Here is a 55,010-nt window from a genome sequence, read left to right as displayed (position 1 = left end):
AAAGAAGGAAAGAAAGAAGGAAAGAAAGAAGGAAAGAAAGAAAGAAAGAAAGAAAGAAAGAAAGAAAGAAAGAAAGAAAGAAAGAAAGAAAGAAAGAAAGAAAGAAAGAAGGAAAGAAAAAAAAAGAAAAGAATTCAAAAACATGCAGATAGTTTAAGAGACCCCTGAGACAACATCATGCCAAGACAACCTAGCAAATGCCAACATTTGCATCATAGGGGTACCAGAAGGAGAAGACAGAAAACAAGGCATTGAGAACCTATTTGAAGTAATAATAACTGGAAACAGACATACAAGTCCAGGAAGTGTAGAGAGTCCCAAACAAGATGAACCCAAACATGCCCACACCAATACACATTAAAATTAGAATGACAAAGGTTAAAGACAAAGAGAGAATCCCAAAAGCAGTAAGAGAAAGGCAACTAGTAACTTATAAGGGAGCTCCCATAAGATTGTCAACTGATTTCTCAACAAGCTTTGCAGGTCAGAAGGAATTGGCACAAAGTATTCAATGTGATGAAAAGCAAGACCTACAACTAAGGGTACTCTACCCAGCAAGGCTATTAATTAGAACTGAAGAACAGATAAAGAGCTTCCCAGACAAGAAAAAGATAAAGAAATTCATCACCACCAAACCAGTATTACAAGAAATGCTAATGGGACTTTTTTAAGACAGAAAAAAAATAGACACACATGGACTGAAAGTAAAGGGGTAGAAAAAGATATTTCACGAAAATGTAAACAAAAAGACAATAACAAAAATCTAGGGTAGCAATACTGATACCAGACAAAATAGGCTTCAAAACAAAGGCTGTAACAAGAGACAAAGAAGGACCCAGTAATCCCACTTCTGAGTATTTACCTGAAGAAACCCAAAACAGTATTTTGAGGGGATGTTTACATCAATATGTTCATTGCAGCATTGTTTACAATGGCCAAGATGTGGAGGCACCCTGGGTGCCCATTGATGGATGAATGAATAGATAAAATAGATATTTTGATGGTTGCCAAATAGGAGGGAGGTTGGGGTCTGGGTCAAAAAAAGGAAAGGGATTAAGAAGTACAAATTAGTTGTTACAAAGTTGTTATGGGAATGAACGTTATAACATAAGGAATATAGTCAATAATACTGTAATAACTATGTATGGTATTTGGTAAGACTAGATTTATTAGGGTGATAGATGGGAGGAGGATTGGGGGGAAGGTGAAAAAAGTGAAGGGATTAAGAAGTACAAATTGATAGTTACAAATAGTCATAGGGATATAAAGTAAAGCACAGGGCATATAGCCAATGACATGGTAATCGCTATGCATAGTGCCAGGCGGGTACTAGACTAGCCAGGGGGATCACTTCTTAAATTATATAAATGTCTAACCACTATGCTGTACACCTGAAATTAATATAAAATAATATTGACTGTCAACTGTAATTGACAAATAAAAGAAAAGAAAAGAAATAAGTGTGGGTAAAAATGTAGAGAATTTGAAACCCCGATGCATTGCTGGTAGGAGTGTAAAATGGTGCAGATACTTTGGGGGAAAACCTAGATGTTCCTAAAATGGTTACCATATGACTCAGTTACCATATGACTCAGAAATTGTACTCCTAGGTACATACTCAAGATAAATGGAAATGTGTATGTCCACAGAAAAAGGTGTACACAAATATTCATAGCAGCATTACTCATAATAGCCAAAAAATGGAAACAACCCAAATGTTCATCAACTGATGAACAGATAAGTAAAATGTGGTGTGTCCATACAGTGGAATATTATTCAGCCATAAAACGGCATGAAGAAGTACTGACATATTCTATAACGTGGATGAATCTTGAAAATATTCTAAGTGAAAGTAGCCAGACACAAAGGGCTGCAGAACTGGATACTGTATGATTCCATTTATATGAAGAGCCCAGAACAGGCAAATCTATAGAGGTAGAGTGTAGATAAGTGGTTGCTAGGCGTGGCTTAAAATACAAGGAAGAACAACATAAAGGTCAAGAGAGTGAGTGATGTAACAGAGGTGTACACAAGGTACAATGGTGGATCCAATGTCCTGATGCTATTTGGAGAAGTGGGAAGGCCCAAGAGATTAAGAAATGCTTGAATTGGGTGTTGAAAGATTAGTAGTTCTCCAGGTAGATAAGGTGGAGAAGGGCATTTCTAGGAAGAGAACAGTGTAGAAGCTCTGATGTGTAACGCTCCGGGCCTGCTTGGTAATTTTGTGATTAAGAAGCTATGCCTGGATTGTACAGTGTGTAGGAAGGTAGGGACAGGGTGGGTGGGAAGAGGAAGGTCAACAAGTTAAGGCTGCAGGGGTGTGCCACGCTAAGGAGTCAGGACTTGGCGTAACCTGCAAAGTATGTCTGCATTCAGCCCAGATCAACATTACTGTACGGAGCTTTCAAGGAGTACATTGTTAAGACAAAATGGCAGCTGTGGGATAAACAGAAAGAGGCTCGTTTCACTTGAACTACTCCATGGTAAGACCTAAGCAATGATCTCAGGCTGTAAGAACCAAGCCTATGATTGAACAGCCGAACAACCCGGCTAAGTATTTGCTGTGGTGTCCACCCTAGGTTCCTCTTACATCTATTGTCACTTTCATCGGGCCTTCTCTTAGTTCCTGAATACCCCCCATATTTTCAGGGCTTTTTAAAAATGATAAACTAGGATTGCACCACTGGCTTTGTTAATCTCATTACTGAATAATTTCAGACACAGGGTTTGTTTTGATCCCAGAGCAGTTGAAGGTAGCAAAACAACTGACCCAATGGGAAAAATAGTAATGATATGGCATTGTTTTTCATCAAGAAACTCTTAAGCTTTGTTAGGGCTAAAACCTGAAAGGGACAGTCTCAGTTCAACCTGGGACTTGGTTAAAGATTAAATAATCATACTTTTATTTCAACTGTATGAACTAGGAAACTAAAATATAAGTGAAGACATTGAGAAAGCACAGTCACCATTACATGACTAAGCAGAAATTTTTTCACATCCTATTTTTTGTGTGTGAAAGAGAGAGACACACATCAACAAAAATAAATAAATAAAAGAACTAGTAGGGGGACATGAGTCACTGAGAGTGTTTAAAACTATTTGGTTCTCCCAGGAGATGGCCAGATAGTCAGTGAATGATTCAGCATGGGAAATAACCAGTATGAACAAACGCAAACGGTGAAGGGATCTGAAAGAGACATCCGACGTGGGGAAAAGGTGGGACTTTCACTTGCTGCTGAGAATTTTTAAAAGATTATCTCAGAAGATCCATGAAGGACTGGGCTCGAGCCTGCTTGTTCTAAAAGTAGCTCATAAGCTGTAGTTAGAAAAGAACAATAGGAAGCACCAACCACTACCCTGCTAACCCAAAAAGATTCTTTCCACCAAGACACCTCTTGCCGGGGCTAGTTTGGAGCGTTCTATCTTTCACATGGAATCAGAAACAACTTGACCTACAAGGCTTCTACTTGCTACAGTTTTTCCTCCTTGGTTTAGGGAAGGGCATGCAAGTCCCATGAAGAAGTTCCAGCAATTTCTGATGCCTGCGACACTCCCATGCCCTGCTCTGTTCTTCTCTTATAAAACAACGCCTTCTGGGTTGGTTAGGTGATGGGTACCTAGAGGGTCGTGTCCACATCCCTGTGAAGCATCCTAAATGACATCTTACATGTGCATCTGGAGACACCATAAATATTGCTTGGTGCTTTTGGTTGTCCAGGCAGGAGTAAATACACCAATTTAATTTCAAACTCTAAACAGCAGTATCATCATGCCACTTTGTACCTATGTAAAGCTCCTTTCTAAAGAACCCAAACTGAGTTTTTGGGTTTTTTTAATCCACCTAAATTTTCATGCCTCAAACCTCCCATAAGACAGAGAATTTGTAGCTACTGTTTGTTGAATGCTTACTATGTGGCAGACATGCTTCTAAGCATTTATTACTTGTGTCACTTGGGGTACATTACGTATTCTCTATGAGCTTCAGTTTATCTGAAAAATGGGGAAACACTGTCTTCCTCAAGAGTCACCAAGTCAGTTGCCCACAGGTAGCTTAGTAAATAGAGGGAGCTGGGTGTAAGCACTTGAGCATTTATTAGATGAGATGTACCGGGCTTTCTCAGTAGCCTATTCACTAACCTTGCCTCTGCTTTCCTGTGAGCAGACCCTGCCTTTCCACCTAGAACAGCAGGAGTATGAGGCATGCTTTCCTAGACTTCCTGGCAACTAGAGTATTGACAGATGAGCCACTTGTGACCTCAGTGGGAAGTCAGCTATGGGTAGATTGGTTTTTCTTTTTTTTTTTTAAAGGTTTTCCTTTATAAGAAAAAGAGACCAAGAGGAAGACATACTCTCCACTTCTGGTCATGCATGGGTCTGCATGTGACATGTGAGCCTTTTGGAGGCATTGGTAGAGGTGAGGGGAACTTCATGGCTGACATGCTGAAGACGTCAGAGAGAAAAGGCAGAAAACATCGGCGATGGGGGAGCAGCAGACCTTGACAACATTTTTGTGTCATTGTGTTAACGCTGGACCTACCCTACGTTAGACTGTTTAACTGAGAAGTCCTTGCTTGAAGCAACTATTAGTTGGGTTTTTGTCACTCACCCCCTTCCCCCACTGCAGTATCACAGCAGCTGCTGAGGTGCATTCCTCATCTAGAGAGTCCGCAGCACTTAGCTCCCACTGGTTGCTGCCAGATGAGGATTTTTCAAGAGGAGCCAGGAACCCAGATTTGGATATAAAACTCCAGATCCTAAAATGTTGGTTCAAATTAAAGAAATATGTGCAGGTCAAACAAAACACATCTGGAGGCCTAGTTGAGCCCCTTGCCTGACAGTTTTCAATCCCCGACCTACCTCAGACAGTTGGTGTGAGCACTAATAAATTAAATGACTTGAACACGAGATCAATAACAGCAAACACTCACAGAGTACTTCCTATGTGCCAGGAACCACTGTGCTTGTTCACCGATCTGGTCCTTACATGTAATCAGGTCTTCCAACAACCTTATGGGGAGATGTAATTATTACTTCCACTGTACAGATAAAGAAGGTAAGGAAAAGAAAAGTTAAGAAATTTGTCTGGTCACACCATCATGATGAAGTGGAGAAGGTACTTGAGCCCGGACCCAGGTAATCTGGCTCCAAATTTCACTCCTCTTAATCGAAACATTATGTTTGTAAAATACACAGTACAAATTTCTGACTAATAATAGATACTCAATTCATGTAAGTTCCCTTCTCACATGTCCTCCTGTGCTTTTGAGGCAATTTCAGGGATAGAATTGGGGATTTTCTGATGCTGGAGAGAACAGCCTGATATTTTAGATACTAATGAAAGTTGTCATTTCAGGTTGATGCTTCAAAAGCTGCTGTAATCTCCAGACAGGTGATCCACATCATAATAAGTGGAATCTGTGTGGTTTGGGCTCAGAGGTGGAACAGCTGTGACAACATCTGTGCTCAGCTTCTTGGCCAGCAAACAACAGGGCTGTACTGAAAGTGGTGAAATGTTACATCTTCAGAGAAGGCCACCAACCTCCTGTGGTGACTGCCACACTCCCCACCAGGGCTCCCGGGTGGTGTGGACTGGATGGGTGGGTAGGTGGGTGGGTGGATGGATGGATGAATAATGAATGGATAATAGATGAATGGATGGCTCCACGATTGACTGGTTGCCCAAAGGTATTCATACATCTACATACAGTAGGAGACACTGTTATTTTGACTCTTCCCTTAGAGTGGGGTGTCCACACATGGGAACACTCCCTTAGAGTGGGGTGTCCCTTAGAGTGGGGTGTCCATAATGGCCCGGGATCCATTGTTAATTGGCCCGCAGCAAATTCCAAAAATATATTTAGTTTACTTAAATAAACCAGGTGAGGCAATATGTACTTCACCTCGAGGGAGTGGCCCGGCTGTTTGTGTATTTTACCGCATATGGCCCTTGGTAAAAAACGTTGAAAAAAGTTTGGACCCCCCTGCCTTAGAGTCAATCCCAAATGAATTACAAAACAAACTAGAGTCTTAGAGCTAAATCTGTTTAGTGTAATTAACAACTGTAGTGTTTAATCAGTCTTAACTAAACAGTCCCTAAAAGTGGGCTCTTACAAAAATGTTTCCATTGAGAGAAATAAAATTCCAAAATGGTCATAACATTGATATGGGGGTGGGGGAAGAGTGAGGGAAAGCAATACACATAAATGCCCACAATAGAAAAGTAAATTGTAGTACTTCCATGGGATTAACTATAATATCACCGTTAAGAACATTGCTTACAAAGGATGTGTAATAGAAAAATACCTAAGATCCAATATTAAATGAGAAAAGGATACAAGTTGTTTATATAGTATGTGTAAAAATGCATCGATTAAGTGAATTTCTTTTAAACAAAAAACGTTGAAAATGACATGTAATACAGGTAAACAGACAAACCAACAAATACTTACTGGTTACCTACTAAGTGTTATAAATGCAAAGTAATGACAAGAAACAACAACAACAAAAACCATGCTTCCAAGAACTCTCAAAATAGTTAAGATGAGATACTCTCAAATAATTTACATGATAAAGAAATTAGGTGATATATGAACAATGCCTAACAGTTGCCATAATATTCCGAGGAGAGGAAGATGACCTCCTCTCTCCGTTGTGATCGGGGGCAGTCTCTGAGGAGGGGGAGTGGGAGCTGAACTAGAGGTCTGCTGGGATGGTGGCAGGCCAAAGGGCGTCCTGGGCAGGAAGGGAGGCAGAGTCTGCACTGATGTAAGTATGGAAACATGCAAGGTATGATTTCTCCTGAATGACATACATTAAACTCTGAGGTCTCAGGTTCTTCAACCGTATGGGGGAACAATAATATATCTCGTAGGATTTCTAATCACGTATCTCCTGGATTTAAACAAGATCATTTATATAAGATGGGCTGTCTCATAGTAGGAACTTATTAAATGTTCATTCTTTTGATATCCCTTTCTGTCTCTCTTCAGTTTTGTTGTTTTTTTTTTGGTCAGTGAGTCAGTCGCTCAGTTTACCATTCATTCATTCAATCAGCACCTACCATGAACCTGGTATTGAACTGGTTCTTGGCTTTGTTCCCATTCAGGTCCACTCTACACTCTTCCCTGCCCTGTTCTGTGTCCCAGGAGACTGACAACGATGGGCTGCCTCTCCCTCGCCCTCTGGCTCCCTTGTCCTCTGGCTTCTAGTTGGGTTTGGCCAGAAAACACTGGCAGGAAATCTGAGGGTGGGAGGAGAAAGAAGTTGGGCAGTTTGCCCCACACTTCTCTTCCTCCTGGCCTTGTCCTGGGTGTGGCAGGCAGTCCCTCTTCCATAGCACAGCTGTCACTGCATGTGGGACACAGCTCCCTCCTCTTGCCCCTTCAGGCTTAGGGGTGGGAATGGCTTTCCCTGTGGGCCTCACCATGCCTTGTTGATTCTCTTCACCCTGCCCACATTCCTGTACATGGTCTCTTTTCAATTCCCTTCCGTTAAACTCCTTTGAGTGTGCCGTCTGCTGATCACTAGGACACAGATATAAATGAGAAAGAAGGCAGACAAGTCCTTGCCATCGTGGGGCCTACATTCTGGTAAACAATTACATTCAACAAAATAGCTGTGACTATGACAAATAAAAGAAAGTAAGGTGATGTGATAAAGAATGGCTAGGAGAAGCTTCTTGAGGGGATGACATTTGAAGTCAGACCCAAAGGCTGAGGGGGAGCCAGAAATTAATCCAAAGATCTGGGAGAACCCTAGTTCAGGCAGAAATGCATATGTCAAAGCTTTAGGACAAGGACAAGCATGAGGTGCTGAAAGAATGAAGAGTCCAATGCTGGAAATTGGGGAGTTGTGGGGAGAGTGGTGGGAGGATGGCCAGAGAGGAATGGGGAACCAGTCAATGCTGGGTGTGGTGAGCCGTGGAAAGGGATCTGGACTTTAAGACAAAGAGTATTAGGAAGTCTTTGAGGGGCTTCAGGTTGCGAAGTAATTAGAGCCATATTTTGAATCTATAATCTTCTGCTTTGTGGGCAATGGATTATACATCAGACCAGAGTGGGAGGTGATTGCCACTGTCTAGGCCAGAGTTTGCTGGTAGCTAGAACTAGAGTGTTGGCAATGGAAGTGGAGAGACATCAATGGATTTAAGATCCATTTACATGGTGATTCTGAGGTATCATAATACTTCAGTTTTTTCCAACCAGTGTCCTACACCCCTGGAGGATAGTGAGCAATCTACCACTTTTTTTTGTTTATATTTCATTTTGATGAGTATATATTTCAAGATTAATATGTACATATTTTGGATCATCTGTATGCCTACCTTATAACAGAATAGTATTATCACGTCATCTCAGTTTGTTTCTAAGAACTCCATGGTGCTGACTGATTGCCTACAATGACAGCATTTAACATAATGTAATGCTTTCTATTGAAGTAACACACATATGGAAAAGTATACCACTCATAAGTACACAGCTCAATAAATTTTCACAAATTAATCATCTCCGTATAACACAGTTTAAGAACCCAATACTCCAGGAACCCCTCTTGAACTCTCTCACTCCTCGCCCCACCCCCAAATGTAATCACCATCCTGATTTATTACACCATAAGTCCAGCCTGGTGTGTGGGCAATATGGGATTCCCACCTAGGATGGGCCTCTGTTTCAGTTCATGCTTTCTGGGCATTGTGATTAAGATCTGATCTCAGAGACTAGAAACCACATTATCCCCAAAACATGAAGCAATCTCATTAGCATATCACAGTGATACTATTGTTTGCCTGGATCCCCATTGATGGATATGGCCCAACAGTCACAGCAATAGTACTGGGTATGCCACATGTTTATTACAGCTGTTCTGCAGCATAATATTTTCCCACACCTTAGGTGAGTCATGAGATGTTAAGAACAAAATGGTGATATCTTGACTTTTGTCCTTGCTTTTCCACTCTGTACCCCAGCAACTTTCCCAGGTACAGACCAAAAGGTGTTTTTATTAATCTGTAGAAGAAAAGTCCACCTGAATCTGCTTCTAGGCACATGTACACCCCCCTCCCCACCCCACCAGCCCTTATTCAGTAGACTGCCAGGGTCAAAACAAGGAAGCAGGAAAATTTTGGTTTTGATGTACTCTCTTTTTCATGTCGGTTCTAACCCCTTTCGTTACCCCAGTGACCTCATGTCTTCCACTGTCTCCAGAGTCCTTTACTGGAAGCACACCCCTCTCCCCATAAGAACAAAGGCCTCCCAATTCTGCTTTCTGTTCTTTGACAGCTGGGTTAATAAGAGGAATGCCCGGTGTGGTTTAGGGGAAAGAGCACTACATTTGGGAGGCCTGGTTCTAGTTCTAACATTATATCAGTTAGGTAAATTAGTTGAAAGTGACGGAATTCGACTTAAGCAAAAATAAAAACAAATCCAGTAATTAATGAGTTCCTACAGGGGCCAGGATACAGCTATAGCAGGGTCTCCACGATGTCATTAGGACACATGCACTCTCTCCATCTCTTGGCACTGCTTTCAATGGCTCTCTGCCCATGGTGACAAGATGGCCACCAACAGTCCTGTCCTCTCAGCAATGCCAGTGGAGCATATGAACTTTTCTGTTCCAACATCCTGAAATCAAGTCTCGTTAGCTTTGACTGACCTCCTTGGAACACAGGACCTGGCGCTCTAGTTGGCCGGGCCTACTTCATATGCTCATCCTGGCTTTGGAAGTGAAGTCAGCACCAATGAAAACACTAGGACTCAGAGTGGGAAGGGCTGGTTCTTTAAAGGGACTGATGCAGGCAAAAGCAACGAATGTCCTCTTTGTCGTGGTATGGAATTAACCCCTGGCATTCACGAAAGGTGAGAATATTCACAAAAGACTCTATAAAGTAGGAGAGTGAAGAAAGGTTTTATTAAAGTAAGGAAGAAGGAAAATGCCCAGGACAGTGTCCAAAGATGACGGCTGCCTCAGGTAGCAAGGAAAGAAACACCGGTGGGGGTGGGGGTGTCGTTGGAGCAGAGTCCAAAGTCTAAGAGCGGACAGCTGCTGAGACCGAGGGATAAGAGAAATACTGACAGACTTCTTTGCCAGGGCCATCTGACAGACAGCTGTCCTAACTTCAGATTAGCTTTTAGTTAAATAGGAAAGACGGAGTCGGTCAGGCAGGTTTGAGGGCTGACATCCTTCCTGAGGTATGGTCTGTCTGAAGATGATGTTAGGTCTGGACTCCGTACTTGAACTCAGGCATTAAGGCCTGAGAAATTTAATATGTCACCAGTAAAAACTGCAAGGGAGTTGTAAATTGGATTCCAGTGTCTGGTGTGTGGGCACCTGAGGATTAAGAAATTGCTCTTTTCCAGGTTAGGATGTTGTTAATTAACAAGGTATGGGTAGCCTTGAGGAAAGGAACAAACAGAGTTCTTCAGTTAATCAGAGAGGGGAGAAACAAAGAGAAAACAGATGACTATCAGGATGGATCAAACTGCAAACAAACAAGGTTTCATTATAGATGGCTAGATAGTGAGCTATGTGGTGAGTTAAACTGCAAACTAGTTAAGTCTAACTGTGTTATTGATTCCCTGAATTTCATCCTTACACTCTTTAGCCATTAATTGATCAGGAGATCTTGACAAATCTTTCCGCCCGGGGCCTTGGTTTCTCACTGGCAAAATGAGAGGGATGGGCTCTATATAACCTCTAAGGTCTCTTCTACTTTAACATTCTATAATTCTACCTCGCTTCTAGTGAGAATGCTATGTAGTGTTTCAACCATTCAAAGAATAATACCTTAATCCAATTAAAATGGGGAACAGCAGAGACAAACCGCCTATATAATAAGCCATGTGGGAGGAGCAAGTCCCATCATGGATGCCAGGCCTTCACCATCCACTCTGCGGGATCCTTGCCCTGAGCCCCCACAGAAAAACAGCCAGAGAAGCTGGTGCCGATCACAGGGGGAGAGATGGAATCTGAACCAGGCGTTCATTGATGAATTCCACCAACAATTATTGTGCACTTTCTCTAAAGCAGGTCCCCCCTTATCTGCGGTTTTCCTTTTTGCAGTTTCAGTTACCTGCAGTCAACCGTAGTCTGAAAATATTAAATGGAAAATTCCAGAAATAAACAATTCATAAGTTTTAAATTGCACGCTGTTCTGAGAGGCGTGATGAAATCTCATGCCCTCCTGCTCGTCCCTCCCAGAATGTGAATCATCCTTTGTCTAGCATGTCCACGCTGTACACACTCCCTGCCCATGAGTCACTTAGCAGCTGTCTCGGTTATCAGATGCACTGTTCGTGGTATCGCAGTGTTTGTATTCAAGTCACCCTTATTTTACTTAATAATGGTCCCAAAGTGCAAGAAAAGTGGTGCTGACAATTCAGATATGCCCCAGAGAAGCTGTAAAGTGCTTCCTTTAAGTGGAAAGGTATGTATGTACAGGGAAAAACATAGTACACGAACAGGTCAGACAATTAAGTTCGCGAACTTGCCGCCATGGGAGTGCACAGCGGGAGGTTCGCGAACTTAATTGTCTGACCTTTCATATATAGGGTTCAATACTATTTGCAGTTTCAGGCATCCACTGAGAGACTTAGAATATGTGGATCGGGGCGGGGAGGCGGGGGAGGACTACTGTATCCCAAGCACTAAACTAGGCTCTGGGACTGGAGGTGGGCACAGACAAGTAAACTGCTGATTAAAATTCAGAATGACAAGGGCAAGATGATAAAGAGGGTCAGATGAGGGGCAACTAACCCAGTGGGAGATAGGGCTCAGGGCATGAGGAGAAGGGAGGATAGTTAGGGAAGTTGTCCCTAAGAAGAAGATCCTGAACAGGGTCTAGAAAGAGAAAGAGAAGAATTTAGCCCGATGAGAAAACCAGGGAACGCATTCACAAGGCACCTAGTTGGGGCTCTCAGGATAGTGTAGTTTGTTCCAAGTGGCTGCCATTTGGAGTTTAAATGGGGCAATGGCAAGAGGCAAGGCAAAGCCTGATGGTGAGGGACCCGGAGCACCAGATGAGGAAGACTGGATTTTATCATGGGGGCACTGGTGCTCCTGACAGACTTGGTGCCTTTGAAGGATGTTACGTAGGAGAGTAACACGATATCTTATGCACAAAGGATCGACAGTATTGTGTGGGGTCAGAAGACATAAGACTAGATTGCTGTCATCTTAATGGGAGAGGGAGGACTTCATGCAGTATTTGTCGGCTTGCTTCTGTTATTTTTGTGTTCTGTGTGTCTGTTTATTCACAGTTCACCTTGTTCCACCTGGAATATAAAGCTCACTCTTCAGAAAAATGCCTGCACCTGGGACAAAGACTTTCAAAAGCCCACCCCTGTTCCAAAAATGCTTACAAGTAATGTATAAGTCTCTGCTGAAAATCTGGCCACACCTCAGGCCTGATTATAAAACAACTCTAGATCTCTGCAGCCCCCGGTATTATAAGTTTTACCAACGCATCAGCATTAAAGGGGCAGACCTGGGCCCCTCTTCTGGCTACTCCAGCAGCTTCATCCCTCTGCATCTGCGGGAAGGGCAAAGTCCTATATTCTACAGAAAATTGCTTTCCACATAGAGAGTCATTCCTGGTCCCTTCACACCCAGTCTTGAGGGTAGGAGCTTATTCCTAATAGGGTGAATCTTCAGAGCAGAGATGTGTCTGAACACCAGGGCTACCTTAGACAGAAGAGAATCAAGAAAAAGTGCTCTCTGAGCTGTGACAATCACATCTACCTGATCAACCTACAACCCTGGTCTAGAGAACAGGTGGCATCCCCAATCCATCATGAATTAATGAATAAATGAAAAAGTGGCTGGTTTACATAGAAGTTTGACATTCTCAGTCCTCTACAAGGACAGTCGATTTTAATCGTGGTGTCAAACATCAGGCAAAATGGGGAATAATTTTTTTAAAACTTTTATGTTTCGTTTTGAAGTGCAGTCTGTTTTTACTAGCTTAAACTCGCAGGCTGTGTTTCACTGAAGGTTAAGTGGCAATGACAGTGACAATGACAATTTCCCTTTAGCGTCTGTTACAATTTTCAAGCTTGTTCCTATCCAAGGTTCTCAATACCCAGCTCTGTGAGCTGATTAGCAAATTTCCACCTTACAGACGAGAGACTGAGGCTCAGAGAAACATACGCCACAGCTACTAAAGCAGCAGAGGTTGGTCTCAAACCAGTCTTCTAACTTGAAGCCAGTATTTTTCTTCTAGGAGGGGCAGCAGGAGCCAAAAACAAGACATAAAACTGGATTGAAGAAAATGAAGCCTTGACTGCCTGGGCTTTACATGAGAATGAGAAATTAATAACAAAGAGGCCATTTTTCACATGGACTCAAAATGTGAGTTTTTATTTTTTTTCTTTTTATACAAGAGCTTTGTTGTTTTAAAAGGCCCTTTCTTCTCATTCAAAATGAGAAAATACCTTCTGACAGCCACGCAATTAGCAGAGCCTTCAGATATTGATTTCCTCTGTTCCCTGGCACTACCCTTCCTCAAAGGGCTCATAGAGGCTCCTGATAGAAAGGAAAGCTGCAGCTACTGAATTGGCCTCTAAACTAATTTAGCTGCTTCCCATCACCATCTCTCAGCCGCTTTCCCAGGGCTGTCTCCTCCCTCCTCAGCTCCATCTAAGAGGGATTGTTAGGCAGAGATTTTAGAAAGGGACTAGGTAGGAGGAATTGGGACTGGGGGAGTGAAAAAAGAGGAAGATGGAGAGGAAGAAAATAGATCCCTGGATAGAAATCCAAGAAATTCCTGTGTAAAAGTTATATGCCCTTTGAAGAAAGGAGAAGGGGTGGAGCATAAAATAGAAATTACCAGTGATGTTACTATCATTTATTCGCTGATTTGTTCATTGATTCCACAAACATTTACTGACGTCCTACTGATAGCACGTGCTATAATAGGCTTGAGAATACACACAGTTGGCAAAAACAATATAATTCCTACCTTGATTGATGGTACATTCCGGCAAGTTCTGTTCCCCAGGAAGCTGACTCTGAGTCAGAGACGAGAATGCATGAATTCTGTTAGCGAGTGCTCTTAAGATTAACACCTAAGGAAGGAAGGGTAGTAAGCAGGAATGAGCAGAGGATGCAATCAAATATGAAAGTTTCAAGGGAAGTCGGGCCAGAGCTGCGAGGTTCTAAAGATGGGTTGAGCTTTCAGAGCTGTCCCCAGGTGAGTGAGAAGGCCAGGCCTTCATACCCTTTGTAGATTAACCATTGGAAGTTGACGGTGGCTTTGGGCAGGGCAGCTCTCTTTAGCTGAGGCAAGGCCAAGAGGGCTGGCAGCTGAGGGCCACACTTCTAGTAGCTGAGGCAAAAACAGCCTTCAGTATATTAGGCAAACTTGAGTGGCTCATCAGAGCCCACAGCCCGTGTCATCTGGGAGCGGCAGCAGACAATCATCAAACAATCACAGAAAACATGTGTGATGTCACTGAGATTGGTTACAAAGGAGAGATACCTGGTACCCTAAAAAAGTGCAACCTAGATTGGAGGGAGGGGTTGGATTTCAGGCAGGGGAAGCAAAGACCTGGGTTGGGAGGGAATGAGAAGGGAAATACAGATTGGAGAGATTCTCTGAATATAAAATGGACAGGTTGGGGTTGAACAGTTACCACATGCCAGGTACCGTGTTCAGCATTTTGGATATGTCCTGTAGTTGGACTTCACAACATCTCATCGAGGTAGGGATTGCTCCCTGGGTCCTTCTAGCATCTCTCAAGATCAAAGAACAACATTCCCTGGAGCCACATTCTCTGAAGTCAGAAATGACAGGTCTGCTGGGCACTGAGTCAAAAGTACAACCCGTGGACGGGGGCTGTGGTCAAGCTAAGTAATCAGTTCTGTGAGCAGAGAGAGGAGTTGTAAGGAAAGCAGAGAAGCAAGCTGAACTACAACTCCTTTGTGGAAAATGAAAAAGGAGAGCAGTCAGTGTAAACTGAATACCAAAGCCAGTTTTACCAAATTTACGCAAAATAGCATTGATCATTGTAACAAAATTCAATAAAGTACTAGATTCAGTTCATGCCTACATTCATTTAGCAATGCTGCGTTTGGGGGAGGGCAGAAATCAAGTAAACTGTGCTAAAACATAGAATCAGAATAGAATAAATGACTCTCAAGGCAACCAATAATACATTGTAATGAAAGAGGGTTTTTAAAATATTTTTTGGCAAGCGGTAGGTAGCTCTGGTTTCTAAATCTGAGGGTATAAAATTTGTTGAAATAATGCTATCTGCAGAGCAACAGTGACATCTTGACAATTTCTTTGTCTCTTAATTAGACAAAGTACGTAAATGTCAGCGAAATCTGCATAGCAGAGGACTCCACTTGAGTCTCTGCTGTGTCCACTGCAGGCCTATGATAATGACTGGCCAGAAGCCTTTTTCTCTGGGAGCCTAGGACACCTCCCCGGAGAGAATCCATCCCAAACACAGGAAGCTAATGAGCCCAGAAGCCTGTGGTTTGAGGACACAGGATTGAGAAAAGCTGAGTCACTTCCTAGCTATGTGATTTCAAGTGAATTACTAAACTCCTAAGCCTCAGTTTTCTTGTCCACAAAATGGAGGAATAACACCAACCTCACAGGACTGTGAGAAGCCCTATGAAGCGCTGAAAAGTTCTTGTCTTTTAGAAACAGAACCACAAGACCAGGCCTGAGTATGATAAAGTCCTCTAAAATGGTGCTCCTCATGAGCGGTCCTCAGACTACAGGTAGCACCTGCGAGCTTTGTTAGAAATGCAAATTCTCAGGCCTCATTCCCCACCAGACCTGCTGAATCAGAATCCCTGGAGTTGGGAGCCCAGGAATCTGGATTTGAACAGTTCCCCAAGCACAATAACCAAGCGTCCAGATTTGTCTGGGACTGAGGAGTGTCTGGAGAGGAGGGACTTTTGGCGCTAAAACTGGAAAGTCCAGGGCAATTTGAGATGAGATGGTTACTCTAACTCATGATTCTTAATGGGTGTTTAAATCTGAGAACCACTGCTTTAACATATGTACGTGTATTTTTAAATTAACATGGTATCATGGGCAACGTGTTTGCAGATTCCACTAGAGATTCCCACAGATCCCTAGAGGATAGCTATGAATGACTGTTTTAAGATAAACCAATATTTATCGAGCATCTTTTACAATTCCAAAATTTGGGTCAATGTTCTCTATTTTACCTCTTTGATCTCACAGTATTTTATAGGAGATAAGTATTTTTATCCTCATCTAGAAAAATGAGATTTAAGGAAGTCAGTAACCTACCTATAGGATCACCAATAAAGCCAACAGACTTGGGCTTAAGGATGTCACTTTCCAGAGCCTGTGCTGGTTCCACCAAACTCTTGTTTCTCCAAGAGTGGAATGCATCTTACCGGGGAATGAGAGATGATTTAATGTGGCATAGGAGATGATTTTAGCATTAAGTAAGACATCACATTGCAAGAAACAACCCTACAAATTGCTAATGCTTATATAGTCCTTATTATATGCCAGGCACTGTGGCCCCACTCCAATGCCTAGCATGTCCCCAGACACTCTTGGAGGAGGTGACCAGTTCTAGGGCAGGAGGCCCAAGTGGAAATATCTGAGGATGGAATAATCATAATAGCTAATATATTAATTCATTTAATCCTCATAAAAGCCTTGCAAAGGGACTCCCTGAGACTCAGAGAGGTCAAGAAATTTATCCAAGGTCACACAGTAAGAGGGGCTGAGCTTTAAAGCCAAGTAGGCTGTCTTCCGTGCCAGTACCTTTAATCACCATGTGGTGTACAAATGGTGAAGTAGATTGGGAGCCTTGAGGGTTGGGTCTAGGCCTCACTGAGCCACTAACTAGCTATATGTCTTTGATCAAGTCACACACTCTTTTTAGGTCTTATTTTCTTTTTCTGTGACTAAGGGGCTCCATTATGATGATTGTCCCAAGGTCAAGAGAATAACAAAGAAGGGGTTGTGCTTCTGTCTACAACATGTAATGGCCCCATATATGGAGACTGGGTACCCAGAGATGCTAAGATAATACCTGTTATCATCCTCATCACTATCATCATTTCACAACTGGTGCTTTGTATACATTATCTCTAATCCTCACAAACAACCCTGAGAGGTAAACATGTGTGGTAAACATCTATTGTTTAGTCTGCCACTGGAAAAAAACAACCTTCTTTCTTTTGAGTACCCCTCGGCCAACTCCAACATGTACATCTACTGAGGATTGTCAATCACAGTAAACCACCTGCTCTTGCCAAAGCTGACTGGTCCAAGATTCAGAATGTGATCCAACTCAGGCCAATCAGATCCTTCCCAGGACTTTTCAAATGGGACCACAGGGAAGAGAAGCCATCTCCCTCTGTCATCTCCCTCTGGTGGAGAAGCTGTGAAATATGAGGTCATGTTTCCCACTACGGGAAGAAGCCATCCTTAGGAACTAAAATCTTTGCACACAGAACAGAAACAGAAAAAAGTGCCCTAACAATGTTGCAGACCGTGGTTCCAGTTGTCATTGGAATTCAGCTATACCCCACCCTTCCTGGGCTTATAGGAGATAACCTAGATAAGCCCCTCTGGTTAATTCCCACTTAGGCCATTTAAGTTATTTACACCCATTTAAATTTTTCCCCCCTTTTTCCACACCCTCCCCACAACTCCTGTTCAATCCGTTGTTTCTCAGTCTAGCTGTATAGCACACAGCTCCCTGGCCCATGCTGGTATTATGAGCCTTGCACTCCCCTGGGCTGAGGTAGTCTCACGGCAGTTCACCGGCCGGCTGCACCGACCACTCCTGGCAGCACACAGCAGCCGGTGGCAGCCCACGTGACCTCTGGCTGTTCATGGCAGCCCAGCTCCAGAGAGAGCCATTGTTCACAATCTTAGCTATAGAGGGCACAGCTCACTAGCCCATGTGGGAATCGAACCGGCGACCTCAGCGTTAAGAGCACGGCGCTCCAACCACCTGAGCTACCCAGCAGGCCCCAACACATCCATTAAAATTAATTTGAGTTAGGTGTCTGCCATCTGCAACCAAGAGTTCTGGCTGATAGACTATTAATATTATTCTCTCTGCTTTCTCAGTTTCAAACTGAGGCGACCTGGCTAGTGAATGCCATCCTGAGTTTAGAGCCCACTCTGTCTGACTCCAAAACCAGGACTGTTACCATCACCATCCTGCCTCTCCCAAGCTGGTAAGACAGCCATAGACGATAGGACTCCTTGCCTGGCCTGGTGGTGCCTTATTGCAATAGCATGACTTGAGTTGCCTAAACATTCACTGAGCTCCTCAAAGAGATAGCTCCTAGAGTCCCCTGGTACTATTCAGAACCAAAGAGAAGGTACTCAGGGAAGACACTGAGCATCGAGACTGCGCTAGTTGCAGAATTGTACAGTGAGTGGATGGGGTGAGCTCTGAAGAGGCCTCCACCGTAAGGGTTAATGGTGAGATGTAGCTGGTGGGTAGAGCAAACCTAAAACCATCAAGGGGACTTTAAACTTCAGGGAACTGCCTATGGCTAAGGACCTGTAAGAGAATGAGAATGAGGCCTGCTTGACTGGTCAGGGGAGACCCAGCCCAGGCTACCGAAAGCATCCCATTTGCTGTTAGAGTTACACTTCACAACAGGCCTCCTGAATTCCAATGCAACGCTCTTTCCACTCACTCAAACTGCCCTTGTATTCACTACCCTTCCACATATTGCTAAACATTGCTTAAACTGTAACAGTAGCTGTCAGGTAGGAGGAACATTGCTTAATACAGACCGAGCTAAGAAACGAGAAAGAGAATTAATCCATTGACAGTTGAAAGCATTCTTGATTTTTAAAAAATCCTGTGGTATCATTACAAATAACGTGTATTAAGCACTTGAAGCTTTACTTAGAATTGAACAATGCAGATAAATCACTTATAAATTCATTTACCTATTAAAAATTCTGTATGAACTTCTACACTGTGCCAGGTCCCAGGGTCAGATTGATGAGCCAGCCAGACATGCTTCCTGTCCTTAAGGAGCCTGTAGTCCAGCAGGGGAGACCAGTGTGAAATAAATACACACATGCAAAATTATAAATGAGAATAAGGATTAAAAAGGGAGAGAAAAAATGGAACTAATTTATGAAGGGAAGGGTTGAGGAGATGGGGATGAGGGGATTTCCAGCCCAGGTCAGATGGTATTCATGCATTTCTAGGCAAACAAACTCAGATTCCCATCTTTGCAAAAAGACTGAGTGCATTTGGGGCACGGTGATTAAAGGCGAGCAGGCATGTGTTTAGCCAAATGGTCTCAGAGAAGCAACCATCACTTTTAGGTATCCCAAGAGTTTGGAACTCCTGTAGAGATGGTTCATCTAGCATGAAGAGCAGGTTCCCGGAGGTTCTAACCAGTGCCCTGTGGAGCCATACTGGAGCCTGAGACAAAGGGAAAATGTGCACTGCTAGTATGTATATATGCTCATCAAAATATCCTCCAAAACACTTTGAACTAAGTGAGAAAAATTAATACAATGTCTGTAATCAAAAGACATGACAATATATAAAGTCCCATATTGCCCGATCTGTTTGCACACGTTGTCAACCCTCATAAATCTGCCTGGTGGGTTATTTGGAGATCTCAGGGCCAGGAACGTGGGGCTGAATGAAAATGGTTGTTCCTATCACACAACCATACAGTGTGGCAACTCTAACAACAGCATGTCTGTATTTAAAAATTCTACATTTGCTCATCATGATTTTATTTTGCATTTTTTATTTTACATTAAGATGTTATTTATCTTGGTTACTAAGTTTGCTGGCAACGCTGTGAATTTTACTGCCAGAAGTGAGTGCCTCACTTACCTTACCCTAACCCTGACCCTGGTCCCGAACCACGCAAAGACTTCAACTTTTAATATTTCCAAAGGCCAAGAGCTACAACAGGTATGATTGTGTGCCTTATGCTTTTGATCCACCATGAGCTTGAATAATGTCAGATGTGGACGTTCAGGAACTAGGTTTCCCTTTTGCAATTTTGTTTTCAGCACATGCCAACTCTTGGAAATTGGGATCTGGGTGGAAGAAAGGGGTCACTGTCCTGCCAAATTTTGTTGCGTGTAAGATGCTGGTGGTTGGACGTAGTATAGAAAAGCTACATCTGGTTTCAATGCTACTTTTTTCCCCTTAAAATAAAATCATTTCTAGAAAGTTTGCTCCTTTTTATTTAATAATTTGGAAATAGTCCACAGTCTTATTGCTGGGCTCAGAGAAAGATGTTAGGACATTTATTTTATTAAAGCATTTCCTTCTTATTAAACAGATTTGGGGGCGCTCTTCCCAACAGGCACCGAGCCATGATCATCCCTTGGGACAACTGGTACAAGCTCCACAAGACCGGGGCAAGCGAAAGCCTTCCCACAAGAAGCGATGCTCTGGGCTGGGACGCCCTGCTGTCAACAGCGAGGTTGGCCCCTGGCGTCCACACAGTCCCTGTGCCCGGAGGCAGCGCGGAGTGCCGCGCCTTGAGGCTGGCCCCGGGGAACTTCTGGGGCTCTGAGTGTTATACGTGCAAAACAAGGACTGTCCACGTTTCTACAATGCATCCAACAACGAACTAGTCCACACCCAGACTCCAATAAAGAAGTGCCTCGCGTTCATTGACAGTGGCCGCGTCCCACTGTGCAGGCTCCTGGGCTGCAAGAAGCGGGCCAAGCTGGCTCCTGAGGAGGAAGAGATTTTAAACAAAAAACGATCAAAGAAAATTGAGACGAAACATGATGAAAGGAAAAAGAATGCCAGAATCAGCAGTCTTCTAGAGGAGCAGTCCCCGGGAGGCACGCTTCTTGCCTTGCATGGCCACAAGACCAGGCCCCTGCGCCCCGCGGACGGCTGTGTGCTGGACGGCAAGGACCCGAGTTCTAGGTGCGGAAAACCAAGGCCCAGAAAGGCAAACAAACCACACTCCCTCCTGTCTTAGCTCATGTAATAAAGGTGTTAACTGATCTTGTTTTACTTTTATTTTTTTTAAAGGACTTTGGAGGCATATTTTGTAGCCTAACCAAAAGCCAGGTATCATCTGAATCAAACTGAAGAATGACATTTCCCTGGTGTAGGTTCCCAGTTCTGATTGGGCAAACGTCCTACGCCGTTGCTCAATAAATGTCACAGATTTACTTGAACAAAACTAAACGTGTGCCGGCTTTCAAACTAAAGCACAGTGCCTTCCTGGATGGTTGTGTTAAATGGCGTGATGAAATCAAGCAAATACTGCTGAGGTGTGGCAGTCCCAAAGAGGCTGAGAACTCCCAGCCCAGATCCTAGTACTAGAACTTCTCAGAAAACTAGATGCAAATGCAAAAGAAGCAAAAATAAAGCCACACCCAGCGCCATGAAGTACTAGCTCGTGACCTTCAGCAAACAACTTGATCTCTTTTTCTCAAGTGTTAAATGGGCCACTTTGAGCTTGACTCCTAGTGTTGTTGTGAGTGCAAAGAACAACTATCCACTTGTGGCACATACTTCTTATGGCTCCCCCATCTCCATCTCCTCTTATTCTATAAGCATAGAAACCCCAACTTTTATAGTTGCCATACCTCGCTGTGCAGAATAAAGACGAGGCTTCCCAGCTTCCCTTGAGGCCCATGTGCTCATGCGGTTCAGTTCTGGCCAAGGAAATATGAGCAACAGCTGGTAATGGAGAGTCAAGAGGCATCCTAGACTGTCAGGACAACACCCTAGGAATGGCAGAGCAACAAGATAGGAGAAGCTTGGATCCTTGACTGCGGCGGAGCCATCATAACAGCCGTGGACTGCACATGCCCAGACTGTTCTGGGAGTGACAAATACATTCTATCTTGTTTAAGCCACTGTTACTTTGGGTCTCGGTGATGGTAAACCTGTATCCCAACTAATACCCCACGTAAAGTGTTTTCAAGTGACTGACATGCAATAAATATCAGCTATGATGATGATGGTGATGGTTATGAATTCTACTTCTACTAATCCTTGGAAAAGCATCAGACAATTAGAATAAAATTCAGGCTACACAATGTGAAGTACACTTCCTTTTCCCCCTCTTACTCCATTATCTGACTCTAGTGATATTCTGTAATGCATACGCACGCAAAGGACAACTCCCCATGGTCAAGCATGTAATTCTTTAATTACAAATGTGCCGGGGGGGGGGTCATTTCATTTTTTAAGTTTATTGGAGTGACGATGGTCAGTAAAATTACATAGGTTTCAAGTGTACAATTCTGTAATGCATCACCTATAAATCCCATTGTGTGCTCACCACCCAGAATCAGTTCTCCTTCCATCACCATATACTTGATCCCCTTTACCCTCATCTATCACCCCCCTTCCTCCTTACACTCTGGTAACCATTAAACTATTGTCTGTGTCTGTAAGCGACATAAGCCACACAGAAAAAGTCGCAAACCATGTGTTTCACTGATATGTGGGATGTAAAACTGAAAGCAACAAAGGAACAAGACAAACAAAAAAACCAAAAACTCATGGGGGGGGTGGAGTCATTTCTAAGGGACTTTTCTACTTGAAAAGTCATATTGTCTCACCATATGCTTTACACTAAAAAATTCCAAAGAATCAACAATGAACATTTTCCATATTTGCTACAGATAATTTTTAAAAATAAAACACCACAGATATGGTTGAAACCCTTGGCCTCACGCATTCAATTTCTGACAGGTTATGGCCCTTCAGAAGTGGTTGAGTATCCTCCCCGTTGTGTATTTATGTCTTAATAAGTATACTTGTACGTATCCATAAGAGACACATAGTACAGCTTTGGGTAACTTTTTTGTATATTGGTTATACACTGCATATATTACACTTGGCAACTTGCTTATTTAGAAGGCTAGTAAAAGCAATGTCACAACAATTGTCCTTATTAAATGTATGTGTGGGGGGGGGCAATGGGTCATATTATTCTCTATGCTTTTTGTGTATTTGAAATGTTATAAGCACAATTTTAAATAAGAAAGAAGAGAACTTAAAAGAACTACTCAGAAGCTGTGTTGACATATAACATCACCAAGACCACTCTGACTCGGGGCAGGATGGGGCCAGGATACGGCTGGTTGTTTCTGAAACATTTTACCCTAGATGAGTGAGCAATCAAATTAAAAAAGAAAAACCCAATATGCAAAAATTCTGAATTTACCCAGCAGATATGTAAATAGGTGACTAATCACTTCACAAATCTAAATGTTTCTAGATTTTTCTTAAAACATTCAAATCAGGTATATTCGATAGGCATAACTGCCAATGAAATAATGTGTCAGACAAAACTACTTCTTTATTATAGTTAGTGTAGTTAATTTTGGAAAATGATCAATAAAATTCTTTCAAACATAAAAACATTAGATTAGGATAGCATGAATCACTTCCTCTTGATCTGAGGAATGAAAATGTAGATTATTGGGGCATCAATTTTTTAAAACAGGCATTCCCCAATACTTCATTTATATATGGCCTATCTATGCAAAGATAGCATCTACTTCTCATATTTTTCCCCACCATTAGAGGAGTAACAGTGACAAAACTTCAACTTTTTTGAGAGTCTATGTGTTTAGAAGAATAGAAAGAAAAGAATGTTTGGAAACTGACCCTTCTTGCACAGTCATTGCCCCCGAAGGCCATGTTTGAGCCCAACTGCCCCACCTCCCAGGCAGGAGCTGACAACTGGGGTTGCTCACCTGAGATGGGCTGAGTTAATTACATTCTCTGACCCAGAATTTGGACCTGAGGTGTAGAGTCACAGTCTTTTGGTCACATAAGCTGAGGACAGATGACATTGTGAGTTGTGAGGCAGCTGTACACAGAGAAGCAAGATAGAGCTGGTCCACCGAGAATAAGAGAAGAAAAGAGGAGGATGGAGAAGCAGGGATGAAGAGTCATGGGTCCCCTGAGTCATGAGTGACCTGAGAGGAGGTGCCTGAGAGAAGCTGCCCTGAACCAAAGGCATTCTGGTCTCTCCTGAAGCCCACAATACTTTACCATCCTTGGATTCCATGAGATAACCTTGTATCCTTAGAGCAAAACCCCTGTCCTATTTACATGATCTCATGCATATGTATACAGTTGACCCTTGAAAAATGTGGGGGTTAGGGGCACAGATCCCCCCCACACAGTTGAAATCTGTGTATAACTTTTGGCTCCTCCAAAACGTAACTACTAATAGCCCACTGGAAACCTTACTGATAACATAAATAGTCAATTAACACGTATTTTGTATGTTATATGTATTACATATTATATTCTTACAGTAAAGTAAGCCAGAGAAAAGAAAATGTTATTAAGAATGTCATAAGAAAGAGGAAATACGTTTACAGTACTGCACGTATTGGAAACAATCCACGTACCAGTGAATAAGTGGACCCACGCAGTTCACACCCATGTTGTTCAAGGGTCAACAGTATATGTAAATATTATTATTATTCATTTATTTTTGCTTAAGCTAGTTTGAAGTAGGTTTCTGTTACTTGCAAGCAGAAGAGCCTTAACTCTTAACTCCAAGTGCAGGCATTCTGTGAGGCCGTCACCCGCCACCCCACCTCGCCACATAATTAATTGGTGGAGCTTTTATACACTCATGTACCCAATGAGGACTTACCAGGAAACAGCCAGCACCACAATGTTTTCCCTCTGAGAGCTGTCAAATTAGAAACAAGCATAATGTGCCCATGTGGGTGTTCCCTGGACTTTCATTTGGCAGCTAAAGCATTGGTTATTATTTCCCGTATGCCATTTACATGAGATCCATAGATTTAAGTCAAAATTTTCCAGGTGCAGCTATTCTGATAATGCATGCAAATCATCTCTGAAAACACAAGATCCTGAACTTGATTTTTCTGCTAAAGCAATCAACAAGGAACAGGCAACCACATTTCTGGTTCCACCCTGGAGCTTGCTCATGCTTTGATGGTTTTATTGGCCATTTTATGACTACATTCTACACAATTGCTGGGCGCCCTTTAAATTGTCAAGCAATCACCCCAAATACCACTGTGTTGGAAAAATATCTTGGGGTTCTCTGTAAAAAAAAGAATACAATACGAAGAACAAGGTAACTTGTAAATCCAATGGTTTAAAAAATAATAAAAGAATAATAAAAATGATATCTAATATTTCCCATATAAATGGACATAATCTCTTGAGTATTTAACTTGGATTCAATTATTAACTGAAATTCTTTAAGGAACCTGGACCAGATCCCATGTAATAAACATCCCAATACAGATGCCATCATGGAATGTGGAAAGGCAAGAATAAGAAGTGGTCACAAACGAACTGTGGCACCTGGCTGGAATGACTTGGGTTCGGGACCAGACTCTGCTTCTGAAGGGCTCTGTAACTTGGGCCGGGGGCCTAAGCTTTCTGAATCTTGGTTTCCCGATCTGAACAATAGGGACAATAACAATGACGACACCATATGCGGATGAAACTTGATAATGCATGTAGATAGAGTACTTAGCATGACACCTGCACACCGTTACCCCCAGTAAATGTCAGTGGTGACTGTTATTGTCGTCGTTGAGATGGTTGTTAACAGAATGGCCTGTTAAGCTGAAAGCCACTGAGACTCAAAGGTCTGGATTTCAAGCTATTTTTGCAAGCAATGAGCTACTAAAAATAGGAGGCTGTGTTTACTCTCATAGCTTCGGGGAACAGCTATGACTTGGTCTCTGACCAAGCAGATTTGGTGGTAGAGTAAACGGCCTGGTAACTGCCTGTCAGTTCAGACCACATCCTGACTGGACCTCCCTTCGGGGAGGTTTGGACAACCCAGAAAAGCAGGCCCAGCAAATTTCTGTAGGCCAGGCCCCTCACAAGGCTTTTCAATAGGAATGGGCCCATTGCCTTTCCTGTTCTACCTTGGACACTGCAAAGATGGCAGAAGACCCAGGTGATGAATTGGTTGTCAGTTGTATGAGTTCATGGACCTCCGGTGTTTTTCCTCTCACCACCACCACCCCTATAAGTCCAGGGGCAGTGTCTTAGTGAACTACAGAATGCAGGGCTCTGAGGCAGAAGAGAGGCTTTTTCCTAGGAGCCGAGCAGTGAAGGGGAGTTTTGCTACAACCATATGGACTAGCCTGACTATAATCCTAGGAGGTGAGAACCACCTAAACTTGAACCACCTCTGGTCCAAGGGACGCGTCAAAGGGTAAGGACTCATCTCCAGAAAAAATATTTCCCAAAGTCTCTTAGAGACCCATCATATACCTTTGAACCTTAACTGGCAACTGGATCCATTTGCTGGATTTGATTTTCCCACCTGCCGAAAATATGTTCTCATGCTCATATGTTCTGTAGCTCGCATGACTTTATACACACACATATGTATGGTATGCATGCATGTATATGTATGTGTGTGGGTGTGTGTGTGTTCTGCAAATACTGAGGATTGACATAATTTCCTTTTTCTCATTTCTTCTTGGCGCACATCTTGAAATTTATAATATGCGCAGCATATGTCTGGGTCGACAGTGGTTATCACAGACACCAGCAAGTGATGAATGATGTCTAATTTCTTAAAGATTTTTGAAGTTGTATCTATTTTATTTTTGTTAGCAAAATTTCAATGAAAGTTTCCTAGTAAGTTCATTGGAGAAGGGACTGAAGATTATCACATATTGTATCAAGATATTATATATCAAGAATGAAGCCCACGCTTAATTTTTACCCGCACAGACGTAGAGAAGCACTGAATAGAATCAAGGATCCTAGAGTTTAGAAGGGACTAAAGGAGACTGACTAAATGCTGGCTAATTGAAAAACTAATAAATAATGATTTGCAAACAATATGATGGTGTACATATATAAATTCAAAAGAGTCTTCAAATTACTAGAATTAGAAAGCTTGCTGGATACAAATAAATATTTAAAAATCAATAGTGAGCCCATATACCAACAGAAAACTAATAGGAGGTATAATTTTAAAACAAACAAAAAGATTACATTAATAATAGCAACAAAAACTTGGGGAACTTATAAACAATGCAAGTTCCTTTGGCTTTTTCAAAGCTTTGTTGAGGCACATAACAGGCCTACAATACATGTTATATTCATGTATAGGGTAGCAAGACTCAAAGATGGCACCTCTCCAAATTAATTTATAAAGTCATTGTAATGACAATTAAAATCCATTAGTTTTTTTTTTCTCCAAGGCATATGACAAGTGGTCCATAAGTTAATGTAAGAGTAAAGAATGCAAAATGCCCAAGATAACTTAGAAGAACAAAGAAAGACAATTCACCACACTAGATAGCAAGACTTATTATGAAGCTACCATAATTTCAAAAGAATATCCTAGGTATACAGACGGACAGAGCAGCGGAACAGAATGGAAAGCCCATAAACAGAGCATGCTAATGGGAAAACTTGATACATGACAGAGATAACATTGCAAATAAGTGGTGCTCAATCAGTTAGTTTTCCATTTGGAAAAAAATTTTTTTTAAATTCATACTTCCCCTCCTTCACAAAATTAATTTCCATGTCAATTCAATAATTAAAATGGGAAGCAAAACTTTTAATATTTTATAACCTTATGGTTGGAAAACACAAAACATAAAACACAAGATTGCTAAATCTGACCATGGTAAATTTTTAAATGTAAATGTAAATTCATTGTAATTGCAATGAATTTTTAAAAAGTGAAAAGACAAGCTAAACATTGGAATAAAGTATTTTAATGCATAAAACCCAGCAAATACGTTGTCCATTCATATTTTAATGCCTTAAACCCAACAAAGGATAATTATTCCAACTATATAAGGAAATCCTACAAATCAGTAAGAGAAAAGCAAACAACCCAACAGGAAAGTAGGTATAGGATAGGAGCAAAAACTTCTCAGAAAAGAAGCCTAAGGGGCCTAAACACATAAGAGATAGTGATCAGGAAATGCAAATTATAACAAAAATCTCATATCCAACAGATTGGCAGTGGCTAAAAGCACAATACCAAATGTTGAGGATGTGGAGAAATAGAACTTCTCACACACAGCCAGTGTCGACAAATTGGTACAACCTCTTCGGAGAGCAGTTCGGAGACCTACCTGACAAAGGTGACAACGAGCATACAGAAAGACCCCAGCTTTTATATCCTATCCACAAGCATCTGCATGTAAGGGCTCTCGTGCACAGGAGGCCTCCACTGGGGCTGCCATCATGTCTCTAGTAATCCCTGAGAAGGCCCAGCACATTTTGCGAGTGCTCAAAACCAGTATCAACCGGGGAAAGGAGCCTTCGCAATCACTGCAGTTAAGGGGGTGGCGCGAAGATACTCGTGTGGTGCTGAGGAGAGCAGACAGGGACCTCACCACGGGCCGGAGAGCGCCCTGAGGGGGAGGTGGCACGTGGGATCACCGTTACGCACCCCGATCCGGGACTGGTTCTGGAAGAGACAGAGGACGCGAAGGACGGAAAATACTGCCAGGTCCTGGCCAGGGGTCTGGACGACAAGCTCCGTGAAGACCTGGAGCGACTAAAGACAACTGGGGCCCACAGAGGGCTGCGCCTTGGAGGCCGGCACACCAAGACCACGGCCACCCACCGAGGCCACCCTGGGGGCGTGTCCAACAAGAAATAAATCTGCAGGTCTGGCCTGGTAATAAATATTTTATACACACACACACACACACACACACACACACACACACACACACAAATGCTTTGGGCAGAACTATGTATGGGAAAAAATCTATATCATTAAAGTCTCTTAATAAGAGAATGAATAAAGAAAATTTGGTATACTCATAGAATGGGATATACATAGCAATCAAAATGAATTAACTTCATCTGAAAGTATCGACATAAGGAAATCTTGACACACAACGTTGAATCCTAAAGGCAAACTGCAGAAGGACAAGGTGATGCCCAGTCTTTCATCTTATTAGAAGACACCACCTGCATGATCTCTTCTCTGGAAAACTGCAACAGCCCAAGTGCTTCCCACTCTTGTTCCTTCTCATGCCATCTTCCATGTGGCAACTAGGCACATCCCTGCTTATACCTTTCAATGGCTTCCCCCAGCCGTCTTAATAAAACCCAAGGTCTCCTCGGCTCTCCTGATCTCCCCCACCCTGCTCCAAACGCCTACCCTCCTCCCCTCAGGTCTCACCTACCTCACTCTCCCTGGTGTTTACACTGCTCCAGCCTCCGTGCAGGTATTGTTTCTTCATGGACACATCCCCCTCATTCTTCCGGGAGAACATCAGCCCTTGCTAGCTGTTCCTTTTGTGTGACTTGTTCCTTCTCATCATTTAGGGTTCAATTTTAAATGCAGTATCCTCACAGGGCCTTTCCTCAGAGCCCTGCCAATCCCCTCATTCTCCCACCTCTCTGCCAATCCCAACCACACTTCAGTAGTCCCCCCTGGTTCGCGGTTTTGCTTTCCGCAGTTTCAGTTACCCGCAGTCAACTGTGGTTGGAAAATATTAAATGGAAAATTCCAGAAATACACAATTCGTAAGCTTTAAATTGAGCCCTGTTCTGAGTAGGGTGATGAAATCTCGTGTAGCGTCTCCACGCTGTACACCGCTCCCTGCCCTTTCGTCACATAGTAGCCATCTCTCAGTTATCAGGTGGACCGTTGCAGGAGGGTAGTCCTTGAGTTCAAACAACCCTTATTTTACTTAATAATGGCCCCAACGTGTAAGAGTAGTGATGCTGCCAATTCAGATATGCCCCCAAAAAAGCCGTTAATGCTTTAAGTGAAAAGGTGAAAGTTCTCGACTTAATTAAAAAAAATAAAATTATGTGCTGAGAACAAATCTCAATATCCATGAATCAAAAAGGAAGGAATATGTGCTAGTTTTGCTGTCGCACCTTAAACTGCAAAAATTCTGACCACAGTGTGTGACAAGGGCTTAGTTAGGATGGAAACAGGATAAAATTTGTGGGTGGAAGACATAAACAGAAAATACATTCTGACTGACAATAGCTTGTTGCATCAGAAAGCCCTGAGCCTGTACAAAGACTTCAGCAAGGGAGCCCCTGAAACCAGTGACGCCAGCCATTTATGGAAAGTAAGGGATGGTTACACAGATTCAGGAATAGGTTTGGACTGAAAAATATAAAAATTACTGCAGAGGTATGCCTGCCAATAAAGAAGCTGCTGCCCTATTTCTGGCACAGTTGAAGAAGTTGATTAAGGAGAAAGGATACCATCCAAAGCAAGGGTTCAATTGAGATGAAACTGGGCCCTTCTGGAAGATGTCCAATAGAAACTACATTCATAAAACAGCAGAGGAAGCATGAGGGCATAAAACATGGAAGGACAGTTTAACTTTGGTACTTTGTGGCAATGCTGCAGGGCAAATGATAAAGTCAGCTGTAGAGCTGTAGAGTACAGAGCAAAGAACCCACCCACTCTCAAAAAAAAAAATTATCTGTCCATGTTCTAGAAACATAATCAGAAAGCATAAAAGATGGGTGACAGTCATCTTTTTCATTACAGTGTATTACTATTATAGTTGTTCTATTTTATTATTAGTTATTGTCATTAATCTCTTACTATACCTAATTTATAAATTAAACTTTATAATAGGTGTGTATGTGTAGGAAAAAACATAGTATGTATAGAGCTCGATACTAACCACAGTTTCAGGCATCCACTGGGATTCTTGGAGCATGTCCACCTCTGGGATAAGGGGGGACTACTGTATCCTATGTTATCATTTTCAGGCAGTTACAGATACCTGCAATTATCTTATGTATTCATATATTTGTATCTTTAGGACAAGGGTTTTTCCTATTCATCACCATATTCCCAGGGTCTATAATACGGTAATGCCTAACATATGGTAAGCACTCAAGAAATATTTGTTGACTTATTTATGTACATTTTGAAAACTTACAAAACTGTGCTACATAATATTATAGGCATCTAGGGATGTAGAAAAAGATAAAAATCATGAATGAGGAAGATACACAATAACGTTGGGGTAGAGTCTATCTCTGGGGAGGGTAGGTGTCAACAAGATCAGAAAGTGGAACAAAGAGGACTTAATCTCAATATGTGGGTGTTTTTAATTGTAAAGGAAATACAACATTTATTAAATCTGCTTATATGTTAAATCTGAGTGGTTGTTATATATATATATATATATATATATATATATATATATATATATATATATATAGCTAAAGTGTTCTTTGTAATTTTCTGATGGAAATAGTTCATAATAAAAACACAATTATTTTTTTAAAAGATGTTTGAAATGACAAAATTATAGAGATGGAGAACAAATCGTAGTTGCCATGGTTAGGGATGGAGGGAAGGGGTGGTGACTACAAATGGGTACCAGGAGGGGGATCTTAGTGGTGATGGAAAAGTTCTGTATCCTGATTTTGGTATTGGTTACACAAATCTACAGGTGATAAAATGGCATAGAATTATACATATTCTTTATACCAATGTCAGTGTTGTGGTTCTGCTTGTGCTACAATTACATAAAATGTAACCACTCGGGGAAGGGTACACAGGGCTTCTCTGTCCCTCTCTGTACTATCTTTGTAACTTCCTCTGAATCTATAATTGTTGCAAAATAAAAAGGGTTTCTTTTTATAAAAATAAAACTACCTGCACCACCTAAAGTAACATTATTTCTATTTGACAGATGAGACAAATAAGTGAGGTCCCCAAGAAGAAAAGCAATTTACGGTAAGTGGTGTATGGATGGGGCAGGGCACGGAGGCCTGCTGAACTTACAGTTTTCTTTGAACAACCAAGTCAACAAATGCATGTGTCTAGAATCCTTGGTAGCCTTTTGTCAGGACTCATAGCACAGTGACTTCCCAGTGAGTAACGCAGGCTGCACAGCATAGCTGAAGACCCCAGATAGGAAATATTAAATCAGATGTTAAAATTGCATATGCAAGCTGGCTTCAAATCCCAGCTCTACCACTTAGTAAACAGTTGACCTTCTACTTCTCATTAAGCCTCAGTTTCCTCATCTGCAAAAGGGGAACAACGTGATTATATACCACACCTGGTGTTTAAGTCAAATAATTCATATAAAATGCTTGGCATAAAACTTGGCACATAGTAAGACTGCAATTAAAAGTCAAGAAACACAGCCGATATTACCTGTGAAATAAGTCCAAACACATCTACTATTTCTCCCAAGGACCCTCCTATACATGATACTATCCCAGCATATAACCAGGTTTTAGTGCTGGGTGACGTGTGAAGGTTCTTACTCAGAAGGATTAAATTGTAGGTAAGCGGCGGTAGGGGTGAGAATACAGGTAAGGCAAACTCAGTAAAATTACCATGATGGCCTATGCCCTCTATTTGCTAGGAGAAATTGGATGGGAGAACCCTACCCTAACCAGAAAAAGAATATAAAATAAAATGCTCATTTGGTTTGTGTAACCCTGTCGACTACAATAGGGTATAATCACAAATTCAATGCCAAAAGAATATAGACTCTATTAGATTAACCAGTCACAAAGCCAAAAATAGCGATATACTTGAAGTTCCCAAAGACTACAGTCAGACTATAGATTGTGGTTGCCTAAAATTAAACAGAGAAATGAGGGTACTTCTTTTCTTTGGTCAGGAACCAACTAAATTTAAAACTACTGAAACTAGATTTAATCTGTGACAGGAGGACCAGGCTCCACTTTCAGTTGGCCGAAGAAAAGCATTCCAGCTCCAGGAGCACCACACATGCAAGAAATTGGAGACTTAATTTATTCTCTAAAGGTACGTTAAAGTTGTCGGCAAACCCACTTGAAATTCTGAAACCAGAACAACAAAGAATGGTAGAAAGAATTGGACTTGCCATTGAAATTATAATGACAGGGTCTACAACATGTCTTCCGAAATATATAAATCAGGTATCTTAACAGGGAGCAATCTAAAACACAACTCATTTTAAAAACCAAATCACAAAAATTAGTTAAAATTTGAGTATTTCTAACATTACTTGAACTCAGTAAAATACGTGTCTGATATAAAAAGAAAAAAAAGGCAAAGCATATTTCATTTTCAGTAAAGACTGAGATTCGAAAAGCATAACCATCCCCCCTTATAAATGCTTTTAAATCAGTAATATTTATGACTAAAAGTGCTTGTTTCATTTTGACAACATTTTAAATACACTAGTAAATCTAAGTTGAATACCCATCACATATTTTGCAAAAGTAATGAAGTTGAAGTAATAAAAGAAAGCTTAATAAATCCCTACTTTTAAAGTATTGCTGACAAGAGGAATCAATACCCTGTGTTTCTAGTTGGATTATTCAATTTGACATATTAACAGAATGTAGTAAAATTTGCTTAAAGTAGTGGTTTTATATAATGGTGAAATTTTTTTAAATTTTTATTTAAAACACCAAGTTTTAAATGATCAGTCGTCTCCACGTACAAATTTTTCCCTTGACTTCAGTGTCTGAGAGCTGATATTTCCCCACTAACTACCTTATATAATATTTCTTGCTAGCAATGTAGGTAAATATGTATTCATATTACAAGCAGTCAGAACAACAGAATTCTCTAGAATGAATAAATTTCATATTATTTACAAGAGAAAAAAAGACAATTACATCTAAAGAAATAAGATAAGAATAATAAAAGGAACCAGAATATTTCTTCTCATGGAAAATAAAAAATGGGAAAGTCATCTCAATTCCATTAGTAAATTGTCAATTAAAGAATAGATTTGGGAAAGAATATCTTCTAAAGTCTTAATAGACTTAGAAAGTTAAAAGAATTGGGCAGTAAGGATTAGAATAGCCAAGAAACATCTTTGTTTCACTTTTAAGCTTTTTTAGAGAATATGTAAAGAGCTGTAAAAATGAAAGTACTGTAATATTGAAGGTCAATTTTAGTCAAAGAAAAGGAGATTCAGAGTTAAGCTAAAATTTCCTGTTTCGATTTCCTATCTTGACATTATCTGCCTTGTTCCCTAAATTTAAACACATTTTTAATTTGAATTCAATTATTATCAGAATTCAGATTATAAAAATGTGTGTACGAGTATGTAAAAATGTTAAAAGCATCTGAATTTAGAAACCAATTTATTTTTCCCTTCTTATTTCAAAAACAATTTATTTCCAGATTTCTAGAGCAATCCCCCAGGTGCTTCCTGCCATTTGTGAAGACCGTTCTATTTAGGGACAACATGGGACAATCCTTTTCACCTCCTCTTTCTTCCTTCCTGCTGGCTTCTGATGCGTTACTAGGAAATTAAGAGTTTGAAATGAAGAGTTTTGATTAAACAGGCTTTCTATGTCTGTTGATTTATTTCCTTTATTTTAAAGCATTAGTCTGTATGATAATGGAGTAGCTTACAAAGCCACAGAGATTCAGACCTTAAATGGGAAAATCATTTTAGTGTAATTTAGTTTGGGGTTTGTTTGTTTTCCTTTTTGCTGACACCTAGATCCTATTCTGATGTGACTATGAATTTAAGATGAGTTTTGAGGCTGAGGGAGCTGGGTTTTGAAAGGGCCATTTTCCAAACAAATAGGTAATTTGTGAAATAAAACACTTGTCAAAGTTCTCTGATTCCCAAAGAGTTGACTATAATCTAAAAGGCCCTTTGGGGTGCTAATAGCAATGTAATAGCAACTTGAACCACAGGATTTTTGAAACTTGATTTACATCTTGGTCTCTAGTTATATCTTAGTTTCATCTATACTAGGTGTTACCTATAAAAACCTTAAATTAAAAATAACAAATGAAGTGTTCCATATAGGTGGAATGCTTTCAGCATTTGGAATCATAAGCAGACCAAATATCTGCTTATGGGGGAGAGATTCTAGATATAGTCAGCTCTGTGTTCATAACCACTGGCAAAGTTAATTCCCTCTCCAGAATGACCTTTCAGTTGCAGGAAATTGATTCTGTTGTCCCTAGAACTGGCCACGCCTGTGGTATCATGAGTGGGTGTAGAGGGTATAAGTCATTCGTATGAAAAAAAACAAACACAAAGAGACAGAGAGATAAGAGAGAAAGCTAGAATAAAGGGATAGAGAGTGGGAATGCCAGAAAGTTGGAGAAGGAGGAACTTGTGCTTAATCAAGGTCTTGTAACCAAACTAATTGAAGATGATATTATTAAACATTAAGAACAAATTTTTTCCGATTCTACCCCAGGATTTCTGAAGACAGTCATCTGTTTTCTCTGGAGCCACAGTGAAAGCATGAAGCCCTGTGCCTGCCCTTAGGTCTGGATGTCTCTGGTCATGCTGGCTCTGAGGTTTTCCAGGCTGCTGGGCTCGGCCTCTTGCTGGTTCTAAAGGCCATAGCACTTAGCACTCCAGAGACATACTCCTTGGAATGGAGATTTAACTTCCAGGTCATTTAATTAGCAAATGAACAAGCTTATTTGGCCTTAATACTAAATATGCTATTTAAAAATTAACAGCATTTTAAGGAAAATCCTCAATTATACTTACAATTTGAAAGATAGTAAGTTATTTAAGCCTGAAATATTAATTGGTGAACCATTTTTGGAACGATTTGGAAATATACACGATTTGGAAATGTTAATGTGCATACCTTTGACCCTAAAATCCCACTTCCAGAAATTTACTCAACATATATATTCCCAGAAGCACACAGCCACGTCATCGCAGAGATGTTTCCTGCATTGTTGTTTTAATAGCAGAAAGCTGGAGACAACCTAAATGGACACTAGTAGGGGATTGATTGGATGCATGATGGTGCATTTATCCCACGGATTATTGTGCAAATGTTCATAAGAATGAAGTAGAGCTCTTTGTTACCAATAAAAGATATACAAAGCTATATAGATACAGAGAAATCCCAAATACTAAATTTAAAAAAGTCAGTTGTAGAGTAGAATGTATAATACTATCTGTGTATATATATTTTTTAAATTAAATACACACTTAGTATCTTGCATTAAAAAAAAAAAACTCTGGAAGAACAAAAAAGAAACTTTTAGTAATAGTCACCTCTGAGAGTGAGACCAGGGGGCTGGCAATTTTATTTTTCACTTCATACCCTTCTGAACTGATTGGATTTTTAACCGTCATAATAAGCCTGTCATGACTTTCAGATGACCTGAAAACCCAGCTAATAATAAAAGCTTCTGTCAAACCTCCATGAACAGAGGCAGAACGGATGCCCTTTTAGGCACCAGTCCGTGGGAGCCACCGTGCTTGGCCGTGTTCTGCTCCGTGGCGGGATAACCAAGGCTCCGCGATCGGATGTTAACCCAGTCCACGCACAGGAAAGTGGTAAACACACCCGTTTCACCTCAATACCCCACACAGCTGGTGCTTCCAGATACTGAACACGCCGACCATGGCCAGTGTCTAAACGTCCCCTTCCTCCCTAGGCCACAGGGCAGGCGGCCCGGCGCCCCGGAGGGGGGAGCGCCCCGGAGGGGGGAGCGCCCCGGGTCCCTGCCGCGCCGGCTCCGCGCCGGGCGGCTCCGCACCAACGGCGGTCCCTGCATCACCCAGGGGCGCCCGCCCACTCGCGGTGGCAGCCCGCGCGCGTCGTCGTGGACCTGCAGCCCGCCCGTGCAGGGGCTGCGTTTGGAAATTCTCTTGTAGAAAGAACGGAAACTATTGGGAGAGTCCTTCTCCCGCGGACAGACACTTTCTGCTCCCTCCGGTCTTTTTCATTCTCCCTTCACCAGTTCCTAGAAACATCCACCGGCTGCTGCCTTCCTGGTCTTGTACACGTAAATCAAAGTCACTGGTTTCCCGTCGCTCTGCTGAGTCTGGGGTTTCACCTCCTTTGTTAACCGTACGAGTTCTACTTAATCAACCTGCTTATTAAATGTCTTTTGAAAAAGTGGGGCTTGAAGGTCTGCCGCGTAAATGTTCCTTCCAAATCTAAAATTTTCCTCCTCTAAGAATTGGATTTCGAGAAGGCATTTTTAAAAAAATAGTCACTTTGCTCCACGAGTATTCCGAGGTTTAACTGAAATGCCAGCAAGTACGAACTTGTTACCCAGCCCGTTAGTGCTAAGGGAGAAGTCAGTAAATTAAAGGACAGTTAACTCATCGTATTAACCAGGTTATAGCTCTCATTTCTTCGCTAACCATCTCTAACGTGCTCCTTAAATATTTATAATAGAAATGAAGAAGGGACTGTGATTTTCATGTGTAAACTGGGACACTAACTTTTCCGGAGTCCGTTTCTTCCCAAACCCTGCTCTCCCTCCCTCTAAAAAACAGCAAGAACAGAAAACAGCAATCAAATCTTGAGGTTAACCCCAGGGTAGTCTCTCTGGTTACTGAATTGAGAAATGTTATTAGAAAATAAAGGGAAAAGGTGCTTTTTTTCCTAAAAGTTTGGGGGCTTGTCTAGTGTCGGTGGCTAAAACTGTATTTTATTGTGTCAGTAATTCTTAAAAGTCCAGATATTTGCTTCTTTTGGTCATAAATCCATATTAATAATCCAGTATTTGGTCAACGTTCTCAGTTTGGGCAATAATGGAAGAGGCTGTTAACAGCTCTCAAAACTGAAGTTCCTTTATTTCTTCTGCCACTTGAGAAAAAGTTCTGCCACAAAATTTTAATAACACTAACTTCCTACAAATTAATTTGGAGACATCTAAATGTGTATTTCCTAGAAAAAGTGCCAGACATCAATTTTATCTGGAAACCATCAAAATACATCAGACCACAAAACTATACATTTCTGGACCTCACAAGAAGCATGGCAAGGAATTTCAGCCAACCAAACAAAGGGCTCAGCTGCAACTCCACCTGTAGTCCTCAACCCTAAAATTAACCACTGCTACCAACACAGGACAGGTAACCCCCACACACGCACACACACAAAAATTAATGGGTAGAAATTTCAAATGCACCTTCTCAATTCTGGTTTAAGATTACAGAGGATTATTCAACCCACCATCACTCTAAACTTACTTTCAAAAAAACAAATGGAATTATTTGCTCACTGTGTTATTGTTTGTGAAGACAAATAACAGAAAACTTGGGAATTTAGGTAAAAGCACCATTTCCTAGAATGTCACAGTTGGTATAGCTTCTGTAACTAGAGTAGGGTACAATTGTTGTCCATAGTGACCTTGAAACGGAAAATGCCTTTGGAATCTGTCAGTCATTCAGTCAACACCTAAACCGAAAACACAGTGAGGATCACAAGGCACTTCCTGCACAGAATTTGCAGTCTAGTTCAAAAAGATATGAGTCCCAAAAAAGTGTAGGATTGGCAGATGGAGAGCAGGAGGTAAGGGATTGTGGTTTTTTCATGTGTTTCCATACTACTTGATTTCCATACACACTTACATGTATGCCTTTGATAAAAGTTTAAGCATTAAATAACGATAGCAATGGAACAGAAGGTACAGAAGCAATAAGAATTTTGCTGTGGCCAGAAACTTGATGGGGGAGTTGGGGTACACATGGAATCCTCCCTCTGCTTGATGTGCCAAGTCGACCAACAGGCTCACTCTGTCCCCAGACTCTCCCACAATTTCTTCCTCTCCACCACTGCTTTAGGCTGCAATGACCTCTCCCAGTCACCTTCCTCTGATGCATGAGTTCTGACCTTTTGTGACCCTTTGGGTAGTCAAGCAAAGACTACGGACCCATTCTCAGGATATTGTGTTTAAATCATAAAATTAAATACACAGATCACAAAAGATGAATTCTATCAAAATGCACACATCAAATTATTTTAAGTTGTGACATAATAATATATGTACTTCTTTATTAATCCATTAAATGACAAGATGTAGCTTGGGTCAAATGGCTAAGTAATTTGGGTTTAGTGAAATGTATAAGGGTATTTTGAGGTATTTGCAACAACTGTAATATGATATTAAAATGCCTGGTTTCTATTAGTGATAAATTCACCTCTTCTGCTAATTCTACCGTGATCTGCTGCCTGGATTCATATTTGAAGGAAATGCTCAATTTCAGTTAGAGTTTAGTGACAATAACAATGTCATTTTTTTCCTGTTCAAGTCCACAGATCCTGAGCGTTCCTTCCATGGATCTCTTGCAAGTCCAAGGACTGGGTTAAAGGGACCTGATCTAGGGTTATGCCTCCCCAGGGTTATGTTACCACCAAATCTGATGCTGTCATTCTTCTACTCAAAAGCCTTCAATGGCTCCCTCATTCTCGGGTGAAATACAAACTTCTGAAAGGCAGGCAAAGCCCTTGGTCCTCTGTTTCTGCACTTATCAATACAGGCTTATCCCCCAACCCCTTTAGTTTCCTCTTTTGCCTTTGAAGCTCCACCCATAATGCTAGAGCTCAATTCTTTCACAGCTCCATGTCGTCTTCTCCTCTTGGAATTCCCTCATCCTGCATATTGGTCAGGCCAACTCCTTCTCTTTAATGCCCGGTCAGAAGCTGCCTCCACTCTGATGCCTCACCTGACACCTTCAAGCAGAGCCCGATGTTTCATCTCTGCTTCTGCTGCTCTTTGTACATACCTCATTATATTGATTATCTTATTGTACAGTTGATCCTTGAACACCATGGGGATTATGGGTGCCGACTCCCCACCCGACCCTGCACAGTCGAAAATCCATGGATAACTTTTGATTCCCCCAAAATGTGAAAAAAAAAAAAAAGTAGCCCACTGTTGACGGGAAGCTTTGCCAATCAGATAAACAGTTGATTAATGCATATTTTGTATGTTTTACATATATATATTACTGTATTCTTACAGTATAGTAAGCTAGAGAAAGTGTTATTAAGAAAACCATAAAGAAAATACATTTACAGTATTTGTTGAAAAAATCCACGTATAAGTGGACCCATACACTTCAAACTTGTGTTGTTCAAGGGTCCACTGTACATAATTGCTGGCAAGTATGTCTCCCCACTACCCAGAACCTCCTTGAGGACAGAGACTGTGTTTTTTAACTGTCTTCAGGACTTTGCTTTGTCCTCGCACAAGTAGCTGCTCAGTTAAATATTTGTTGAATGATTGAGTGAATGAATGACTAAATACATGAAAGAGATAAATATGAAGGAGAAGTCAAAACTAACACTACAGTTTCTAATTTCACGTAGAAAATGTGAAAAGGAGAATTGTGTTCATAAAGCTTTGAACAAATTGTGAAAGGGAAAAAATTGTGTTTATAAAGGTTTGAGTTAAGTACATTTTACATATTCTAATTTTTTCAAAGTTAACCCATGAATACAGTAGAGGATAATTGTCCGTTAAAATATAGCATTTATTCTGGTATTCTGATTATACATAAATATGCTGTAGAAAAAGACCCCAATCTAGAAATAGGTTGCATCCTAAAACAAGGCTTGCAAACCAGTGGTCTGGAATTTAGAATACAATTTCCCTCAGAATCCAATTTAAAATGGTGATAAGGTACCAAATTTATCACACAAAAGTATATTTGATTTGTAATGTGCCTGAACAGGTCCATGTTTAATTGAAAACTGGTAAAAATAATACTATTCAATACTATTGCAATATAGCTAATTAAGCAAAACAGTAAGCAGTAGTAGTGAATGTGAACATTATTTGTCTTGAATACTGACAATGGAGGAACAACAGTTTAATTTTAGCAGGGTTAGGAAGCCAGAGAGTTATTAGTGAAGATCAGAAGGAAGCTCTGTTTATTTCAGAAGCTTTTGAGAAGCTTTTTATTTCAGAAGCCCTAGCTCTTTAATATGCATAATTTTACTACAAGATTTAAGACCTTTCCTTTTGGCTCATGAATGGCTCACACAAAGGAAATAGAGAGATTATTTTGAGGTCTCTGAAAAAGTTTTGAAAGACAAAAAGAAAGGAGGAATGGAATTAAAGAGGCTATGTGGTGTCTATAAAGTTTACCTGAGGTTGAATTAGCCAAACTAGAGAGGAAAAAAAAGAAAGAGGTATGTATGGTGCTGTATGTGTGGCAGTTAGTACTGTTGCTCACTAAATATGTCTGTTTTCTCCTCCTCCAAGGGACGACTGGACGACTGAACTGCTTGGCCCCCTTGTGGTTGGGTGGCACCATTTTACAGAGTTCTGGCCAATGAGTTGGGAATAGAAGTGACAGGGCATTTAAATGCCAACAGAGATACTTGGATTTCTCCTTTACGATTGACTCAACATCCCGGCCACGTTTGAGAAGGTGGCTGCTTTGTCAGCCTCTGTTTTGGAATGCCTAAGAAAAGAGCCTCCCTGGTGACATATGAGAGATATGTATGGGTAGAGAATTCTTCGTTATTTTAAGATCTAAACCATCATTGTTTAAAGGCACTGAGAGTTTGGGGTTGTTTTACAGCATAACTTAGCTTATTATGACTGACACAGTATTCATAGAATTTATCTCCAGAGAAAGAAAAGGGGTGATAAAGAAGAGATGGTGGGTTATGGTCACACTGGATAGATCCTTGGAGGAGATTAGAAGAAGGGAGGAGAGGTGGAAATTCAGACAGAAGGGATCCTTCCCAGCTGGATGCTCAGGGTTTGGGGAGATCTTATGTTACTTCTGAAATCAAAGTCCTAATAATACCACAATTATTAATTGGACAGACAGGGTCATAGCCGTCCATATTAACTGCATTTGGTGAAAAGGTACATGCCTAGCATACACCACTGTGGTACATGCTCATTGTAGGCCTCCGAGCTTAAAAGCATTTGTAAGCTTATTGAGGAAAAGAAGAGTGAATAAACGCATGGGTTTTGGAGTCAGACTGGCCCAAGTTCAAATCTCAGCTCTCCCTCTTCAGTCACTAAATCTCTCTATGTGTCAATTTCCTTATCTGTAAAGTGGAGATAAAAGCAGAACCTACATCAAAGGTTTGTTGGGAGCTCTAAATGAGGTCATATTTGTAAAGCATCAAATGCAATGCCTGGCATTACAAAATGTTCTAGCTTTTTCCAATCCTCTGGAAGTCCAAGAGTTGGTTCCCCATGGAATGGCCACCTCACTGCCACGCCTGGGACATCATGAAGTGCGGCTGCAACCTGGACCTCTTGGGAGATTTCAGCCACTACCAGGCTCAGTGAGCCTCTGCCTCTGCCTCTGCCTGTGAGGTACGCACACACCCACCCTCCTAGGGTGTGCCCCAACATCAGAGTGTGTCTCATTTAAAACAGATCCAGGAAAATACAAATATGCAAGATGGAGAGATTAAGGCAGGATCATTTATGCTCTAAGATGCTTTTCATTTTACCAAAGAATCCAAGAATTCCCTTAGTACCGTGTTTCCCTGAAAACAAGACCGGGTCTTATAATAATTTTTGCTCCAAAAGATGCATTAGGGTTTATGTTCAGGGGATGTCCTCCTGAAAAATCATGCTAGGGCTGATTTTCCATTTAGGTCTTATTTTCGAGGAAACACGGTACTTTCCAGGTTTTATTGTCCTCCTCCCCTCTCCTCTCCACCATTCCTGTCCCCTCCTCTCTCTCTTTGAATTGTTTGACAAAGTAAAAATAAAGCTCAGTGGCATTCCTGTCTATTGAGGATTAATCTGTAATGAGAATAACATATGTATTAATAAATGGGGAAAATGACTTGCGAAAACATAGCATTTGCCCACAATTGTCTGGGATCACACCTATTACATTGGCCAGGGAGCAGAGCAGACAGCCCTCCAAGTTCCTTAATAATGAAAATTCATTCAAAGGGTTACTGTGATAATGGCAAATACAAACCAGATCCTGTTTCTCCATCAGAACCAACATCTAAAAACCCAAGTCCAAACTCTTTGATTAGAGGGTAGTGATCAAAGATCCACAGCCAGACGAAAATAGAAAATTCTTTTAACCAGAATAAAAATGGAGTCAACTGACTCCAGCGGTGAAAAAGTCAGGAGTTAAGAGGAAGTTATTTATTTTTTTCAAAATAAATGAGACTATATTATGGCATCAAGGCAAAAATCTACATTACAGTTCAAGTTAAAACTGAGACTCCCCAGAAACATGGAGCTTGCCTCTGGCCACTCCCACTATGGTGTCAGAGATTGCTCTCACATCTGGGCACACGAGGTACCTCACTGGAATAACCCCAAAGCATGAAGGCGCCAAGCTCCTTATTTTACAGATGGGTACCTGAGGCCCTAGGAGAGTCAGTGTGTGGCCCAATGTCAAACAACCAGAGTGAACCCCAAGTTTTCCGATTCCTGGTTCAAGGCTCTGCCCACTGTATCACCACTTCCACATTCCTGAGAACGGACTCTGCCAGTTAACTTCAACTTGCCCAGCGTGGAAGCTGGCCTTCAAGGAGAAGCATGAGACCCAAAGCCCCAACTCCAGCGCCAATGGGAGCCTGAAGACAAGGGGGGTAACGTCTGTCCGTGCCCCTCCTCAGTCATCTTCCCATCCCTTCACGCCCAGCAGTTCACATCTAACCAGTCTCCTTAACTCCACTCTTGCTTTTTCCCAAGCCATTTTCCCAAGGGCCTCCAGAGAGATGATATAAAGCACAAACCTAGTTCGGTTACTCCCCTATTTTAAAAAGCTTTTATTCATTGCCCTCTGGATGACTTCCAGGCCGACCAGCTAAGCCCCTGCTCACCTCTACCCTCCTCTTCCACCTTTCTGCACAAAGACCTTCTTCACCAGGACAGTTTTCTGCCCCTTAATCTTTACCCACAAGGCAGGTTGATGGCTCCTTGTCCACACTGCCTTCAACACTGCATTTTACAACAAACTGCTCGTCTAGGTAAAGCTCCTGCGTAATGTGGCATCTTGAGATGTAGAGCCCAACAAAAACCTGGGTTTGAGCCAGGTCTTCACCGCCTACCTGGTAGGATATTTTCTCTCCCAAAGCCTCAGTTTCATTTTTAATAACTGGGGAAATACATACCTTACCAGTTTGTTGCAAGGGTTAAATTAAATGACAGTGTAAGGGAAAGAACGTGTTAGATTGTTTAATAAATGCTAGTTCCTCTCTTCTCCATCCATTCCTATGGATGGACTATAAGAGCTCCTTTAATACAAGAACATGTTTTACTCTTTTGTACTCCTGTTTAATAAGAGTAGGCACTCAGTAAATGTTGGCAGAAAAAACAAGAGAGGAGGGAGGAAAGCAAATGAGAATGAAGGGAAGAAAGGAAAAAGGAAACTAAATAAAATGAATGAATGAATGAATAAAGCTGGAAGCAAAAAAGAGATCCTGGTATTCAGAGCTGGAAGAGTTGTTTTAAACACTAGTTAAATGCCTGAGAATGCCCTATCCTTCCTTACTAATAACATTGAAAGGACATCTGCAGGTACTACTGTGTAACTAGGAAAAGACGCTGAACGAGGAGACTGGCAGATCTACCAACAGAAGGCAGTGTAGCCCAATATAGAACTGGCACACATATTTTTTTTAAAAAGTTCATTCCTCATTGTTTATTCGTACTCTGTTCTAAACACTGGGCTTAATACAAAGGAGGATACAAATAAACTGATCTTACTCTAGTGAAGTCTCAATTACTGAGGAGAAACCATTACCTAGCTCAGTAGTGTGTTGTTAAACTAGCTGTTGTGGGGGCGGGGGAGGGATGCTTAATTTGACCCGACTCAAGCAGACCTCTGCCAGTTCCTGTGGTGTAAATACTCCTGCCATGGCTTGATTTCTATCTACCAATATTTACTCATAATGATTTAGCTCACAAAATCCCTAAGTATTTAACAATTGGCTCTCAGGAGCACTCAGCACACCACTGATTCTCCATCCTCCTTAATTTTCTCATTCTTGCCATCTTTTTAGTCACTTTGTTATTTATTACCATCTTCATTGCCTGATGGACAGGGAAAACAAAATGAGAACAGAGAAGCAGCAGATTTTTCTGTCTGTGGTTCTAGCAAAGGAGATGGAATTGGGAGGCAGTTGAAACTACTAGTATTAGCTAGATGTGTTTATCAGTTTCGATTACCCCATTCTCACTGACCCTATTACTGGAAGCAGATGCTCCCATTAAATATGCAAAATGCAAGCACCCTTTTTGACCAAATATAAAATTGATGGCCACAACCTGGAAATAGAAAGGAGGAGAAAGAAACTATGCTGGAAACCTAAGAACGGTCAAGTTTATCAAAATGGTGGTAGGAGGGTTAAAATGGGAAATGAAACAACTTTTCTGGGTAGAAAGAACATGGAAAATATTTTCCTGAATGTTAAAGATCACAGCAGCCCGCTGGACCAAAATCTAAACAGGAAAAAGCATACCAAACGAACAGAATGGAAAACCATTTAGCAAAATATGAATTTTCATCTTAACACGGTTGAAAACTGGGGAGATACAAAAAATTTTTATGAAGTTCTGTGATGAGGTTTCATTGTGTGGGGGCTCTTTGAGCGGTATTAATTCTTAGACAAAAGAGTATCTCCTATCCCCCCAGCAGGACTTGGGCTTGCCTTTCTCTTCCCTCTGTTTCCAACAGGCAGCACCACATGACTAATTATACTTCACAAAATGCCTGCCTGATCTCTAGGGCAAGTTAAGAGTTCCTGTAAGGTAGGATGTAGTTAGTTCTGAGGGAGAGTGTCTACAAAAGCAGTTTTATTTTTACAGCTCAGTGAATGTTTACTGACATGAACCCCATTCTCTGTGACAACACTCTCTGACCCAGCCTCTTTTGTTGACAAAGCTCCTAAAGGGGTAGAAAGGAATATCCAGCTTTGCTCCATGACTTCAGCTTACTATCTAGACATTTGGGACTCCAGAGGTTTTAGAGGCTACCGTAGCAACAGCTGTTACTTCACTTTGGTAATAAACTTAAGTAACCTGAACTCAAGCCACACAGAGGAAAATTTAGAAAAATCAAAAATATGTGAAGATGGGAATAAAAGAAAAATATGCCTATGTAGGAGTGAGATGAGACTATCACAGAATCATTCCACTCAAATGAAGTGGAACTTGACAGTGAAGAAGGAGCCTCTGATACTTTAAATTAAAAAGACCTTAAAACATGAACATAACAAAAGTATGGTATTTGGGGTCTGGCTACTTGTTTCAAAAACTGAAAGGAATCAAAGAGAGAGACTAAGAGACAGATTTAATCTTAAGGTATTCTCAATCACTCAATGACCCGACTCAAGCAGAATAGAATCACCCTCTGTCACTGGAATACAACATGGCCAGCAGGGCAGTGTCCAATGAGCCAAAAGGGCAATTTTATGGTAGGAAAGGGAGAAAGTAAGGCAGGAATTAACGGTGCCATTGTGCCCATGAGTGGGCAAAAGAAAGAATGGGTTTCACTGGTGTGGACAGGAGGTGGGCAGTCCCCGGACACGGCTGTGTGTGAGTCACATCTGGCAGAGGCAGAAATGAGATCACAAAACAGCATGGATGGTAGGTTCTAAACTTTAAAACAGCAAATAGTTTAGAAACGTGGCGCAGTTCAAATACATGCAAAACTCTCATGTGGATCAAGACATCATAAAACCCAGAAAAAGCTGGTTATTTGGAGTGGGGTAGAAGGAGCCAAGAACTGGAATTGTCCCATATAGTATTCCAAAGGCCTGCTGCCTCATTTCAGAGGGGAAAAAAGAAGTGTGATGTTAAAAGAACTCTAGAGCTTACAGGGTGAAGAGTATTGACAATTTAAATAAAGAGTAGAAGGATGCAGTTTTCACAAATACTAAACCTGAGGTTAAAACATGTGTTCATTGACTTTGCCATTGATTCACTGGTGTGTGTGTGTGTGTGTGTGTACACACACGTGCACATGTTCACACGAATCTCCTGACCTCCTGGGGTCTGAAAGTCTTCTTCCGCAAAATAACGAAACTAAAATACGTGATCTGAAAAGTGGTTTCAAGCTTTAAAATTCTAGGAAGTTAAAACGGGGAGAGGAGAAGACAGGCCTCTTAGTAAAGGAAAGGCCTCGAAGGAATGACAACACTTTTTTTGTGCCAAAGACTAGAAACGACCATTGGGAGACAAGCGAGGCCTCAGCCCAGCTGTTCGATGTAACCACAGCCACTCACCCCCTTCCAGCCTGTGCCCACACCCACACTGAGCAGGGCACGGCTGCTCTCAGGACATTCCACCCAGTGGATTATTTGATGACGTCTGTCTCCTACCCTCCTACCAGGGTACAATTTTCTAAAAGCAGAGAAAATCCTTCCCAAGAAAATAAACACTCCCAAACAACTGTCCCATTCTGTTACCTATTTGGATTACATAATTACTATGAAGTCAAGACCTTCTTACTGACACGCCAAAAAAAGAACTCTCGGCTCATAAACTGAACTGTCCAGAAACCAAAGAGCAGTCCTCCCCAGCGCCCACTGGAATGGAATGAAAAACTTCAGTGCCTCAACTCTGCTCCCAGTGGAAACTCAGATCAAAGTGTTTTAAGTTTGTGGGGACATATAAGTCCCAAACATGATATTCTTCAACAATGGCAACAATAATCCATATCCTCACTAATGTCCCAAAGGGAGATAACTCTGGATATTTTTCCTAGCTCTGTTGAAGATAATTTAGACAAGCGTACATCTTAACTTTTTTGTGCAACCGTCCATAAAATGAGGCACTGAAAATTGGTAACTGGCATCATTTACCAGCCACCAAGTAAAACAGTCAACCCCCTCCTGACCCACTCCCACACCAGGATAAAACCAGCAGGCCCAGCTGACTGCAATTCCACAGAGCACAACACTCATTAAGGTACCTATATTTTTCTGGTTGCTGATTGAGGCAACAATAAAAGTGCTGAGGGTTCCTTTTATAGCCTGCTCTAACTTGTTCATGTGAATCAATGTAGAAATAGCAGCGATCAGCTCTTCGGTAATTCCTCTCCCGGCATAAAAAGGGCTCGGATATTCCTGGAATGCCTCCTCACTCACAAATTAGGCGATGTGCTTACCTCCTGTGATCCCTGTACTTTGCTCATTCGGTCTGTGTCAGGATTAAATGAGCTAATGCATGTAAAGCAGTGAGTGAGAGCCTGGTACACAAGAACTCAATAAATAAATATTAGTAATTGCAGTGGGAGAGAGAGGAGAGAGAGAGAGAGAGAGAGAGGTGGGAGGAGACTCCTGATGCTTATCAACTTACTTGGAATAGGAAAGACCAAAATGTAAGGCAATAGTTCCACAGCACCCTCCAGGGATGTCTTTGCTATCCTCTGGTTTTCTCACAATTAGTCACTTGCTAGCAATAATGCTGAACTTTCCAGTTCCACGGGTACTCATACCCCACCAGTGCATGCAACTCTCAATAACTGAGAAACTGCAGAGTGTTTGAGACACTGAGAACAGAAATGCAAAAGACCTTAAGAAATTCCACAAAGCCCCTTGGCACTAGCCATGTGGGAGTTTTGCCAGAGAATCAAACATTCCCCACTAGGCAATTATTGTCAGTGGAGAAAAAGGGTAAATAATGCACAGAACCTGAATGTCTTAGTGGAAAGGTTATCATCCGATCATATACCCTAAAAGGATAGCTCTTCTTTAAATTTTAGACTACAAATTCTTCCTAAGGGACACCTAGCAGTCTTCTGTTTGGACACACATAGTTGTCTTCTTTCTAGGCACAAAACCATTTTTCACGAGCTTGCGATAAGCAGGTTTTACTGTAATTTATAAGCACAAATTATATACTTCTGAGCACAGTTCACTTGGGGCACACTCATGATATACTCGGTCCCCCTTCCTGATGACAAACCATCATAGGTAGCTATACAGGAAATTTTTTTAAAGGTGGCAAATGAATAACGTCTGGACTCCAGAAAAGATGGTGCATTTGCAACAGTCATGAGACTTTGAGGCAAAACATAAATCGCCATAAAACTTTTAGTTTTTATTTTGTATCATGCCTACTCACCCAGCAAGACTCAGATGTGTCACAATTTTTATAGTTTCTAAACCATATTTTTGGAAATACAAAGGGCATGAGTGTTATGCCTATTCAACTTGGCAATTCTTGTAGTTTCTAAAGCACGGCTTTCCAAAATGCAAAGGGCAAGTATGACCCATAACTTCAGAGAAGGGCAAGTAATGCTCTACCTCTTGTTGAACATTTGGCTCCACGTGACGTAAGTTTTTATGGCAACCGTCTATGACCATGACAGCGCATGCTCTCTATGATTCAAAGTAATAAGTGCAACTTGTAAAAGTCAGGTATTTTTATTTAATACATTCTAATCAAATAGTAACAGCAGTAAATAAACACTTTGAAAAACAGGCAGGTATCCCCCTACAGCTGGAAGAAAATTAAGTCAAAGTTTTCTACATGGTAGAAGGGAGACAACTACTGATGGCCATGGTTAGACAATTCAAGGACGACTTGGAAATTTCTAAAGCCATTTCCAAAAATCCATGGCAACAGGTTGGGACACAGCTACTTCAAAGGGTAAAATGTCTGTATCTACATGGTTTTATTAACAGGGATTGAGTGGCACCTGTAGAGCATGACATTCTTGTCTTTAGCCTTAAAGGAAAAGACAAAGTCTTTTCTGTTTGCACCAGTTTGAAATATTTCTGAAGTAAGGCTCCCTTTAAAATGGATTACTACAGTACTCATTCACGTGGGAGAGTTCATACGTGTAGTAAAAAGACAAATACAGGATTTCATGGTCACTTTTTTGGTTGATTTGGTTAATTGCATAAAATGAAGGATAAATACAAGCATATCTGTCCAATAAAACCCCTAGCTACGTCAGAATGCAAAATATAAAATGGCCTAAAGGAGACTGATCACCAGGCACATATATAAAATTGAAGTTAAGCCTGTGTCAGTTTCCTCCCCCTTCTTCAGTATTCCTACCTAGTCCTACATGCTCCTACTATGTTGAGTTCTCTACCACTCGACCTTCTACCAAAAAGAAAGGAACCTCAGCTAGGCAAGGCATTCTGATACAATGTTACATCAGCCTTTACTTGGGACATTTGAGTTTTAACTTAAAAGGATGAACTAGTCTTGGTCAGCCTTAGGAAGGGAAGCATTACTCCGGTGAAAATATTGGAGGGAACTTTAAATACCTAGCTACCTCCTCACACGTTTAAATTAGATCGACTCCAGCTGTTCTTAGAATTCCGCGGTTATCCAGAGCAGTCACTCAGGTTTTGGTTCTCTCTTACATAGCTGCATTCGGAGACACTCTATGTGAGGCATGTTTAGAAAAAGAGAAACACTTACACCTGGAATTTATATTCTTCCAAGTAATCTTTTAGTCTTGTTGGTAAAGGCAGTCCCCAGACGGTGGCCGTACATTGGTTAATGGTGAGCCTGCAGAGGTGCTGCAGAGGCGGTGCTGAGGCGTAGAGCGGTTTGGTCAGATACAGGTGAACAGTGCCGTTCCGGGGGGCTTCCGGGCCCGTCCGCTTATCCTTGCACATCTGAACGTAGTAGTCGATCAGATGAACCACACTGTCAAATTGCTTAAGCTTGGACTTGACACATATGATAGAGTCCAACCTGAATTTCCCATCGTGGTATTCGATTCGCAGATTAGTTGGTCCGGCTGACGTTTTAACCGATATTGTTAGTAGGTAGTCTGAATGCGAACTATCTCTAATCAAGAAAGTTCCTTCTGGTGCCTCTTTTAATTTCTCTTTGGCTTCATTAACAGTCATACTTCCCCAGTACCAACCTGGGGTTTTTGTTCAAAAAGGAAAAAGAAAAGAGGGTAAAATTGTTATTAGAAAGAATGTTTTAAATGGGGCAAGTACTCGACAACAGTTTTTTTAGTTCTCAAAAGTGTGTGAATGAAAGTTTACCAAAGGCTACCACAAATACATTGGGTAGAAATGTAATGAACACGTAGGTCCATGTTATTTTATGAACACAAACTGTGAGCCAGTTTTCCTTTAAAAAAAAACAAAACGGGTAACCTTCTGTAGCTGTTCTTTAAAGTATCTTAAGATTTTTCTCCTAACGAAACATATTTGCAATATGACAAAGCGTGATGCTTCCAGCACCACTCGAGTGAAATCAAATACTTAAAGTGAATTAGAAAAGAATCAGAAATTAGAAATAAAAGCGATGCACTTAAAAAAGTGGAAAACCCAACGCCAGCAATTCCAAGAGTAAAAACAGAAGCAACTTTTTGGATAGTGGGTGCCCACCCCACCCTCTCGACCCGTCAATGGCTGCATCTCTCTGTACAAAGCCCTGGAAAACCCTGTTATTTACTTGTTTCAAAAATGCAGTTCTAATACAATGGCTTCTGTTTGCTGCTCCGATTACAACGACCTTATCAGTCCCTGAGAAATGAGGGAAACCCCAATTGATAATTAGAACTTCAAGTTTACAATCTTTTGGACTTTGCCTTAATCCAAATCCAATTCCAACCGTCGGTCTCCCCAGCATTCTCGATTTCATCTGCCCTCACCATCTCCCGGGCCCATCCCGTTTTTTAAAATGACTTAAGAGATATTCCGCATTTAAGAAATTTGAACAACATGCTACCCCACCCCCACCCCAAAATCGCTCCGATTCCCGAACCTGCCGATCCCTCCGCGGAGGGAAATACCCTCGGCCCGCACCAAAGGACCTCACCCCCAGGGAGGGAACTTTCCTCTCTCACTAGCGCTACCAAAACTTCAACTTTGCCCCAAACGTAAGCTATTAGGCTCCATATTTTGAAAGCCTTCATGCTTTGCCACAAGTCCCCCCCGCCCTTTCCTTCTTTCAGCAGCCGAGACGACAGCGAGCCGCGCCAAGCGCAGGACGGCACTGGGAACCAGCAGGACCCCGGGCGCGCGGCCCCTGAAGGGCGCGTGGGGCGGGGGCTCCGCGGTGCGCGCTCCTCCGGGGTCCGCGGCCGCCGCCCGCGCCGCAGTCTGTCGGTCCCTCGATTTGGCCGCCAAGATTCCCGGCTGCAGCGGCCGCACCGCCCGGGAGCCGGATGCAGCTGAAGCCGCGGGCAGCGCTGCACCCACTCGCCGCCTCGCACTCCGCGGAAAGGGAGGCGCCAGGCACTTTCTCCTGCTAGGGTTCGAGCCCGAGTGACGACCCCTGGGTAGCGCGGAAAATAATCAGGGTTCCGACGCCCTAAGCGCAATTTCCAAGGAGCCCTTCTAGGGCTCTGCCCTCCCCCGGGCCTCTGTCTCGAGAATCACTTTCCTTTCGCATTCCCAAGGATCCCGGGCTTTGCGGGCATCCTCTCTGCGGTCTCCCGCCCTAAGGCGGGACTGGAGGCGAGGGGACGTGTTTTTCATCCCATTCTTTGCTTCCCATCTCGCTCCCAGTTCCCAGCTGCGCTCCCCGCCAGCACAGCCCCCAGCAGCGTCTTTGGGGAGGCGCCCCCTCTCGCACGCGTTCCGGCGGTTCTGCTCCCTACCTGTTTGACTCAGCTCCCGCAAGGCCTTCGCCAGACGCGCCGACTCCGGGGACGGCTCCTCCGCCGACCCCGCGGTCCCCCACTGGCTCCGCGTCCCTTCCGCGCCATTCCCGGAGGGCTCGAGGCACCGCAGGGTCATGGGAGAAGGGTCACCGCGGCAAAGACAGGTGGCCACCCGAGCTGGGGGTCAGAGAGGGGCACGCGTCCTTCCTGGAAGTCAGTGGGAACCCCAAAACGCGTCCCTGCGGAGTATCCAAAATGGTGGTGGAGGAGAGGGGGGTGGGGAGCTGCTGGTTCTTCTTTCCCAGGTCCCAGTGGACGGATGGCAAAGTCCCCCACAAGCGCGATCACCCACAGTTTGCCTGCAAAGAGAAAGTGTGGGGTTGGGTAATCGGAACTGGACCCCTGGCTGGGGTGTGGGTGGGGAGACACAGACATGGAAAATCCGGTGGACTCCTCTGTCTATGCTCCCGCACCATTTAACCCCAAGCATTCAATTATTGCCCTGGCCCAGCTCTAGAGACCGGAGGATAAAGAGAGAGTAGGGATCCAAGACGCCAGAGTTGGAGAGCGGGAGGGGGCCGAGGGTGGGGAACCGGGTGTCTTCCCTCCCAGGGCTGCTCGCAGAAATCAGTCTAGTGTCCAGGCACAGCAAAGAGTCACCTGCAGGCACGGTGTAAATAGGCCCCAGTCAAGGACAAGTGGAAAAATTGTTTAAAGGAAAGAACAGGAGAGATCCCCAAATTGGCCCTCCTATCGCACACTCCGCACAGCCCGGGGAGCCCCGGGAGGAAGCGCCCGGCACAAACCTGGTTCCCCGCCCTATAGCGCCGCGGGGCTCCCAGGAGCGGGGCCGCCAGCTGCGCGAGCTGCCGCATCCCGGCCCAGAGGCTGTCTCGCTCCCCTCCCCCCTCTTCCCAGTGTCCGCTTGGGACTGGGGGGGGGGGGGTGCCGCAGAGCGCGGTGGCGGCGGCTCCCGGGACCCGGCGGCGGCGGCCGCTGCTGTTGTCGCCGCGGGCGCTGTCGAAGAATCGGCCCGAGCGCGCAACCCTCGCGGGGGTTCGGAGCCCCGGGCCGGGCCGGGGCCGAGCAGGCGGCGGCAAGAGCCACGGGACGTTCAAGACAACGAACACCGAGCCCTTACCTCGGCCTCGGCTGCCGCCTCCGCACCCGGCAGGCACCCCTGCTGACCTGGGGCGGGGGAGACCGGAGGGATCCGGGAGAGGAGAGGTGTCTGCTCGAGTTTCCCCTGTTGACTTTTAATTTGGGAATGAGGTGGCCGGGGATGCGACGAGCCCGGCGCTCAGCGACGGCAGCGACCGGAGTTCTCAGCGCAGAAGACAAACAAAAGCTCCGGGGATCATCGCCGAGACACCCCAGGCTCCGACACCCCCTTCCGGGCTCGGACACCCCCAACCCCCGGCAGCTGCTGAGTTTCCCTCTGGCGGCGACCAAGGAGGTGGGAAGGACAGAGGGAGGAGTAAGGAGCCAGGACGCGAGGCAGGCGGGTGGGGAGGAGCGGGAGATCAGGTTATTAGGAGGATTATTAATTTGGATGGCAGTTTAGGAGGGGAAAAAAAAAAAAAAACTCCAGAGACTTCCCGACGCCGGGAAGGAACCGGAGAAAGCCGGCAGCAGCGCCTAGCCGCGAGGCAGGACCGCGGCTCATCCTCTCCCCCAGCGGCTCTAAAGTGTGGAAGCCGAGGCCGCCCGCCGCCCGCGGCCGCGCCCCGTTGCCCTCCCCAGCGACCCTCCTGGGGCGGAGCCTTCGGGCTCCTCCGACCAGTACCTGCAGCCAGCCCCGGCCCGACTTCCTCCGGCCCCCGGACTGCAGGCACAGGCGATCCCGAGGCTGTGCGCCCGGGGCCCCGGCGCGCACTGTCCGCGGCCCGCGCAACGCCGGTGGCGGCGGGCAAGGAGGCTCATGCTTCAAGGGAAGCCCAAGGCTCGCGAGCCGCGGCGGCGGCGAGACTTGGCAAGAGTTAAATGTCTGTCCCCGGAGCGAAGTGTGCGCGCGACTTCCCAGCCGGTCGCGCCTCCCTCGCTCCCCGCCTCCCGGCCGGGTCCGCGCTCCCCACGCGCCCCGCCCCGCCGCTGCGGAGGCCGCTTTCCAGGAACTTTCCAGGAATTCACCCCACGTGACCGCGGCCCCCGCTACCGCTTTAAAAAGGCTGGGGCGCTACTGCGCAGGCTTCAGGGGAGGCGGGCTCAGCGCGCGCGGGTGCTGGGCGGTGAGGTGCGGCTGCCTCGGAACCCGCCCTACTCTGACCCCGCACTCGGGGGCGCTCCGAGACGCGCCGGAGAAGCCCCCGGCCACCACCGTCCCCGGTTTGGCTGGCGGAGCCTGCCCCCTAGCCGTGCCAGGGGTGCGTCGGAGTCGAACGAATAACAGACATCCTGGCCCCCTCGGCCCGCCGCGGGGGTTTGCCTGTCCAATCCCCTCCGCTTCTCCGCGCGACCCAGGCCGCACATTTTGTGAACCGCGTGCAGGAGAGACCGCAGGTCCTCGGAAAGGCCCCTTCCGCTCCAAGGCACTTGAATGGGGCGAGGAGGCCGTTCTCCAGCCTCCATGCCCACGCCCGACAGCCGGAGGGAGCGGGCGGGAGGCAGTCTCCACGGTCCAGGTCCTAGAAGGCAGCCAGCGGCTGGAGAGTGGCGCCTCCTTAGGCGGCACTGCCGCTTGCAGTCCCCTCCCCCAGGCGGTGCTACTCGCAGGCTCCCGCACTAGCCCAGCCCGGCTCCTCCACTCCTCTCCACTTCTGTCTTCTTCCCGCCGCCGGTTGGTCCCTGCTCACCTGCGCCGACTGCAGAGGGGGCTCCCTAAACAGCTCGCCGGGTCATGCTCGGCGGGGGGCCTTGG

The 55,010-nt window shown here is 43.1% G+C and overlaps 1 protein-coding gene across 6 annotated transcripts; it reads right to left on the bottom strand.

Annotated features, from left to right (window-relative positions):
• Positions 1-13,369: 13,369 nt before the first annotated feature.
• On the bottom strand, positions 13,370-54,230 carry SOCS2 (suppressor of cytokine signaling 2). Of its 6 annotated transcripts, none has more exons than XM_081061178.1 (4): positions 53,940-54,196; positions 52,151-52,512; positions 50,005-50,458; positions 13,370-14,060 (listed from the first exon to the last, which is right to left on the bottom strand). In XM_081061178.1, exons 2-4 carry the CDS (start codon positions 52,287-52,289, stop codon positions 14,054-14,056), a joined length of 600 nt encoding a protein of 199 aa, XP_080917304.1. In that variant the 5' UTR covers positions 52,290-52,512; positions 53,940-54,196; the 3' UTR covers positions 13,370-14,053. The 6 variants fall into 6 exon arrangements, with proteins under 6 accessions (XP_080917304.1, XP_080917305.1, XP_080917306.1 ...); XM_081061179.1 differs by lacking the exon at positions 53,940-54,196 and adding an exon at positions 52,960-53,036; XM_081061180.1 differs by lacking the exon at positions 13,370-14,060 and having other exon boundaries at positions 48,609-50,458; positions 53,940-54,230.
• Between the last annotated feature and the right edge of the window lie 780 nt (positions 54,231-55,010).

This window comes from Rhinolophus hipposideros, assembly GCF_964194185.1.
Source record: "Rhinolophus hipposideros genome assembly, chromosome: 9".
Taxonomy (NCBI): domain Eukaryota; kingdom Metazoa; phylum Chordata; class Mammalia; order Chiroptera; family Rhinolophidae; genus Rhinolophus; species Rhinolophus hipposideros.
Note: the sequence above shows the minus strand (reverse complement) of the source record. Positions and strands in the feature narration are given on the sequence as shown.

Excerpts from the sequence above, each read along its gene's own strand:
- SOCS2 (XM_081061178.1), bottom strand. The coding sequence starts at position 52,289 with ATGACCCTGCGGTGCCTCGAGCCCTCCGGGAATGGCGCGGAAGGGACG. Across the intron at positions 50,459-52,150 it reads GCGGGAGCTGAGTCAAACAG|GTTGGTACTGGGGAAGTATG; the intron begins GTAGGGAGCAGA and ends CAAAAACCCCAG.